This window comes from Manacus candei, unplaced genomic scaffold (genome assembly GCF_025592945.1).
Source record: "Manacus candei isolate 608988 ecotype Guabito, Panama unplaced genomic scaffold, ASM2559294v1 h1tg000014l, whole genome shotgun sequence".
Lineage (NCBI taxonomy): Eukaryota > Metazoa > Chordata > Aves > Passeriformes > Pipridae > Manacus > Manacus candei.
The window spans coordinates 78289027-78356894 of NW_026138062.1; the positions used below are offsets into that span (position 1 = coordinate 78289027).

The window sequence follows — 67868 nt, forward strand, 5'->3', positions numbered from 1 at the left end:
CCCCTCTCTCCTGGGTTATGTAGGTCCCTGAGGGATCAAGGGCATGTTCCAGTCTGTGGCTAAAACTGACCTTGAGGGAAGCCAGTTCTGTGTAGCCAACCCCTTCCTCTGACTCCTCTCCTTTGCTGTTGGGTCTCCCTGACCACCCCATCACCCCTCAGGCAGCTCCTGCATCCTCCTCCCCACTCCTCCCTGGCAGATTTCCCTCACCAGTCATTTTCTGCCTTTCCTCTCCTTCAGGATGTCAGCACCACTCAGGATGACCCAGCTGGGGGTGGGTGACCAGTGGCAGGGAAGGCAGAAGAAAGGATGGGAAAAAAAATCTGGAGCCAGGATAAAGTTTGGATGGGGATGAACACTGAAAAAAAAAGGGTGGGAGAGAAATATTTTAATTTTTCTGGTGCATAAAACTTCCTCCTGTTCAGGCACCTCTGTGCTTAATTAAGGACAGTATAAAAAAAAATCTATTTATAGAAAGCAAGGAAGAAATCATAGCAGGTGACCTGCTTTATTTGACTGGATTAAGGGTGGGATTACAGGAGCGTTTAGAAATGTTGATAAGGGCTCCACCAAATTCTTCCCTGTTACTGCTTGTTTCCTGGGAATAGTTGGATTTGCAGCAGGTCATTCAGATTAAGAATCCAATGGAATAACTTGCTCAGGGAGGGAGGAAAGGGGAAAGGAAACGAAACCCAGTGATGGCCCCAGTACTGTCAATCGAGGCAGAGTTTTCACTTTTGAACAAGGAAAACTTGTCCAAAAATGCAATTGTTGCAGTTTCAGGGACAAAAACGAAGTGCATGTGATCTGTGGGATTTTTGGTGACTCCTTGAAGGTTGGGAATGGGATGTGGGGGAAGAGAAAGGGAAATGAAGGGGGAGAGAGAGGGAGAGAGAGAGAGAGAAGACGTGAAGGTCTCGGGGCTCTGTAGGGTGGTGCAGAGCTGATCCGAGCAGGTGGCTTCCTGCCACCCGAAACTTCCACGCTGCAAAATCCCATTAAGTGCAGAGTTTAACCAAGTTCTGGATGTCAAAAAGCAGCAGCTTGGTCACCTACCAAACGTGGCTCTCCCATACTCCACCCCAGGGGACATTTCCTGCCCCAACTCACTTCTCCCTGCCCTCCCGTGCTCCTCTCCCCTTGGGAAATGGTCTCACCTGTAAAACAAAAAGCGCCTGCAGGAGGAGGGGGTCTCATGCAGGGGGGTCTGGGGTGACATTAATCAGGGTAGAAGCAGCACTCCTGGAGCCCAGGGATGCTGAACCCTCTGGATGAGCCCTCTCTTAGCCTTTCCCTGGTGTTGCTGCTGAGGGTGCCTGGCACCAGGCTACGGAATATGAGCTCACTGACAAACTGTGCTGCAGGTGGGGAGAAAAGAGCTCAGAGCAGTTACAGGCACCAAGCAAACAGTGTTTGTTTGTTGATCAGGGTGAATTATATTTTTAAAAAAAACACATACATTCAGCAGGAATTATGGCTCATCATCCCATTTCAGAATGAAAATAACGCAAAGGAAACTTTAAGGAATTCAGATCCGCCTGGAAATATCTGGAAAAACTGCCATCCAAGGCAGGCTGGGAGTGTGCTGGGGAGTTTCAGTAGTGCTGTCCACAGATGGGATTTTTTTTTTCTTCTCCTTCTTTATACCTTCCACGTGTCCCCTGTGTGATGAAAAAACAAAAATTCTGGCTCTACACCCATCAAATCCTGGGAAAATCAAGTTCCTTCTCCCTACACTGTACAGATTGTATGTTAACTGTGACTGTGTTGAGGTTGTGAGATAGTTCCAGGGAAAGGGAAAGCCTGGAGCTTGATCTCCGTGGTTTCACCTTGCTTGGAGGCACTCTAGATAAACTCCAGGTGGCTGTCAGCTGGGACGTTATACTGAGCTTTGTGCTCCTCAAAGAGCTTGGACAACTCATTCAGGTATTTCTCGTGGACTCGATCCACTTCTTCCTCAGAGGGTTTCTGCTTCTTCTGCACTGGAATTGGCTTCCCAACTGGAAAAGAAGCACAGGCATTAAAGAGGAGCCAGTGGCAGGCTGTCTAAACACACTTGCAGTTGAGTTGCTTCCACTTTGCTCAGATTAAAGTTTTTATGAATCGTTTGTTTTTTGTTAGGGATCAGTGCCCCCTTATCTTAAGAAGATCACGTTTAATTCAAGGTAAACCTAAATGTTTTTATTCCTAGCACAAGAATAAGTACCTTCCCGTCTCCCAGAGCCAGCAGGAGCAGGACCAGGTGCCTGCACAGGGCAGGGGGGGGTCCGTGAGGCTCCTCTCATGCTCTGGGCTCTCGCTCAGATTGTGTTTGTCAGGTGAGGGAGGGTTTCACCACCGTGTAACACAATCCCTCACCCAGCTAATGGAGAGCCCTGGTGATACCGCCCAGCCCATAAAACCATTGAGAAGATGCAAACAGGTTGTAATGCCATTAGGAGTAATTGCTGGCTGTCAAACTGAATCAGTGGGGTGAGCTCCAGCCTTTCCAAACAGTGGCTCTGGCTGGATTAATTCCCGGTGTTAATTCCCCGGGTTCACGGGCTGCGCCGTGGGCCGGGCGTGGGGTTGTTGAAACCAGGCAAAAGTTCTTCAAAACCAAAGGTCTTCTGAGCCGTGGTCTCCTACGGGCCCGGGGGTGCCAGGGCTGTGGGGAGGGACTCACCCACGGTGCAGATGGGGCGCCGGTAGGGCACGAACCCGAAGCTGTACTGGAAGATGCCTCGCGCGTGGAAGAGGGGCAGGGAGATGCCCATGACCCGCTGGAGCCGGTGCTGGATCCACCTCAGCCAGGAGCCCTTGGGGTTCCACACCTGGTCGAAGAGGTCGTTCTCCCCGAAGGAGAAGGCGGGGACCAGCGGGGTGCTGCGGCAGAGGAACCCGGGTTGGGGCTGTCAGGATCAGCCCAGCCCTCCCCAAGCCCCCCCGTTCCCGTCCCACACCCCCCGTCACCCCGCCCAGAGCCCCCCACCACGTTCCTGCTCACCCGTGCTGGATGGCCAAGCGCACGAAGCCCTTCCTGTTCCTCAGCAGCAGCGTGCAGGACCCCGGCCGGGCATCCAGGGCCTCCTGAGCCCCCCCGACGATGATGGCCAGCAGGTTCCCCCCCCCCGGCCTCTGCAGCACGTGGGAGGCACTCTCCTTGTCAGAGGCCACGAGGCCTGGGGGACACAGAGGGGTGAATGATGAGATCTGTCAAACCCACCCCACTGCTGTGCTCCGGGTGTTTTCCCCCCCACCCCGTTATCCATCTCTGGAGGGGTGCCAGACTCTTCATTTCCAGAGTTTTCCTGCTCTTTGGCCCCCTGAAAGGTGCTGGGTTGGTGCACAGCCCTGCTGGGTGAACACACAATTATCCCTTTGCTGTCTGCCTCAGAAGGGAGTAATGAGGGGAAAAAAAATTGGGAATAAAATAGACTGAGAACTAACTGCGCTTAAGCCCCAGGGAAAATCTGTTTTGGTTTGTTGGCAAGTGAAACCACGTCCAATCCTGAACCGTTCTAAAGTCAGGGAAACATTTGCTTTAGGTCAAAACGTGAATTTCAGTGGATGCTGCTGATTTAAAGTGGAATGTAATGAGGGATTTGGTCCCTTGATGTTGTTTACTTGCAAGAGTCAGAAATCTTTAATTCAGAAATGACAAAGCGACATTGTCTTGATTATCTAAAAAAAAAAAATAAATAAAATCCTTGTTTCAGGGGCTGAAATAATTTGCAAATTAAAACTTCTTTGTGAAACGGACTCAATGGACCTGAAAATGAGCTATGCACCCAACTCCTGCATTACAGGGATTAAACCTTCCCTTGCCTGGGTCACAACTCTCTCCCATCTCACTGTTTTGATTCCTCACCGTCCAGGTAAATACTTTTTCAGCAGCAGGAGCCAGAGTTTCTGTGCAAAACAGGGTGATGGATGCCCTGGGGTCCATCAGGTGGAACTGGATGCCTACGTTTAGTCTGTTGAATTCTGCCCACATTCAGCCATGCCCAAGCCCACTGGTGAGAGATGGAGGCCATCCTGCCAGGCTCTAAACATCTCTCAAAATCCCCTTTACCCTCTCTCAATTTAATTTTTACCTATTCCATTTTCTATTCCCTTTTGCTGCTACTCCTTCCTCCCCCTGCCCCGTCATCCTGCAGCAGCACGAGCTGCTGTTTTCATCCTCTCACCCTGCAAGCAGCAGATACTTCTGCTCACAGTTTGCTCTGCCTTTTGCTGTGGCACAGCCCCTGGCTGGGATGCCCTGAGCTCAGAGACCATCTGTGAAGTGGAACTGCAGAGATAACAACGAGGAGGGCAATTTGTAACTTCAGGGTGTTTTTGGGGTGCCAGCTGCAGCGGCTGCGTCCATGCACGGGGTCCAACCGGCCACAGATGGGGGAAAACAGCCCCTTGGCTTCTTTTCCCCTCTGTCTCCCACCCCCCCAGCCGTGCTCCTCACCTCCACTCATCAGGTAGTCCCTGAGGAAGGGCACCCGGAACCACAGGGAGAGCATCATCAGGTGGGGGGTGATGCCCGGGAAGAGCGTGGAAAAGCCCGAGGCCTCCGTGCAGAAATTGAGGAAGGCTCCAGTTGCCAGGACCCCGTGGGGGTGGAAGCCCAGCAGGTAGTTCTGCCTGGGGTCCAGCTCCGTTGTCTTCACCAGCTGGATACGGGGATGAAGCCAAGAAGGGGCTGTGAGTCGGGGCTGTCACCTCTGGGGGGAGAGTGTTTGCTCTGCAGAGCAGGTGAGGCGTTCCTGGAGGGGCTTCCTTAGCACCCACCATGCCTTCTGTTGGAAAAGGTCCACTGGCCCAACCCCATCCTTTTTCACCCAGTTGTGTTTCATTGCCAGCATTTCCATCTCCCCCCACCCATGGGCCCAAGATGACTTTTCCAAAGGCCCAGTCCCTCGTGCTGCCTTGGGCTGCTCCAGGTACTGTTGGGAGCTGGCTTGGTGTAAAATGTCCTCCAATACAATTCTTAATACGGGAAAAAAAGCTAAAAATCAGTGGAATCACCATCCCTGAAGGTGTTCAAAAACCATGTGGATGTGGCACTTGGGGACGTGGTCCAGTGGTGACCATGGCAGTGCTGGGGGAACGGTCGGACTCGATGGTCTGAGAGGGCTTTTCCAGCCTAAACAATGCTGTGATTCTGTGATCACAGAGCCACCACGAGTTTCCAGGCAGCTCCAAGGTTCTTGTGCTCAAGCAAAACCAAACCCTGTGCATTTTTGGGTGTCACCCCTCCCAGAACCCCTGTCCCCCTCGGGGTGCAGCTGACGGTGTTTGTGCCCTGCTGGAGCAGCCAGAGCTGCAGGTTAATGGTGGGGCTGTATTTCCCTTCCTTCCCTCATGGCTCATTTCCCCCCTGTCCCAAAGCTCTGTTGACTGTTCGCATGAGCCCACTCAGGCGCCTGCTCCTAATGAGGGGGTGGACAAACATGAGTCCCCCCCTGCCCAAGTGCAGACCTGTCCAGCAGGAACAGGGCAGATGGCCCAGTCACTAAGTGCCCGGGGCCCCTGCCACCCTGTGCTCTTTTTTTGAGCAATCTCAGCTTGCATCAATGTTCCCTGCATTCATCTTCAGCTCCCAAACAGCCCTTCATCTCCAGGTGATTTATGAGCAGGGAGGGAAGGCGAAGGCTCTCGGTGTGTTGGAAACTGCAACGTTTGTGGCTCTGTGTTGCCCTGGGGAAAGCAGGTCCCCATTTGGTCACAGTGCCTGCTCACACCTGGATGAGCTGGGCAGAGCTCACAGAGAAACCAGGGAGCCTGGACAGGGCTGAGGAGGAAATCTGCAGCAGAGGAGAGACTCGGGCAAAGTCTCTCACACTGAGGTCAGGCCCCTGGACTCTCACCCTCCCTTCTCCTTCTGGAAATTCTTTAACACAGAAACTCCACCCTCCCTTCCGGATTGTTCCCACTGGCTATTCCCTCCTCCCCTCTCCACCTGCCAGAGGTCAATCTCCATTCCCAAACCGCCAGGGAAGTTAATCCCTGACCCTGCACAGCCCCAGGTGCCTTACAGAGCTGGGTTGGGGTGCCAAGGGGTGGGACTGTCCTCCCTCCTGCCTTGCATGGGTTGTCATTCCCACACCCTCTGGAAGGCGCTTGCTGCTCTGGGCTTTGTGGGTGAGTGGAACATTCCATAATTGTGCAAGGGCTTCAGTGTCCAGCCAGGCCAGTGTCACACGTGTGAGCACCTCACTGAGCCAATGCCCGAGCCCAGGTCAGCCAGGAGCAGTTCCTCATCTCCCAGGTGCCGGGGTGCCCAGTTCCTGTGTCTGGCGTGTGTTCTGAAGGCAGGGAGCTGCAGCAGCTCAGGGCTGTGCCCTCCAAACCCAGCCATGGGGGTTTGACTTCCTCGAGCTGCCCCCTGGCACGGTCAGGGTGCTGCCTGGTGTCCTGGCTGCTGCCAGCAGTGATGATCCCTTCTCAGAGGTGCTGTGAGGCCCTTTGCATCCCAGAAGGGGGGTGATCTTGGCCTTCCTAACAAATCCTAATCATTTAAGTTGGAAAGCCCTCTAAGATCATTGAGTTCAACCGTTCCCCCAGCCCTGCCAAGGCCACCACTAATCCATGTCCCCAAGTGCCACATCCAAAGAGCTGTTTAATTCTTCCAGGGATGGGGACTCCACCCCTGCCCTGGAAAGCCTGTGCCAGGGCTGGACAGCCCTTTCAGTGAAGAACTTGCTGAATTTAAATTTGGGTTTTGAAGGATGAGATCTATTTTGTGCTTCATGGTGGAAAAAAAAACTTGATAGCTACAGTTTTTCAGGGCTTGCAGTGATTGCTCTGAAACAGAAAACTCCCCTTATTCTCTCTGCTCAAATATGAGTCCAAGACATGGGTGAAACCCTGTCCCAGTTCCTCCAGCTCCTGAGTGAGACCTTCTCCATGCATTGCCAGCCGAGCCAGGGAGCTGCACATGCAAACTTCCAGGAGCCCCAAAAAGAGCCCATGTCCTGGTGAGGATCTCAAGCAAATTAATCCAAATCAATTTTAAACTGGATTAGTTAAATGGCATTAACATCCCAAGTAGATGCTCTTAGATGGAATTAAAGTGCCCCTCATTTAGTATTTGTTTTCTTTGGGTTTTAATTCATTTTGGAGGGGAATTAAGCTAATTGGAGTTAGGGCTTCTGAGTGACTTTACCAGCCCAGGAGTTCAGCACTGCTTTACCCAGCCTGATTTAATTCACCCCTTGAGATGTGGTTGAGATTTTCTATGGACTGGACTGTCGTGCCCCAGGCCATGGGCAGGCAGAGAACAGGCAATTCCCTGTGTGAGGCTGGGCACTGATGCTTGAGGAGAGGGTGGCGAGGCCCTGGCACAGGTTGGTCAGAGAAGCTGTGGCTGCCCCTGGATCCCTGGAAGTGTCCAAGGCCAGGCTGGACGGGGCTTGGAGCAACCTGGGATAGTGGGAGGTGTCCCTACCCATGGCAGGGGGTGGGTCTGGGTGAGATCCATGAGGATCCCTTCCAACCCAACCTATCCTCATCAGCTCACAGCAGGCATCACTGATTATCTGTTCAAACCTAGTCTGGCCCAAAGAGATTAATTTTAAACCCTTTGGTATATTTTACATGATATTATAGAGCAGCTGATAGTGCAGTACCTCAGCCAGGTACTGGAATCAGAGAATCACAGAATTATTAGGGTTGCAAAAGTCCTCTGAGACCATCAAGTCCAACCATTCCCCCAGCACTGCCAAGCCCACCACCAACCCATGGCCCCAAGTGCCACATCCACACAAGCTTTTAAACAACTCCAGGCCAATTCCAGGCCTATCAGTTGTATTAAAAAAAAAGGACTAGAGCAGGGTTAAAATGCAGGGAAATGAAGCAGAAGTAACTCTCCTGGGCAATGCATTTGGATTCTCCCTGCTTTCTTCTCATCCACTTTTTAAAAACATCCAAACTCATTCAGGTCCTGCCTGACCCTTTGGCTCCCAAACCACAAACTAAAATACAGCCAGTTCCAAGGGGAGCAAACCCAGCAGCAAAGTGGTTCCTGGGCAATGGCGGGCTGGGCAGAGGGTGCTCCTGGCACACAGCACGGGGGCACAGCTCAGCTCCACACTGCCCACCACCCTGCCCACACAGCAGTGCTCAGCCCCCACAGCAAACACACCCAGGGGTCCCTCCAAGGCACCAATTAAAGCTGCTGCCCAAACCCTGGTGTTCCTGTTTGCTGCTGGGATTGGGGATGATCAGGAGCCACGTTTAATCTTCCCAGGACATCTAATTCTCCAGGGCTGAGCAAACTCCATCCACACACAAACACAGCCCTGGGTGCTGGGGGCCAGCCTGCTCTGTGTCCCTGGATCCCACTTCTTGTGCTCCTGCTCTGGTTGGGGCTTTGGGCAAGTGGGGGCGTTCACCTGGAGAACAGAAGGATCCAGGGAGACCTGAAAGCCCCTTGCAGGGCCTAAAGGGGCTCCAGGAGAGCTGGAGGGGGACTGGGGACAACACAGGGAATGGCTTCCCACTGCCAGAGGGCAGGGTTAGGTGGGATATTGGGAAGGAATTCCTGGCTATGAGGGTGGGAGGCCCTGGCCCAGGTTGCCCAGAGAAGCTGTGGCTGCCCCTGGATCCCTGGAAGAGTCCAAGGCCAGGCTGGACAGGGCTTGGAGCAACCTGGGCTGGTGGAAGGTGTCCCTGCCCACGGCAGAGGGTTACAAACAGATGCTCTCTAAGGCCCCTTCCAACCCAAACCATTTTATGATTCCATGATTCCACGACTGAGAAAATGTTTTTGGGAAATACCATTATGTGGCTGCTTGGTTATAAAGCTCTTTTTATTACATTTTTGTCTTGTTTTCTGCTGTCCCTTTGCGGAACCCCCTCTTGTTTTCTCCCAGACCAGAGGGGGAAAAGGCTCCACCGAGCCCTCCCCTGCAAACTGCAGCCAAACCCAGTCCCGCACTCCCTCTACTGGTCCTGCTGGTCCTCCAGCCAAGGGCTGCGGTGTTCGGGAGAGGCTCTGCCTGTCCTCACAAAGGGACGGGAGAGGGGCCACCGCCGGGCTCAGCCGGCAGCTAAATTTTAGCAGAGAGGTTGGTCCGGCGCTGCAAAAGTGATGGGTTACGGCCACAAATAATTCACGCGATAGGTATTGCGTGTAATCATTGGAGTCGTGTATCTCGTGGAGTCACTGCGTGGTTCGGGTGGGAAGGGACCTGGGAGAGCCCTTCTGCTGCACTGCTCGGGTTTGAGCCGACCTGTGGCGGCTCTGAGGCAGGGCCGGGTGCTGCTCCCTGCATCCAGGGGGGTGCCAGATAAAGGGTAAGGGCAAAGGGCAGCCACGGGCTTGGGAGTAAGTCAGGCAGTGTCACAGAAGTCCTCTCGAAAGAGCAGCAGCTCTGTGAGGCTGCCCAGTGCACGCCCAGCTCCCCCCACCCATCCCCTCCCTCGGCACCAGCCGCTCTTGGATTTTGGTCAAAACTTGGCCCCGTGTCCACAGGGTGAGTGCGGAGCAACCCGAAGGGCAGGAGTGCTGAAATACAGACATGGAAATATTGAAATATAGACGTGGGAATATTGAAACATAGACATGGAAAACGGCTGGAAGGCAGCGAGGTCACACTGGTGCGGAAGAGGCAGGTGGTTGAGGGATGGGGTTGTGAAAATGGTGCTCCACGGTTTTGTCTGGATCTTCCAGTGACCTGGCCCCAGACCCCAAGGACAACGCTGCTCCCCGGGGCGCCGGAGGGCCTCTGGGACGGGCAGGCGGCACTTACCGTGATGGGGAAATAGTCCCTCATGTGCCTCCAGACGGCGCCGTTCCGCAGGAATTGGACGCGCCGCCCGCCCCGGCTGGGCTGGTCCCGGTCCAGGAGCCACCACACGGCGTAGAGGGCACTGAGCAGCCAGAAGCGGGTGAAGAGGAGGGCGATGAAGGCAGCGATGCAGCACGGGGCTGGAAGAGAAGCCAGCGGGGTCAGGGGGGCTTTGGCAGAGGGATGGTTCATTGGGAGAGGCTCTTCTGTCCTGGGATGGAGCCCAAGCCCCCTCTGGGCTTCCTGCTGAGTTATTTGATCAGAGTGAAGGCACCTCTGAGCCAGAGGTGGTTTCTTTTCTGCCTGCCCCAGGAATGTGAAGAGGAACCATGATAACTGCCTTGTTTTATCCCAAAACTCCTGTTAATGCCCCCTGCTGACACCTGACATTTTGCAATGGCAGCAAACAGGGCACTGTGTCCTATCTGATTCCCCATTTTAATTGTGCCCTTGATATAACCCCACATTTAAGATTTTAGTCTTTATTGAGTTTTTTGTTATTGATTTTGGACCCTTTCCCCCACTTCTCAGGTTCTCTCTCAGCTCTAATCTGGCCTCCAGAGGGTTTTCAGTGCTTTCAACTCGGTGCCATCACGAATTCTATAAGAATGCTCTATTTCATTCTCCAAGACATTAATGACTTGGGACTTTCCCAAGTCATTAGAGAATTTTCTGAGCTGCTTCCAGTCAGTGCTCAGCTTTGACCTCTACTTCCCACCCCCCTCATACCCTGGGTTTTGGCACGGAACAAGGGGAGAAAAGTCTATGTGCAAACAGGCATCACTTGGTGCATGAAATCCTGCCCAAGCCCAAGACTGCCTGTCTGCAGAGACTGGGAAGTGGTGATGGCCACCAAGATGCCACCTGCTAAAGCAGATGCCCTAGAATGTGCCTGGGAAGAGCTGTGTCCTCTCCATCTGTCCCTCTGGAAGCCTTGGTGTTGCTTGGGAAGGGGAAGACTGAGCTAAAAACCAAACAAAGCACCCGAGTGGTTTGCCTTCCCCTGCCCGTGGGTCACACCACGTGTTATGTGCTTTGTTCTTTTTCGGGTCCCCATCACAGATCCAGCACCAGGACTGAAGGACCCGAGGATGGAGGTGCCCTACTCAGCTTCAGCTTCAGCTGTGAGATAGATGCATTCACACCCTCATCCTCTGAGACCTGGATTTCCATCTTTGGGAGTCACCTGGCACCTGTTCTCTCCAGCTCATCTCACCCTGTCAGAGGAGAGGAATAGGATGCTCTCATTTAAGACCTCCCTGTACCTGCTGTTTGCTTTTAGTTAAGGATAAATAAGTATATTTAGCTCGTAGTCCTTTTTTTTGGTGATTATTCCCCCAGAGCTTTGTGTGGAAAAGCAGAGGGGCTCCAGCCCTTGGAGCATCTCCTCCATGGCCCCCTCTGGTCCTGCTCCAAGTAGGGTCTGATGAGAGCAGAGCAGAGGGGGAAAATGCCCTCCCTCAGCCTGCTGCTCAGGCTTCTTTTTCAAATGCCACAGACACAGACTTTGCAACCCTGGAGGAGAATGGCACAGAGCACGAACTGCAGCTCCAGGTCCACCTGACAGGTAAACACAACACACAGGCTGCAGTTTCCTGCACCCAGGAGCCGGGTTGTCAGGGCTGCTGCAAAACCCTGCAATGCCTAATTCTCCTTTTATCATGCTGTGCAAAGCTCAAAGTACAGTCTGCAAAATGAAGGAGTTGTTCTGGTCCAAATGCACACACTTATCATCCAAGAGAGGCTTTATCTTGCAATTATATAATTATTAATTTCTCCCTTGATTCATTTGCAATTGGACTTTTTTATTTTCCTTTCCTTTTTTTTTTTTTTTTTTGCTACAGAGCAGAATTTGGCCACAGTGACCTTCACTCAATCTTAAGATCAGGGTTTTTTTGAGTCTTTTGAAAACCTTTTGGTTCTCCCTGGGAAAGGAGCCCACTCCATGTGCCATGGGCAGGTTGTTCCACTAGAGCAGGTTGTTCAGAGCCCCATCCAGCCTGGCCTTGAACACTTCCAAGAGGAATCAGAGACTTGGAATCACCGTGATCGCCCTGACATCGTGTGCCCTTTGAGCCAGGCCTGGTGACTGGGAAGGTTCAAAGGCTGGCTTTGCTGAGCTGGGTCTGCAGCGTGCCCTGCTCTCCTGCCCCTGCACTGGGGTCGTTTGCAGGGGCTCAGCCCTGCACTCCAGGCTCTGCATGGTGAGCCTGGATGGATGTCCATGCCTGGCTGGATGTCTATGCCTGGCTGGATGTGCCTGGCTGGATGTCCATGCCTGGCTGGATGTGCCTGGCTGGATGTCCACGCCCATGGAGAGTGGGCAGGAGGGAGGCAGCAGTGCAGCAGTGCAGCAGGCATGGGCACCACCCCGCTGGTTTCAGTTCCCTGCACACAGCCTGGCTGCTCCACGCTAGGAGGGGGCCCGGGGCAGTGCTGGGGGCCGGGGACGTCCCCAATCCGTGCCCTGCAACCCATCCTTGCCCCGTGCACGCTGCCTCAGCATCTGGCACAAGGGGCACCTTCTACCTCCACGCCCTGGCCGGGAGCATCCTCGGGAAAAGCATCCTCGGGAAAAGCACCCTCGGGAAAAGCGGCAGCGCGGACAATGCCCGCCTGTTGAGAGGGGTGTGGGGCAGCGGGGCCGGGCTGCTGCCGCCTCATCCCGCATCCCGCCGGTAATGAATGAGCCCTCGGCCCGCGCTTGGCTTCTCCAGGGATGTATTTGCACAACCATGGCAACAGCTGCCTGCCAGCAGCGCGCGGGGAGCTCTGGCCAAAGGGCTGCGCCAGCGCCTGGCAGCGCTGGAATGGGAATTTCGGGAGCCCTTCCCTGGCAGTTGCAGCAGGAGCCTGTCCCCGAGACAAAGGAGCTGCCGGCAGCTCAGTCCTGCCCACGAGAGGCCTGAGCTCCGTGCCCGAGGGTTATAACAGCGCCAACAGGGACGTCTGGCAGCTCACGGGGTGAAACGAAGGGTATCCCTTGGCATCGAGCTTCTGCGGTTGTTAAACTGGGAGGTTTTGGGTGGAAAGGTCCAGGCTCGGAGAAACTTTGTGAAATGAACCAAACCGGCTGGAATTGCTTCCTAAGGTTTGGTTATCGCTTTTCCAATGCATTTCTTATCTGTTTTTGGTTTCAGATTTTATCGCAGAGAAACCCCAAAATCAAACCCAAATTGTTCCAGGGAAAGATGATAAACCCTGAAAGGTTAGCCATGGAGGAGTGGGCTTGGGCCTCATCCTCATCCACGGAAAGCAGCATTTCCCTGCAGGAGGTCGAGCCTGTGTTCCAAGAAACTCCACAGTAACCTACAGCCATGGAGGATTCCCTCCTCTTGGCCATGTGCTGTCTTTCTGCTGGCTCCAGAAGTCATTTCCTTCGCTGGAAAATCAAGTGCCAGCTTGTTCCCAACACCAAGGAGAGAAAAACCTCAAGTACGAATTGTTTTACTGGAAAACACTGTTAAAGCTCCATAAGCCCCAGCTGCATCTGTGTTGGGAATGGGGATGTGTTGTTGTATCCCTTGTTAACACTGCGGCCACATCTCTGCTGCATCCCATCCCATCCCATCCCATCCCATCCCATCCCATCCCATCCCATCCCATCCCATCCCATCCCATCCCATCCCGGCACCACGGAGGGAAATGGGGGTGCGGGGACAGAGAGGGAACTGCAGAGCTGGGACTGGCCAACAACTGCTCTCCCACAGTAAAGGAGGAGCTTTACACAGATCTTATCCCAGCTTCCCAGTTGGCATAACAATGGGAAGCTCTGGGATGTCACCTTCCAGCCTGGCTCCCGATGGGCTGTAAATGGCCCCAGACAGTTTGCACTCCCTGATAACCTGCCCCTGATGCTCCCATCTTTATTTCCCTAACAATCGGAAATTCCGGGATGTCATCTTCCAGCTTGGCGCCTGATGGGCCGTAAATGGCCCCCGAGTTTGCCCTCTCTGCTAACTGCCTCTGGCTCTCCCATCTCTTTATTTCCCAGTGCATCCCATCCAAACCTGCCCGCGCGTCGCTTCCATCAGCACCCGATGCCCTCCACACAGCATCGAGTTTGCCCGGGTCTCAGTTTGCTAATGTGTCTCTTCCCTAAACCTGCTTGGGGTATCTTGGAAAAACTTCCTTTGGGGTGTGCAGGGGCGCCTGTATGAAGTGTCTGTTCCCAGGGCTGCAAAGGCGAGTCCCCGGGGCTCTTCCCCTCCTCGAGCACGGGAATGCTACTTCCCACACTTAACGCCGAGCGGGGCAGCACCTCAGACAGGGAAAACACTAAACCTAAAGAGCAGGAGGAGCTGAAAACCCCGCTCAGGTTTGGATGCTCCGTAAGAGCTGTAGATATTCCCATGCACAGGCAGGCAGTCACCCACCCTGGTGCCACCGTGCACTGAGCAGGGGGTGAGAAGAAGCCAAAAACACTGGCACGGGTTGCCCAGAGAAGCTGTGGCTGCTCCATCCCTGGAAGTGTCCAAGGCCAGCCTGGATGGGGCTTGGAGCAAGCTGGGATAGTGGAAGGTGTCCCTGCCCGTGGCCGGGGGTGGGACTGGAGGATCTTTCGTGTCGTTTCCAACCCAAACCACTCTGGGATTCTGCGGAAGGCTCCTCAGAGAAGGAAAGGGAGACGTGTCTTACCCAGCCCCAGGAAGCTGAAGACCCACTGAGCCACGGCTGCCGTCTGGAGCCTCCTCTGCAGCGGCACCGAGCGCGGCGCGAACTCGACCTTCATCTTGGGCTCCGCATTCGCGTCTCGGGAGGAGGAGGAGGAGGAGGAGGAGGAGGAGGAAGCGAGTGGCGAATGCAAAGTGCAAAGTCGCCCGTCAATGTTTGCTCAGTGTTACTGTACAGGGGGTTGTGCAACGTACAGTGGCGCTGGTGGCTGTCCCCAGCACCCTCCGGGGGGAGAGAGGGACGGGCACGGCCGGGAGGTGTCCCCAGCCTGACACCAGAGTGACTCACCGCGCTGTTGGACGGGCACCAGTTCCTGCTTCGGCCACCCAAATGGGAAGCAAACTCCGTTCAGGACCCGGTCCTGCCTTCGCTTTCCCCGTCTCTCTCAAATTTTGCGATATTTGGGTGCTGGCAGAGAGGAGGAGGCACCGGTGCCTTTGAGCCAGGCTTTGCTTTCCCTCTGCCCCTACAAACCACCCTGTGCACCCCGATCCCCCGGCGAGCTTTTGGGTTTCACACAGCAGGACGGACAAGCAGGAGGGACAAGCACGGGCAGGTCACATTTATTTGCAGGTGATGTGATGAGGGTGGGTTTCCATCTCAGCCGAGGAGGTGGGGAGACAACAGAAGGGTTTTCGTTGCTCAGCACAGGGTACACGAGCAACCTCATGCCTCTGTCGGGACACGGATGGATGGATGGATGGATGGATGGATGGATGGATGGATGGGGCAGACAAGTGTCCACGTGCATCTTTGCACGCGTTTATGTGGGTACAGAGAAAGGAAATCCTCCCTCCTTCTGGCATTTCCACCCCCAAGCAGGTGCACAGTCTGAGCCTCAGCCTCAGTGCCAAGAGCTGCAATTTTTACTGCATGGGAAAAACAACAACAACAACAACAACAAAGAAAAAAAAGCAAAACACACAGAAATTTGGGAGGAAAAAAAAATCCTCAGGGAGCTGACAAGCCACTCAGGTAAAACAAAGAAATCATCTTGAGAGGCCTGGCTGTAACCAGGATACAGGATAATACCGGGAACAGGCTGCGCTGAACAATGAGCCGATGAACTGCAAAGCACCGGCCGAGTACAAAAGGCGTCACTCGCTTGTCTAAGGGGCATTTCAAATCCTCAGGGTCGCCGCGGCCAAGAATTACAGAACTAAACCGAAAACAACCTTTGGCAGAAGCAAATCAGGGATGTTGACCGAAAAACAATCCCTCCCCTTTGTCAGGCCCTAGGAAGACGTCGGGGGTACGAGGGATTTACATCTGTTAAACTCCATTTTCCCCAATCGCCAGAACAACAGGGCTCTGGTGAAATCCCAAGGGATCTTTTCCTAAAGACACCGGTTGCTTTAATTGAGCTGGAACTGGTTTAGATTTCGCTCGAATCTCTCCCCATCCTTTGTGTTCTGCTGCTAATGTCAGGACCCTGCCTGCTTCGAGAAAGCAAAGGAGGTTTTTAACTCTTTCAGCGCTGTTGCCTGGAGACGGGATGTTTCCTGGTGAGAAACCATCAGTGATTTCCAAAATGCTCTGCAGAGACCTGCGGGTCCGGGGCTCCCGGTCTTCCTGGGCTGGGCAACCCCTTCACCGTCAGGGAGGGGGTGGTGGGAGGGGTTAGAGCGGATCTTGTGGGGAATTCCTTCCCCCAAAGGGCTGTCCAGCCCTGGCACAGCTGCCCAGGGCAGTTGTGGTGCCCCTATCCCCAGAGAGATTTAACAGCCCTGTGGATGTGGAACTTGGGGACAGAGGTCAGTGGTGGCCTTGGCAGTGCTGGGGAAGGGTTGGACTCCGTGATCTTAGGGGGCTTTTCCAACCTAAACAATTCTACGACTCTGAAAAGCCCTGGCAGGGACATCTCTGGTTCAGTGATGTGTGTGTTTCAAAGTGTTTTCCATCCAGTCTTGTCCTTGTTGGAACCCAGCCATGCCAAGGAGCTCTTTTGGTTTTTGCTGGTGAAAGGGGTCACACACCTGTGCCTTGGGGACACCCAGACATGTGGGAAGCATTTTCTGCTTCCAGAAAATGTCAGGCTAAGCCCCAGAGCAGTTGTGTTGCTTGTTCCCAGAGCAGTTGTACTGCAGAGAGTCACAGCTCTTTGTCTGTGGTTTATTATGACAAGCACAGCCCCATGCTCCGGATTTATTATTAACAAGTCGGCTCTTTGGAAGGGCTGACCAAGGAGTGAAGCAAGGCTCAGCTGGGTAATAAATATTCATGAGCTGCTCTGCTGTGGTTATGTCATTTGCTTTTTGTCTTTCTACTTTCCTAAATTAGGAGAGAAAAATACCTACTAATGGAGGGCTTTGAGATCCCCTGCCTAAATTAGGGGGGAATCACAGAACTCCAGACAGACAGGAGGAGCTGGGAGAGATACATCTCGTTGCTGAGTGCAGATAAAATTGAACCTGTGACTTAGAATCACAGAATCATTTGGGTTGGGAAAACCCTCTAAGGTCATCAAATCCCCAGCACTGCCAAGTCCCAAGTGACCCCTGTCCCCAAGTGCCACATGCACAGGGCTGTTAAATCTCTCCAGGGATGGGGACTCCCCCTCTGCCCTGGGCATCTGTGCCAGGGCTGGACAGCCCTTTCCATGAAGAAATTTTTTCTAATTTGCAATCTAAACCTCCCCTAGCACAACTTGAGGCCGTTCCCCTTCCTCCTGTCCCTTGTTCCCTGGGGGCAGAGCTCGACCCCACCCCCCCCCCCCCCCCCCCCGGTTCCCCCCTCCTGTCAGGGGGTTGCAGAGCCAGAAGGTTCCCCCTGAGCCTCTCTTTTCCTGTTTTTGGGAAGGGCAGAGCTGTGTCTGAGGTACTGAAGTAGCTGAGCAGTAGGTGACATGCCCAAACACCGAGCCCTGATATCCTATACCCTGATACCCCAGTCAGCCTCCTTTCCTGACACACCCAGCCACTCACACACGGGGGCTCCCACCACATTCCCCTTGGCTTTCCCTTCTCAGTTATTTATAGCCATTTATCCAATCTCCCACGGCTTGCATTTAGTCTGGGAACATTAAGTTCCTTTAATCCCTCAATAAGTCGTCCCCTGTAATCCCTTTATCAGTGCCTCCTGCGACTCCACTGGGCAACGTCCACCTCTCCCCGTAAACCCTGAGTCAGAGCTGGAGGCTTTGCAAGTCAGCGCGGTGGGATGTGCCCAGGAGCCTTCCCGGGCTGTCCCTGGAGAGCTGGCCAGGCTCCAGGGGGAGGGCTGGGAAAGCCTGGCCCAGAGGATGTGCGGGAAGCAGTGTAAGGAGCAGTGCAGGGCACGGACAGGGTGCAGGGCATGGACAGAGTGCAGGGCACGGACAGGGTGCAGGGCACGGACAGAGTGCAGGGCACGGACAGGGTGCAGGGCACGGACAAGGTGCAGGGCATGGACAGGGTGCAGGGCACGGACAGGGTGCAGGGCACAGACAGGGTGCCAGGACACTGCACAACTCCAGGAGCTGTCCATAGCTCTTTGGTGAGTCCCCACCACGTCTGGACCCTGTGGGACTTGGTGCCCCAGCAGCAGAGCTATAACCACCCTTGAGATCAGTGTTCCCCTCTTCCAGTCATAGACAACCCCCTTTCATTTACCCTAAAGCCTCTCAGTTATCCACAGGTACTCCTAGAGCTTCCCACCAAACTAATTTACCCTCCAGTGGGCAAAATTATCAGAAGTAGACTGAAGGTATCTTCTTAGTGATTGTCCCATGGTTTCTCTGAGTCCCATTCCTTCCTGACCCATCACTCCTCCAGCAGTGTCTCCCCTGCAAGGTCCTCCTTCTCCCCATCACCCCAAACCCACGTGATGCCTTTGCACCAAGCCTGGTCTTTGTCCCTCCCCAGCTCTGAGTGAGGGTGTGGGTGTGACAGAAGCCCACTTCTGCCTGCTGGGTTTTTTGGGTTTGATTTTTGGGTTTTAGTTGGTTTTGGTTTTGGTTTTTTTTTTTTTTTTTTTTGTTTTTGTTTGTTTGTTTGTTTGTTTGTTTGTTTGTTTTTGTTTGTTTGTTTTTTAATATAAATTCTTTCAAAACACAGTGTTTCAGATCTTACTCCCCCTCCTACCTGTTACAAAATCACTTCTACTGAAATGTGGCTGTGTTCTGCCAGTGGTTTTCATCAAAGAAATTTCATGTCCTTTAGAGCACTTGAATTATTGGTCGAATTCTTCTTTTCATGCACTTCAGTTATTCTCTTTATGCAGCACTCTGATATGGATTTGCTTTGGCTCCTGTCCCATTTGGCCCTGAAACACTCTCCCAACATATATGAATCATAAGCAGAGCTGACAAGGAAAACGAGAACACCCCAGGCAGAACCCCGTTCCCAGAAGTTGTGTGTGATTATAAAATGATTTAAGATGTGAGAAGCCACTAGAAATCCTCTCTAAATTGTCCCCCGCAGTGTTGTCATGTCCTCCTGTCCCCGGAGGTCGGTGCTGGGGACAGAAGCAGCTCAGAGCAGCGTCCCCAGCGCAGGGACAGGTCCTGCAGGGCAGGGGGGGGTGTGGGACAGCCCTGCCGGGGCGGGGACAGGGGACAGCAGCTCCGGGGAGGAGAAACGCGGGTCAGTGGAGCTTTCCTGCACCTCACTGGGGTGTTGTGGTGAACACCCTTCACCGGGGGGGCTGCTGTTGTGCGCCAGGGCTGGCTTTGGAGCTGGAGTCTGCCCTGCCTTTAGCCCCTGGAGCTGATGCCCAGGTCCCCCTGTGCTGGAGGAGAAAGGCTCCTAAGGACATGTGGGGTCCCTGCCAGCCCTACCTTGTTGGGATTTTCTTTTTCTTTGCGTTCACTTCACTCCAGCGTTTGTTGGTGATCTCCCGGGAGCGATGGGAGGAGCTGCCATCTCCTCCCTCCGCCCCTGGTCAGGGATCAGCCAGGAGCCTCCCTTTGAGATGGCTACCACCCTGTGGGGTTTGTTCCCTAAATAACCCCACCTTCCACTCCTGTAAGGTCCTGCACTGAGCTCTGCCACACCCTTTGGGCAGGATTCTGGTACGGTCTGATGTTGTGATGTCCTTGGCCACCCCAAAAACCCATGTCTCACCATGTGGCCTCACACAGCCTTTTCCCAGAAGAGGCTGGAACAGGAGAAAGCGATTCCTGCTTCCTGCCACGGTGGCTGTAATTTAAAAACAGGAGACATTTTTATTTATTTAGCTCCCATCCTCTCTGAGAGAGGTTTGCAGCCAGCACATCAATTCCACTGATTAGAGCTAATGGATTTTGCCTGACGATGCTTTTCCATAGCTGATTCCTGCAAGTGAGTGAGCAGCCATGCTTCAGGATGAATATATATATATATATAACCAGAGATTTCACTGCAGGAGACACCAAGCAATTTTTTTTCATTCTGCAGCCTCTAACACCACCCAGGTCTGCCTGCTGTCTGCAGAGCAGCAAAGGCTCCTGATGCTGCAAAACCTCACAAGGCAGGTTTGCCCATGTCCTTTCCCACAAAAAAGGGAAGGATGGTCAGGGCATGACTGGGCATGTGAGAGGAGCCCAGACTGGCTGCAGGGGAGGGATCCTCAAAGAAAGGTTGTGCACAGGCCAGTCTCCAGCCCCCAAATGGTGCGAGGTGCTGTGCACACCCCTGTGTGCTGGCACTGCTGGGTGCAGGGCTGGGACAAGCCTGAGCTCCAGAGTGGGGGCTGTTCCAGTGGGTTCACACGGGCTGGGATCCAGCAGGAACACACTGATATCCCAGAATCACAGAAATGGAGAATGGTCTGGGTTGGAAAGGACATTAAAGACCATCCAGTTCCACCCCCTGCCATGGGAGCACCTTCCACTAGACCTCTCTGGGCAGCCTGTGCCAGGGCCTCGCCACCCTCACAGCCAACAATTCCTTCCCAATATCCCATCTATCCTTGTCCTCTGGCAGTGGGAAGCCATTCCCTGTCCCCAGTCCCTCTCCAGCTCTCCTGGAGCCCCTTTAGGCCCTGCAAGGGGCTCTCAGCTCTCCCTGGAGCCTTCTCTTCTCCAGCTGAACCCCCCCAGCTCTCCCAGCCTGGCTCCAGAGCAGAGGGGCTCCAGCCCTGGCAGCAGCTCCGGGGCTTCCTCTGGACTCATTCCAGTAGCTCCAGGTCCTTCTTCCCGCATAACTTCCTGGGCAATTAATTTCACTAATAGTTCTTTGTGCAGCAAACCCTGAAACAACAACGCAGACTGAATTCAAAAATGTTTCCTGCAGGAAAGTCCACAAATGTGTGCAAGACCTCTGTGGGCAGCAGATCCCAGATCCCAGGTCTATATCCAACCTGGGAGATACTGAGGAGCTTCCCAAACCTCTAATTATTATCCCCAGTTTTAGTTGCCCTGGCTGTAATGGCAGGGGTGATGTAATCCCAAAAGACAAAGCAATGGCTGTGTATAAACACCCCTAGTTGATGTTTATTTATTCTTTCCAAAGGCGGCCCTTTGATCCATCCATCCCCAGCAGTGAGGGCTCCAATCCCATCCATAAAATGAGCTTCCACAATTTGCCTACAGGTGAGAATGAAATTAAGCAAATCCAGGCAAAGACAAGCCAAAAAAACACCAAAACCCAACAAACCCAAACCCTTCGGGGCCCAAGGATCAATAAGGGGATGTAAAGCGTTGTATTCAAGGAACAATCCCGACAGGAATAATCCTGCCTTTCACTGCACTCCTGGCAGCTGCAGTCACTGACGGGTGGGAACTGTTTCTTTCTGGTGGCAATTCCGTGTTTGAGTGTGTGGCTTTCACTGGGATCGCTGCTTTTGTTGGAGTCTTGCTCCCGGTGGGAATGCTGGCAGTGCAGGGAGGCTGGGAAAGACCCGGGAGCTTCGAGGGAGGGGCGTCTGCGCAGGATTGGAGCAGGAGGGGATGTGATTTGGGTGCAAATGGACTTTATTGGCATCAGGGAATACAGAGAAGGGAGAAACAGAGGGATGGAGGGATGAAGGGACAGAGGGAAAATGGGATAATGGAATGAAGGGATGGAGGGATGGAGATATGGAGGGATGAAGGGAGAGACAGGGAGATGGAGGGGTGGTGGGGTGAGGAGATGGAGAAATAGGGGGAGAGAGGAAGGGGTGGGGAGAAGATGGAGGCAGGGTTAAAGAGGAGGGTGGGGATGGAGTGCAGGGTGGGATTTGGGGTTGTGAATCCAGCCTGGCAATAGGAATTTGCAGGCAGCCCTCAGCCGGCCTCGCTGCAGGAGCAGGGTGGGGGCTGTTCTGCTTTGGGTTTACAGCTGCAAGTCTGCAATGAAATGGGAAAAAATGGGCAAAAGGCAAGAACAAAATACGTGTGTGTGTCTTCACACACGTGTGCACACGTGTTTGGCTTCAGCCACAAACCCCGTCCAGGGAGGGGAACTGGGAGCAGCAGCTGGTGCTGCAGCAGCTCCTGAAGGATCTGGGTGTGCATTTGCACACGTGTGTGCACAGGGGTGTGTGTGGGGCGGTGTAGGCGTGTAGATCTGTGCACACATGTGCTTGTGTGTCTGTGTGTGTGTGCAGGAGTGTGTGTGCACGTGTGGGTGTGCAAACACCCGCACACATGTGTGTATGTGAAGGTACAACTGCATGTGTGTGTGCACACGTGTGTGCAGGTGTGAGTGTGCACCCCTGTGTGAGTGTGTACAGGGACACGTGTGCCTGCGAATGCACACACACCCGTGCATGTCTTCACCTGTGTGTGCAGGTGTGTGTGTCTGTCCAGGTGTGTCACCCCGTCCCCCCATCTCTCAGGTGTGTGCCCAGGTGTGTCACACACACTCCCATGTCTCAGGTGGGTGTCCAGATGTGTCACACCCCCCCATCTCTCAGGTGTGTGTCCAGGTGTGTCACACACACTCCCATGTCTCAGGTGTGTGTCCAGGTGTGTCACACCCCCCCATCTCTCAGGTACCTGTCCAGGTGTGTCACACACACAGAACCATGTCTCAGGTATGTGTCCAGGTGTGTCACACATGTACCTTAATGTCTCCAGGTGTGTGTTCAGGTCTGCCACACCCTCCATGTCTCACGTGTGTGTCCAGGTGTGTCACACCCCCCTCATCTCTCAGGTGTGTGTCCAGGTGTGTCACAGCCCCCCATCTCTCAGGTGTGTCCAAGTGTGTCACACACCCCCTCCAGTCTCAGGTGTGTGTCCAGGTGTGTCACCCCCCATATCTCAGGTGCGTGCCCAGGTGTGTCACACACTGTCCCCCCTCTCCCGTGCCCGCGTGCAAGCCCCGCCCCCCGCGCCCCGCCCCTCCAAGCCCCGCCCCGCGCTGCCCCGCCCTGCGCGGTGTGGGCGGAGCGGATCCCGGAGCGGATCCCGGCGCGGATCCCGGCGCGGATCGCGGCGATCCCGGCGCGGTGCCGGTGCCGCTGGCGGTGCGGGGCTCGCGGGGCCGCCATGGCGTGGCCCTGCATCACCCGCGCCTGCTGCATCGCCCGCTTCTGGAACCAGCTGGACAAGGCGGACATCGCCGTCCCGCTCGTCTTCACCAAGTACTCGGAGGCCACCGAGCATCCCCCCGCGGCCCCGCCGCGCCCCGCGGCCCCCATCGAGACCCAGCCGGGCGGGGAGGCGGCGGCGGGCGGGGAGCCGGGTCCCGGTGCCGCCCGGCCCGGCCCGGCCCCGCACGGCCCGGCCCCGCACGCCTCGCCCCCGGCGGACTCGGTGATGCGGCACGACTACAAGCCCTGGAAGGTGCAGCGGCCCGAGCCGAGCTGCAAGCCCAAGAGCGAGTACCAGCCCTCGGACACTCCCTTCGAGAAGGAGACGCAGTACCAGAAGGATTTCCGTGCCTGGCCCATCCCCAAGCGGGGCGACCACCCCTGGATCCCCAAACCGGGCCCTTCCCCCGTGCTGGCCCTGGACCGCGCTTCCCCGGAGAAACCGGCGCAGGAGAAGCGGCGGAAGGTGCACATCGCTCCCGAGAAGAAGGAGGAAGACCCCGAGGCGGAGGATGAGCATCCCAAAGCAGTGCGGGCCGGGGACGGGAGAGACAAGGGTCGGAAGAAGGCGGAGGAGGCGGGCGGGCAGCCGGCGGAGCCGGGCAGGGGCCGGGCGGCCGCCGATGCTCTCAACAGGCAGATCAAGGAGGAGGTGGCGGCGGGGGTCAGCTCGTCCTACAGGTGAGAACCCCCCCGTCCAGACCCCCAGCCTGCCGACCCCTCACCAGCCCTTCTCCGGTCCCCCTTTGCACGTCCCCGGGAGGAGCATCCCACCCTGGGAGAGACGCTGTGCAACATTCCGGGGGGGGTTTGCACATCCCCCGCTCGGGGGGGTTGTCCTTAAAATTCTCCCCCTCTCTGGGGTCGGCGATGGGGCAGTAGATGATGTGCAGGCGGTGAATACATGGACGCTTTTCGTCGGGTGGGTTGGCAGGAGGTTTGAGTGTCTTTGTGTATGTGTGGTCCCTCCCCCCGCATCCCAAAATCCAGAGACACCCACCGCCTGGGATTTCCGCGAGGGGAATGTCTGGGGTCACTTCCCCGGGATGTGCGAGTGGCCTCCGGTCCTTTCCCAGCGCATCCCTGGATGTCGCGCTGCAGCCGACCCAAAGGAGCAGCATCCCCAAGGGGCCCACGCGCGGGTGGGGTGCCCCACGCGAAGGAGGGTCCCGGGAATCGTCCCAGGCTGGGCACCCCCCGAGACAAAGCATCCCGGGGCCGCGGGACACGTATCCCAGGCCGCTTGGGTGGGGCAGCCTCGGATGCTGCCATGTTTAACGCGGCGCGGGGGGGGATGACACATCCCCGTGTCCCCCCCAGTCAGACACGGGTGCCCTTATTTCACCTCAAACAAGAGACCTGGTTTGGGATTCGGGGCGCGGAACTCCTCGCCGCGAGCCGCTGCTGTTGTTTCTCTCCCGGTGAAGGGGTTGGATGCGTTGGGAATGCAAAACAAAAGTGATGGGGCGGCTGCCCTGCACGTACGTTTGCAAGGAGGGTTTGCGGCGGTTGTGTTTTCCAGAGCTTTCCTTGGCAGAGCCCACCGCTGCCGAGCCCGGGGTGGAGGTGGCAGGGAGCAAACGCGGGGGTTGTGGTGACAGAAGTGTCATCGCAGCCTTTTTGCTTCTCCCTGTGGCCGCGTGAATGCCGGGGTGTCTGTGCCTTTGGATGATTGATTTTCCTCCTTGGGGAGGTTTAGAGGTGACACCCAGCCATCAAACAGGTGGTACATCCACGCAGATCCGAGCCGAAGCTGGGATTTGACTCCTCTGTCCCACCGATGACTGTGTGGCACAGCAGAGCTGACAGTCACCTCCTGTCCTTCGTTCCTGAGTGGTTCAAGCAGTGAGATTGTGATTTTTGCTGTCGCTCAGCATCAGCTCTGGCTCTCCTTGGGGATGTGAGTGGTGCTGGAGGCTCGGGAGCATCCAGGTGTGACGGTGCTGCTTGGCTGAGACAGGAGAAAATGGCCAGGGATTTTCGGGGACTGTTCTGCAGGGGTGGAGTGTGTGGGAAAAGGGTTTTCCAGGAGTGACACAGCCCTTTAATCTGCCGTGGCCAGCTGGGGGCTGAGACTGGGCTTTTTGTCTGCTTACCTTGCAAGGGCTGGGCTTGTGCTGGGGATGGCAGGGCTAAAGCAGAAAGCTCTCCTGGAGCTGGGGAGTTGTTGTGATGCCTCTCTCCCACTGCTGCAAAGCATAATTAGACTTATTTACTTGCACATTTAAATGCAGATTGCTCACCTTCCCATCACTCTGGTCTGCTCCAGCAAATTCCTACAGCAGCTGGGTTGGGGTTTGTCCCCAAGGAAAGGGTTGGGTCAGCTGGGGTGTTAAATCTAAGAGGAACTAGAAGGATTCAGATCTCCTTGTTGTTGCTCCTTGGCTTTCAGGACACCCTTAGGGCTTCTCTTTTCACTTGGGTCCTCATCTGTTCTCCCATTCCATGTTTTCCTTCCTTGCAGCATATTGCAGGAGGAGTGTTTGCTCTGATGCTCAGCCCTGGAACATAAGCATCTCTTCATTAATGCATAAGTGATGTTGTGGCTAATTGTTCTCATTTTCTGTTCAAATTAGGCATCTCCTAAGTGTTGTTTATTGTTTGGGTTCTTTTTAAAAAGCCAAATGCTCCAAATCCTTGTCACTACCAAGGGCCTGGCTGCTCACACACTGGGTGGGTGTTGAAACATCTCCAGGGATGGAGCCTCCACAGCCTATTTGGGCAACCCTGGGGGCCACCCAGCAGCCCAGACTATCTAGTGGTGACTGGGGAGGAGCAGGGATGGCTCACATGGGGCTTGTTTGTCCCCGTGGCCTTTGCTGGGCTCATGCAGGGATGGGCTGGTGCTGCTGGCCAGCAGCAGAGAGCAGGGCAGATTTCCTTACAGTGCCCTGCCACCGCTGCACATCAGCGTAATGTGACGCTCCAAGCCTGGCAAACAATTCCTTGGTGCAGCCAAAGAGCACACCAGGGGTGGGTTTTCATCTCCCTCTGTCCCCCTGGGCATTATTTCCTTGTGAGGAATGGCTGAGAGCACGGAATGGAGTAAACAGCCAGCCCAAGGTCACGGGGGAAGTCCATGCTAAAGGGAGCAATTCCCTTTTTTAACCTCTGTGTACCAAGGCAGATGGATATTGCAGAGCCCATGTGAGCTCCTGCCAGGTCTGCCCAGAGGGGCAGAGCAGAGGTGGTGCCTGGTGGTGGTGTCCATGGAGGATGGAGGCTCCTCCCAGCCACAAGGATGAGGGATTTGTTTGAGCCCAGAAGCCTTTGGAGAGGCCAGAGCAGCAGTGGGTGTCTGCTGGTGACTGCCTGTGCTCAGGGATCCTACAGAATAAGCAGCATTTATGTGTATTATTTATTATTTGTTTATATCATTAACAGTATTTTTACTATTTATGTATTTATTTACTCGTTGACTATAATTTGGCCACCCCCTGGTGGATGGAACCTTTTCTCGTTCAGTTCTCAGCTGTCTTGTAGGAAGATCTGGTGGCACCACTGGGGGCTTTATCTGTACTGGGCACAGAGGTGACCCTGTGACCCCAGTTCTGCAGTGCCTGGGAGGGGATTTTTTCCCCTGGAAGGGATGGGCAGAGCTCTTCTCCCTGCTGGAGTTCACCCTGGGGATCTGGGACCAGAGAGAGCAGGTGACAAAATGTGCAGACAGTGGCATTTGCTGGGGATGTGGGACAATTAGAAGCACATTTGGCAAAAATGTAATAAGGAATGAGTGAATATTTTATATTTTTGTCTGGAAAAAGGCCAGAATTAAGTGTTTCTTGGGTGTTTCCCCCCCCTTCTTCTTCTTCTTTGTCTTGCATTCTTCTCCTTTTGTTACCTTTATTTCCTGAAGACAAAAGATATAAAAGGGAGAGGAAACACTTCACCCCCTTCGCAGGGTATCAGAATGAGTGCTAAGGCCATGAATTTCCCCCAGAGAAGCAATATTGCCCAAATTAGGTTTCCAGTTCTTTACCAAAGCAATTAGTTTTTTTCCTCTCCCAGCAATTTCCTCTCCTGGCAGAGGAAACAAAACAATAAAGGCTTCGGTGGAAAATTTTTGGCCTGGCCCTGGTATTAATGAATTGCCTGTTGCTAAGGTTCTGTCATTCATCTCAGACCCTGGAGGTACAAAAGATGTGGAGCAAATGAGAATCTGTAGTAGCTGTAGAGATGAATGAGTCAGCACTGGGGACTGGCTGTGTGGGTTTGGAAGGCACAGAGGAGATAACCTGGGGAGGGATGTCCACGTGGGAAGGCTGGAGCAGGATACACACAGGCAGGGAATTTGGGCTCCACCACTGTAGCTGTGGACATGTAGGGCTGGAAGGACCTGCCAGGACCATCTGGTGCCCATCCCACTGCAGGGAAGGGGATGATGCATCAAGACCACACCAGGTTGAAGCTTGAGATGACCCAGCAACGTGTGGTGGCACCCAGAGCCCCCCTGCCCTGGGCTGATCCCACAGCAGGGCAGGGGGGATTCAGCCCCTCTGCCCCCTCAGGTGAGACCCCCCTGCAGAGCTGCCTCCAGCCCTGGGGAACAGCAGCACAAGGACATGGAGCTGCTGGAGAGAGTTCAGAGGAGGCCCTGGAGATGCTGCCAGGGCTGGAGCTCCTCTGCTCTGGAGCCAGGCTGGGAGAGCTGGGGGGGTTCAGCTGGAGAAGAGAAGGCTCCAGGGAGAGCTGAGAGCCCCTTGCAGGGCCTAAAGGGGCTCCAGGAGAGCTGGAGAGGGACTGGGGACCAGGGATGGAGGGACAGGACACAGGGAATGGCTTCCCCTTGCCAGAGGGCAGGGATAGATGGGATATTGGTAAGGAATTCTTCCCTGGGAGGGTGGGGAGGCCCTGGCCCAGGTTGCCCAGAGAAGCTGTGGCTGCCCCATCCCTGGAGGTGTCCAAGGCCAGGTTGAGCAATTTTTTCACTGCTCCCATCCATTTGGGTCACCCCAGCAGGGACCTTTAGGCCCACGGGACTGGATGGGACCCTCTGAACCTCAGTCTCTGGTGGTTTGCAACCCATTTCCAGCCTGGGTCATTTGCTGTTTTATTGGGTTTCCTTCTTTCCTTCATTCCTTCTTTCTCTCTTTCCTTCTGTAGTTTGCTGTTTTGTTGGGTTGTTTTTCTTTCTGCTTTATTTTTTGGCTGTTTTGTTGGGCTGCTCCGTGCCTTTCTCCTGCCCAGATGTCACTGCTCAGTGTCCCCAGGTACGGCGCCCACATCCTTTGGGAAAGTCCAAATATTTTTAGTCTCCTGTTTACTCCCTGTGTCAACCTTTCCTCTCCAGCTCTTCCTGGGTGAAATCTGTTTAGTAAATAGAGGTGCAGAGTGTTGCCCTTCGGAGGTGAGGTGCCCATTTGTGCTGAGGCTCACCAGACATGTTTGTGGGTCTCAGGGATTCGTTGGGAATCCCTCGTTTACCCTTGGATAAACCAGCATGTCCACGCTGTTCTCCTCAGGCAGTTCCACCCCTGGAGCTCCCATCCCACAGCAGAAGATCCTGGTGGTTACTACCGAGCCTGGCATTTAGTCCTGCTCGTTTCCAGCCCGTTTTGAGCACGGCAGTCAAGGTCAGAGCCTGCCTTCCCCTGTGCCTCCCCGATCCTGCTCTGCATTGGTGCTGCCCGACCACCTGGTGTCATTAGGAGCTCTCAGTAGTGCTGCCCTACATTTTTTCGTGCCAAAGTCAACCTTAAAAATGTTAAACACTGCTAACCCCCTTCCAGGCTGCGGCTCAGCCTTGCAGCACTCGTCATTCCCCTCGCCCAGCTCCTGCTCTGCTGGTGCTCATCTTCACTGGCTTAATTAAGGATTTCCCACACGGCCCTGGATAAAGATGCTTTGCTGAAACCTGGTAGATTTTCACATTTCTTTTGTCTGCTCAGTCAGTTATCGTATCCAAAGACATGTCAAGCATCTCTCCCCTTCCCCTTCCCCACACAGCCGGGTCTGGTGGCACCACCAGCTTCCCTGGGATGCAGGAGCACATCCCACTTCCACTGGTGGCTTCAGGCTGTGACACAAACAGTAAAAAAAGAGGAGGGGAGAGGAATCAGCTCATTTAGGCCCCCAGTTCTGTCTTTTCCAACTAAATCACGAGCAGCAGTTGTAGATTTGACTTCTCTCACGCTCAGACCGTGACCTTTGCTGTTCCTGTCTCCTGCAGGCTGCCCAAACCTTTGCTTTCCCAGTACTTTGCACTCCATCCCACATCGATCTTGCTGTTCTTTGAGCTGAATGTGTTCCATCCACTCAATATATATATATATTTGTATGATACCTCCAGCTAAGCCTTGCCCCATCAGGGCAGGAGCAAGGATGCTCTGCTGCTACCACGGTCACCAGGGCTGTTTTAGGGAAGTTTTATAGGGTGGAAGTTTTATTTCTCTTGATTTATAACTCATTACTCTGGATATCCTTCCAATGTCCTTTGTATGTTTTATATACATATCTAGGTGTATTTTTATGTTTAGATTTTTGTACTTATATACTATTTGTTTTATTTTTATAGTCATCTATTTTATATATGATATATTATATTTTATATTATATATATTTATTTATATTAAAAATAATATACACACAAACTGGGCTGTCCTCCTTTAACCTCCAACTCGTCTCTCCTCCTGAGCCCCAGCATTGCAGGTGTTCTATAGCAAACACATTTTGCTTTCTATTAATAACTGCTTTATTTCCATTAATAGCTCATTGTAAAGGGAACACATTTTTCTTTGTCTTAATACTTTTTTTTTTTTTTTTTTGCTCAAACGATTCCTCCACCTGAGGGGACCCTGCAGCACTTTGTGCATGTGGAGAGACTCCTGCTGCTCGCTGAGCTGGCTGCAAGCTGGGCTGCTGAGACTACAAAATAAAGGGGTTTGGTGCTGGAAAGGCTGGAGGGCTGTTACTTTTTCTAAAAAAAAAAAAACAACCCACATTTAATTTTTAATTTTTAAAATTTAATTTTTAAAAAATTAATTTATTTTTTAAAATTTTGTTTTTAATTATTTTTTATGTTTTGAGTGGTTTGGGTTTTTTTTTGTTGTTTCAGGGGATTTTTTTTTTCCTTTTTTTGTTTGTTTTTTTTTTTTTTTTTGTTTTGTTTTGTCTTGTTTGTTTGGGTTTTTTAGGTTTCGGTTGGTTGGTTTCATTTGGGTTTTGTTTTGTCAGTGAGCTCCTGCAGGTTTGTCCACCCAGCCTTGCAGGTGCCCTCCCAGAAAGCAGCCAGGGGTTCCTCTCTGGAGTGCTTTGCAAGGTCACCGGGGCCCAGCTAGTGGTGCCTGGCTGCTGCTTTGCTCTTCTTGTTCTTTAAAAGGGCTGTGCAGGTGCTTCACAGCTTGTCTGACTCGGAAAGGGCAGAAAAATAGAAGGTGGTGGTGTTTAAAGAAACGAGTGGCCTTCTGGAGAGGAGCTATGTATTAATTAATCAAATTAGTTCGTGCCAGAACGGCTTGGATTGGGAGGCACCTTAAAGATCATCCAACCCCCCTGCACCTTCCACCAGACCAGGTTGCTCCAGCCCTTCCCTGAACACTTCCAGGGATGAGGCATCAACAGCTGCTTGGATCATCTGATTTCAGATGTCCTTCTCCACACTCATCCCAGTCCTGCTCCCCTGGCACCAGGTCTGACCAATGTGCTTCTTTTGGGCCTCCTGTGTGTAAGGACCAGCTGTCAATTAAACAGTGATTATGTGAAATTAATTCCTAAAATTGGGGGGGCGGGGGGGGGAGGGGAATTTTTGGCTGCCGTGCTTTGATGTTTCCACTTTGGTGGGCTGCAGATCAGGACTTGGGGCATCCTCTGTGCCCTCGTTATTTGGATGTAAATGGAGGTAGAAGGTCTGAGAGGGGGGAAAGGAAGGGGGCCCTGGAGGTCCTGTGAGGGTGTGAAAGCCCTGGGCTGGGGTTGCTGGGGGGGCACAGCCCCCAGCCAGGTCCCCTGCACATCCCCAGGTCCCCTGCACATCCAGGGGAGGAAGGCAGCGGCTCAACCAGGCAACAGAGTTGTCACTGTCACAGCCAGTAGCCATGGCAACCCCGAGAGGGCTGTGTTGGCAAGCAGCCCGAAACCACACAAGGAAAACCCATCCAGGGAGCTGGGGTGGGTTTTGGGGAGCTGGGGTGGGTTTCAGGGAGCTGGGATGGGTTTTGGGGAGTTGGGATGGGTTTCAGGGAGCTGAAGTGGGTTTCAGGGAGCTGGGATGGGTTTTGGGGAGTTGGGATGGGTTTCAGGGAGCTGAGGTGGGTTTCAGGGAGCTGGGATGGGTTTTGGGGAGCTGGGATGGGTTTTGGAGAGCTGGGATGGGTTTTGGGGAGCTGGGATGGTTTTGGGGAGCTGGGGTGGGTTTTGGGGAGCTGGGATGGGTTTTGGGGAGCTGGGATGGTTTTGGCATCATCCTGGTCCTGCAGAGAGCAGAGGAGGGGCTGGTGCTGAAGGTTGCAGTGGTTGTGCCTCCATCAGTGGGTAGAAGCCTCTGGTGGCACAGCAGCGTTGGAATAAAGCTTGGAGCAGGATCAGGGAGTCGTGGGATGGTTTGAGTGGGAAAGGACCCTAAAGCTCATCCAGTTCCACCCCCTGCCATGGGCACGGATTGAAGGTACTCCTGAGGTTCTCCCCAGCCCCACTTGCCATGATTCCCCTTCCTGCCTGTTCTAGGCCTGCTGACGATGTGCTGATCCCTCTACACGGAGCATTTTCATCCTCCCAAGAGAGATTCTCCTTTATGACCAGTTGCAATTTCTCTCCTTGGCCTCCCCACCCTCACAGCCAAGAATTCCTTCCCAATATCCCATCTATCCCTGCCCTCTGGCAGTGGGATGCCATTCCCCCTTGGCCTGTCCCTCCAGGTCCTTGTACAAAGTCCCTCTCCAGCTCTCTTGGAGCCCCTTTAGGTACAGGATGCCTTAAACATCCCACAGGCAATTTAAATTTAAATTTAAATTAAACCCTGCTTTCCTGCTGTGGTTCTGACTGGTTCCTTAGTGCAGGGAAGAGATTTTTCGGGGCAGAACGTGGCAACAGGACCATCCCAGCTCAGAGCTGTGTTTTGTCGGTGTAACTCGTGCTGAGTCCTTCACCTGTGCTTGGCTAAATCATTTTGCATGAATTGGAATTCACAGAGATCTTGACATGTGGGAGAAATAGCCTGAAATAAAGAAGCAGCAGCTCAGGAGAGGTGAGGGCAGGGTAGGACACAGAGGTGGGGATCAGCAGGAGTGCTGGTGCAGGAGCTATTTTGCAGGGAATCACAAATCACACGTCAGTAATGTTATTTTATTTTTTTTTTAAAAAATAATAAATTAACAACAAAACCACTCAAAAAAGAAACACTTTTGAGCAAGTCCTGCACTGAGATGTATGGAGAGGACGTGTCATCCTTCCACATTAGTCAAGTCTCAGGTAGACTCTTTTATTCAGGTTTGTCCTTCAGCAATCATGGACCAGAGAGAGTCCTGAGGACACCCAGGAGAGGGGTCAGGACTGGGATGTCCAGAGCAAAAAGTGTATTAATGCTTGACTGGAGCAAGTTGAGGGACACTGTGCATGGGAGGTGCCAGCAGGGTGTCTCCACAGCCCCTCTCTGAATCTAGGGGAAAAAATAAGTCATTACCATTCATTCCCTGCATTGATTTTCTGTCTGCAGTGACCTTGGTGCTGCTGGCTTTCCTTTCTGCTCCCCAGGGCACAGGTCGGACGAAGCAATTACAGTTTTAATAAAAGCTGCCTGGGTGTGTGTTTGTGGGGACATTTGATTTATATGATCCTGATGGCTTCTGCTGACCACCAAACATTGCCCCACTGCCCTCTCTCCTCCCTGCCATGCTCCAGGTCCTTTATCCCATGCTGGGGTCCAACTGTTGGAGCCTTATCCCATGTTGGACCTTGTGTGTCTTTGCAACCAAGAGCAACCCACCCATGTGTGGGCTCACAGCCTCCTCACATTCCTACACTGTCAGGGGCTTGGAATCCAAAGCCCCGTCCCTTGGCAGCAGAGGTGGGTGTGGGACCACAGGACCTGCCCTACCTGGCTGGAAAACACCCCGTGGTGTTCAGGAAGGGCGTGGATGTGGCACTTGGGGCCGTGGGTTAGTGGTGGCCTTGGAAGTGCCAGGGGAACAGTTGGACTTGATGATCTTAGAGGGCTCCTGCAATATAAATATTCTGTGTTTCCGTGACTCCAGAGCAGGATATCCACGTGGATATTGCAGAGATCAATGGATATTGCAGGATCAACACCTCATCGTTTGGGGCAGGATCAGGATTTGATCAAACTGAGCAGAACACAGCCAGGAACGACCCCATTTAACTGCTGCAGCAGAGAAAACCCAACGTGACAGCTCCCAAACAACCCTTTCCCCCACCTTCCTTTGGGTTGACTTTTCTCTAGGCTGTTGTGGTTTTGGTTTTTTGTGTTGTTTTTTTTTTTTTTTTCAATGCAGTATTTAATTATTACTTAATATAAACATTTTATGACCTGCTACAGGAGGTGAATTATTTATGGGAGGGGAAGGAGGGCTTCTTCTGAGCCTTTCTGCTCTGTCTGCTGCAATAAATATCAATCTGGGAGTGTGTTTAGGGCTTGCACGCTCTGCCTGGGAGACAGGGACGCTGCCTGCTCCCATCAGCTCCTCTCTCAATTAACTACCTGCTTAATACATTGGTGCCTGGCATGTTGTGCTTCTCCATCAAGCTTGGAACAGCTCCAAGGGAAGAAGTATTTTTGCAAATGGTCTCGCTTCCAAACGAGACCAACGTTATTTACCCAGCAGGTACAGGTGGCTGGGAGAGGCTGTGAACGTTTGCTGTGCCCACAAAGGTGCTTCCTAAGAGCCAAGTCCTCCTCCCAGTTCTTTGCAGAGGACTTATAAAAGTGATGCTTTTGATTTTTGGTCCCCAGATTTCCTGCCTGGGGGCTTTCTTTTCGGCTTTAGGGAAGGGATTGCTGTGCCCACGTCTGCGTGCTGGCAGCTGGGTTTGGGATAGGTGATGCTTGCAGGGAGGGATGCTTTTATTCAGTCTTGTCTTTCTTGGGAAGTGGGTTTCCATGATCCAGGCTTATTTTTCAGGCTATTTGCAGCCACATTACAGTGGCACCGCCCTCTAGACCAGTGTCTCTGGCCACAGGAGCACCAGTGCAACTCTGTCTCAAAGCAAGTGGCTCCTTTGCAGCCTCCTGCAGGTGTTCAGGCTGGGTCTGGAGGTGCCAAAAGACTCCAGGGCATCAGATCCCTGGGTGGGAACATCCCATCAACTTCCCAAGCCGTGGCAATGCAGGATGCTCCCCAAAATGGGAACAGGCTCTGAGTCTCTGAGGTGTTTCTGGGGTTCTGTCCCGGTCAGAGCAGCTGAACATGAGCACTTTTGGGATAAAGCCACAACCCATTTGGGCTGAGCTTTGCTCTCAGAGCTCTGCACTCCTTGCAAGCACTGGAGAAGTCCTTGAAAACGACCAATTAATTGTCAAATAACCTTCTTCCAGAACATGCTTTCTCGCCGTTTCCCACATAAAGCTTTCTGAGAATCCTCCGTGCCCTTTATTTCCTGATGGCTTTGGTGTGGCCAGCGTGGTACCTGCAGTGACCACTAATTGCTTCATTCACTCATATTGGTCCTTGTTTTTAACTAATTAGGAGGAGATTTCACAGCAGAGCCATCTGCTCCAGTGCCTTCTGCTGGCTCTTCCCCAGACTCCCCTGAGACAGCTTTGATGGTCCCAGTATTTACCATTTTGGTGCCACGGGACTAATCCAGCTGTTGATGAGCCAGAGGGAGTGGTTCCTCCCCATCAGAACATTACTGATGGAAAAGTGGTGCTGGTGGTTTCCCAAGCTCGGGGTGGGAAAATGGTGAGCATTTGCTTCACTAACTTTTCTAATTCCCTGCAGTTCAGATAATTTTGTGCCTCCCTCTGGCAGGGAGAGCTTGTAAAGAAAGGCAGGTTAACTGGAAGTGGCGTGGATTGAGTATTACACTGTTTAAAGGGATGGACTTTAATGGACCTGACTGTGCTCCCTGGTGACCTGTGCTGCTGTGTTTTGTGGGTTCCTAAAAGGATTCATGGGCATCTTAAGCTTTGTCCTCTTCCCAAGGAAGCTTTCTCACCTCCCAGTTCTATTTCTCTGGGCAACCTGTGCCGGGGCCTCATCACCCTCACAGGGAAGAATTCCTTCCCAATATCCAACCTAAATCTCCCTTTTTTCAGTTTGAAGCCGTTCCACCTTGTCCCAGTCTCTCATGCTTTTAGAACAACCTTCCCCACAGCACCCGGGGCAATTTCAAGGGAATTTTCGTGTGTTTCCTTTCCAGTAATTCCCCATATGTCGTGCAAGGAGCTCTGCACCTTCCTGTCTGCAGCACAAATCAATTGTATAACTAGGTTTTGCAACCCTTGCAATGGCACAGCATTAAGGGTAAAGATGGGAGGGGAAATCCGCCTCAGCCTTTCATTGCGTTCTCTGAGCCCAATAATCCTTTATCTGAAGATCTTTGCTCAATCCTCAGCTCTCTTCCTTCATCTCCTTAGTTCCCACCCAGCTCTGTCATGGTTTTCCCAGTTGAAAAGAGTTAAAACCTCTTAATTTCGACTGCAGAGAAGTTCAGCGGGTGCATTGCACAGGAAAGCCTAAGATGGCAAACAGAATTCAGCCCTCTGTCCAAGGGACTGGCTGGGGACTTTTGTGTGCTAAAAGCACTTTAGATTCACACTATTTTATAATTTTGTAAAGCAATGGGACGAGGTCAAATACAAACCCACGTGGGGCATGGCAGAGGTGGATGATCAGACCAAACATGGGTTAATCCACCTTTGTGTTGCATTATGGAAGGCTGTGGTGCTGTCACACTGCCTGTGGGATGTGTAGCACATCTCCCTGTCCCTGACTTGTGGACACAGTGGAAATGCAGCTCCTCAAGCTGCAGAACTGTTTGCTGTGAAATATTCGTCAGGTTGGACCCAGCGGGAGGATCCAAGGAATTTCTGCCAGAGGAGTTCTTGCAAAAAATATCTGTGCCAATGTTTTTATTATTATGCATTTTATGTAGCATTTATGCATTTTTATATGTATTTATGCTTTGTATAGTATTTATGCATTTTATTAGTATTATGATTTTTTTATTATTTCATTTGTATTTATCCCCATGACCTGAGCTAAATTGAAATAAAGCATTTTTAATTCTTCTCCTATTTGTGTCTTCAGACACTTGACCTGAGGTGCTGAAAAACATCCCCCCACCAAGAATCTCACTGGAGCCAAGGCTCACAAGGCCACTAGTCAAGGGTTGTCCAGCCCTGGCACAGCTGCCCAGGGCAGTGCAATTTCCATCCCTGGAGAGATTTAAAAGCCATGTGGAAGTGGCACTTGGGGACAGGGGTCAGTGGTGGCCTTGGCAGTGCTGGAGGAACAATTGGACTCGATGATCTTGGAGGATGATCTTTTTTCCATCTTAAAAGATTTGATGATTCCTTGTGCCCTTTCCATGGGGAGGGGCAGGGACAGACAGCTCCTGGTTTCCCTGTCTCCAGCTGGATATTTGAATGAGTCCATTGCACTCCCAGGAACTGCACTAAAAAAAACTTCACACTTATAGAGGAGAAGAATTCACAATGCTGAATTAAATCTGCATTTTCTTCCACTTTTCCTAACACGAAGATTTCCTCCCGAGGGCTTTTACCCGTGGGGCCCTAATGCAGGAACCTACTTAATGCAGTGTCCGTATTTCTGTGCAGTTGCATGTGTTGTCTTGCAAATGGAGGCAGATCCACGATGCTCTTTGGCCCAGCAAACTCCCAGAGGAGCACTTTGGCTCTCCTGCCTCTGTTCAGGTCCCTGCAGCCCGTCCTGCTCTGCCTGGGGCAGTGCTGTTCCCAATCCTGATGCTGCTGTGTCACAGCATCCCTGCTCTGCAGCTGCTTTGGTTGTTGAACCTCGTGGCAAATTTCACACTCCTCTGCCCTTCTGGAGCACTGAGGGCTTGGGATGTTGACCGCTGGAGAACAGGCACACAGGCTGTTAAATGGGCTGTTGGCAGAGCTCTGCCCCGATCCTGACCCGTTTTCCAGGGGTGAACATGACATTTACAGCTGGTTATTTCTGCAGGCGAGCACAGAAATGTCAGGCTGTGTCACCCTGGAGCTTGGCGTGGGCTGGCCACTCAGGCTGAGTGTGAGGATTTCTCTCACCCTTTCTATCATCCAAGGGCCTCTCCATGCTGTTATTCCTCGTGGATGCTCCTGAACTCTCCTGTTTCCCCACACTGAGACATGAGCAGTGGCAGGGCTGTTACTCTTGGGGTTACTCACCCACAACTCCTTTTCTCCCTCACTCCTTGGCCCTCTCAGTGTTCACTCCCGTGTCTGTGACGTTTCAAACACGACAGCCTGGGCTGAAGAATTATCAATTCTTCCTTCCTGGAAGTCCATGCTCCATGGCCCTCAGGCAAGGCAATATCCATGATTTGTGCGCTGCTGACTGAAGCTGTTTTTATAAATGGATCACAGCATGGTTCTGCTCTGCCAAATGACTTGACTTCATCCTTTCCAGGACATTAATCTTGGTATCTTGCTCATAACCTCCTTCAGCCAGTGCCAAAGTCACCTTCTTGAAGGCTCAGCACTTTGCTCCTCTTCTGTGCCAGTTCTGTGCTTGGGGATGTTCCCACATGCTGATCCCTCCCCATCCTGCTCACACTCACTCCATTGTCCACTGTCCAAGTTTCCAATTCCTGCATTAATATATATCACTTTGTTTTAGTACACAATTAGATATGGGCCCATCCAAACTGACTTGCTCTGTGTACATGTGTGTAAATATATATATATGTTTATTTGTGTGGGTGGGTGTGTCTTAGAGGTTGATTGTTAATGTTTGGGAAAAAAATTATCTTGGGCACCAGGAGCTTCTTTATACCATTGACAGTGCCAGTTTACAGTAAATTATTGTGCACAAGAGAATAGCCCAGGCAGCAGAGGATAAAGCTGCCATTAAACATCCATGTAGGAGCTGGGGACAGGGCACTGGGTGCACAGGCAGGGACAGGGCAGTGCTGACACTGGCAGGGGCAGATCTGGTGTGTTGGCCAGGCCAGTGACAGCAGGAGAGGGTTGGAATTGGATTTTCTAACTAAAGGAGGCTGGGATGGGAATTGGGATGAGGGGCCTCAGTTCCTTTCCTGCTGAAAGTGGGTTGGGAGTCAGAGTTTGGCTCTTGCTGAGCGGTGGCCACTGCTCAGGCCGGTCCTTAAAATCACCGGTGTTTGCAGGAGGATGCACAGCCTGTTTATATGGAGTCCCAATGGGATGTTTTCTGTTCACACTAGAAAGAGAACAGTTTAGGGTCAAAACACGGGCAGTCCTTTCAGAGCAGGATTTGCTGGCAGTCCAGTGTCTTTGGCTGATCACAACCAGAGGGAGGTTGGAGGAGATTCCTTCACCATGGAATAACTGCTGCTTTGGCCCATGGTTTTTAGAGAACAGTTAAATGCTGAAGATAACTCTGAATGCTCTCAATATCCAGCTAAACAGCCATGACTTAATTAAACTTCATTATTTACTGGAGGTCGGTGTCCTCCTTTGGCACTGAGTTCCAGAGTTCAACCAACCATTATCATTGATTTTAGGTTTCCCACTATTTCATGTCACTGAACATCTCTTTTCCTGCATTAAGAGGTATAAGGGACCTGGAGGATGTTTAGGAGCAAATGATACTGTATTCCAGAAAGGCAAAATAATTTGAAAATCCCAGAAAAACTTTTTACTTAGTTTTTTCATTGCTGTTTTGGTAGAGGAACATTAAAGAGAACTGTGATGTTCTAAAATACAATCTGTGAAGCATTTTGGTGTTTTGCTTCAAAAGAAGGTTCATAGTCCCTTTGAGTTGTCCTGAGTAGAATAAGGGGGAAAAAATGGGATGGCAAAGAACTAAAGAAACCGAAAAAACCCCCAACTTTTCCCTTTAGAATTAATTAAACATTTCAGGCCTAACACTTTGTAAAGCATATTTTTTTTTTCCTGGTGAAAAACCTGAATGTTTTTCTTTTTTTCTCTGAGCTGTGATTTTCCAGGTTAAGCTGGAAATGCCCCTCTGTGCAGGGACTCCAGCATGAAGTTCTGCACCATTCATTATTTTGATCACTGGGACAAGGGAACTGGGCTGGCCCAGTGCCGGTGGAGCTGCTGTCAGCAGAACCCCTGAACACCCCGTGCTGATGCTGAACAAACACAGCCTCTCTTCAAAGCCCTTCAAAGGAGGTGGAAGCCTTGGAGTGGTTAAGCCTGGCCCTGTCCTCTCCTTCCTTCCCCCCGTTGGCTGTGCTCTGGCTCAGCAGATGAAGGCAATCCGTGCCCACACGGGTCTGGATGAGCATCTCCAGAGGCAGCCTGGAGCTCAGCTCAGCCCCAGTGTCCCGTGGAGGGCATTCAGGTCACCTTCCCCTGCCTGCAGCCATGCCCAACCAGGGGAAATGCAGTTCAAATGAACTGAGGGGTGGGTGGAGCAGTGTGCTGTCCACTGGTGGATGTGGACATCAGTCCTGGCTTTCATGGACGTGGATCAGGCCCCACCTCCCCAGGCTGCTGTGGTCCTGGAGGATCTGCAAGGCACCTGCCCCATCCTGCACAGCCCAAAGTTCTCCAGGATATACTCTCTTTAGCTGCCCTGGGGATTTTTCCCATCGAACTTGGTCATCTGGTGCCTCATATTCTCCTTTTTGCTGAGTTTCATTTCCAGTTCCATTTCAGGTCGGTGCTGGGTTCCCCACTAATTCTAATTATTCTTTGTAAGGCTGGGGCCAGAGCCAGGCACAGAATTAGGAGAGCTGTAATTTGCTGCTATTTCAGTCCAAGCCCTTTGTTTCCTGCCAAGACCAGCAGCAGCTCTTCAAATCTTCCTCAGCAAAACGAAGAGCGGTGACAATCCCGGAGATAAAGAATTCCAGAGCTGGGCTGAGCTGTGCCTGTTGGACACATCCAGCCTGGAGCTGGTCCATGGCTCATCCCTGCTGCCTCACAGAGGCTTTTGCTCAGGATTAGGTGAGCTGGGAGCTGAGCTCTGTTAGGATGGGGTCTGGCACACTCTGAGAGCTGATTTGGTGTGCAGGATTCTCCAGTGGTCCGGACACCACCATGACCTGTTGTTCTGAAAACAGGGGGGAAAATAATGTTTTCAGGGCTTGTTTCAGGTTGAAAAAGGAATTTGTAACTTCTGGGCACCTTCCCCACCAGTTGGCCTCAGGATGTTAAGCAGTGATGAGGGAATTCTCTCAACTGCAGGATCTCTCTCCAAACCAGAGTTAGTTTTAGTGTTACAGGAGCAACTGTACCTTAGAGAACAGATATTTTTACTATTTTACTATTTTACTATTCTCAGAATACAGAAAAAAAATAAAATAATTAACTTTTTAAGCTGCTGATTTTCCCCTCACTTCTTTGCTGCATATAAGGAGTATTTAAATTTATGATACAACATCTCTGAGTGACATCAATATCCTGGAGCATCAGATGTAGCTGTAGTAAATGGTTTGAGATTGTGTCCTCCTTCTGCTCCTCTGCAAGCCCTGGAGAGCAGTTTGTCAGTCATATATTCATGTCTTTAATCCAGTTCTTCAAACGTGTTTCTTCCTCCTTTCTCTCAAAACCTGTCATGCAGGAGGGATATTTTAACAATGGGCTGCAGAGAAATACCTGTGGACAAATGGATGATATTCACTGGATGGGAAAGTCTTCAATTGGGAATGTCTTCAAATGGGAACGGAATGTTTTTTTCAAGTGGAAAAACCTTCAATTCACGTGTTGCTCATTCAGTGCAGTGGTTTCCTGAGGAACAGCATCCCTCAAAGAGGGAGTATCCCTGCCTTTGGCAGCATTGTCCAAGCCCAGGAAGGGCTGAAGAGGAAAGAGGCAGGGAAATTAGGAAATACAGGTAAAATAAAAAGTCGATGTAGGTAGAAGCAACACTAAGGATGGAGAGTAGGAGCTGGGATGTGGCTCAGAGACAACAATACCTACTTTGAGGGGTGTATTTGTGAGTATCTCACACATGCTCCATGTTTGCATTCCCATCCATGAACAGAGCCCAGAGAGGCACTGAGCTCATCCTGCAGGCAGCAGTTCCCTTGGAAGAGAAATGGGGTTTCCCATTTTCCAGAGAGATTGTGAGAATGAGAAGTGTAGCAGTGAGCAGGCAGGGAGCTGCCCTGATCCTGCACATGGAAAGGATCCTGGATTCCCAGTCCCTGAGGGCACTAGATGACCTTCTGCAGCCCTGTCTGAGCATCCTCTGGTGATGTGTGCATGTCCAAACTGAAGCTTTCCTGAGCCCCTGGACTCGCTCCAACTGCTTATCCTCGTAAAAGGGAAAGCTGAATAACCCCATGCCCATTTGTCAAATTTGGTTGAAGCTGATTAAGATGTTCAGAGCTATTATGGGAAGGGATTGACTGGCAGTACCCTCACACAGAGTTCATTTCCCTCATAATCCGGGCTGAAAATGAGTAACACAGCCCAAAAACGTGGAACGGGGCAGGAGGGGCAGGGTCTGCAGCTCAGAGATCCCATTGCCTCAGAAGCCCTGAAATTAAGGCAAGAAAATGAAAAGGGGTTGGAATGAAATGAGCTTTAAGGTCCTTCTCAACCCAAACCAAACTCTGGGATTTCCAAGGAAAACTCACCCCTCTGCAGAGGGCTCGTGTCACCACTGTTGGGATAACTCCTGGCTTGCACTGGAGTTTTAAGGACCTAAACACTGCCTTGGGCTGTGTCTGAGCACAACCCCTGTAGGGTACCAACACATTTGGGTCTCATTCTCAGACGAATATCGATTTTTAGAGAGAAAAATGAAAGAGTTTACTTCAAAACTGAACAGATGTTGGTGCTGTGCTGGGAAGAACAGGAAAAAAACAAGAGAATGAGGTTGTGGAACGTGTCCAGCAGATGTTAAAAGTCTTTCAAGCGTGTTTGGGTTTTCTTCCTCTAAAAGGTTGCAACTCTGTCCAAAAGAAATGAAAGATGGGGTTATTTTTTTCCTGTAACTCAGGAATTCACTGTGAGCTAATAAAGAGAAGCCACAGCTCCACCTGACAGACTGTGCATCTAAGACAGCTTTCTCTTGATTATTTACCTGTTTATCCCAATTATTTATCTGTTAGTGTGGGATTAACTGAACTGCTGAGTACAGTTTGGTGCAGTACAGGTGGAATCACACAATTCTGTCCTCACAGGCATGGCCGAGGGTGCCCAGGGCTGGCTGATGTTAATAGACTATGTTTCTTTTCAATTCCTCGTAATTTGTTGGTGGGTTTTGGGTGAGGTAAAACACGAGCCTGTTTCTATGTCGTTGAGCAACGCGGGATTCCATCCATTGCTGGGTCCCTGAACCTGTTTCCCTTTGACCCCTCAGGAACGAGTTCCGGCCCTGGATCGACGTCAAGCCGGTGAAAGCGATCCGGGCCAAGCCCCAGTACAAACCCCCGGAGGAGAAGATGATCCACGAGACCAGTTACAGCGCCCAGTTCAAGGGGGAAACCAGTAAGCCTTCTCCAGCTGACAACAAATACCTGGAGCGCAGGAGGATACGCACCCTCTACAGCGAGCCCTACAAAGAACCTCCCAAGGTGAGGGACCCGGGGGGACACGTCCAACCCACAGGGCAGGGCTGGACACGCTGCCTTCAGTCCCCTCCTGGGGCATCTTCCTTCTGGCCAGCTGGGGATCCACCTTGCACGTGGTGGTGGAGGGAGAACTAAAACATGCCCTGGCCACGTGCTCTGGCAGCCCAGAAACCTCCCGTGCCCTGGGCTGGTCCCACAGGGAGCGTGGGCAGCAGGGGAGGGGGGGATTCTGCCCCTCTGCCCCCTCGGGTGGGGGCAGAGCTGCCTCCAGCCCTGGGGAACAACAGCACAGGGACGTGGAGCTGCTGGAGAGAGTCCAGAGGAGGCCCCGGAGCTGCTGCCAGGGCTGGAGCCCCTCTGCTCTGGAGCCAGGCTGGGGGAGCTGGGGGGGTTCCCCTGGAGAAGGGAAGGATCCAGGGAGAGCTGAGAGCCCCTTGCAGGGCCTAAAGGGGCTCCAGGAGAGCTGGAGAGGGACTGGGGACAACACAGGGAATGGCTTCTCACTGCCAGAGGGCAGGGTTAGGTGGGATATTGGGAAGGAATTGTTGGCTGTGAGGGTGGGAGGCCCTGGCACAGGTTGCCCAGAGAAGCTGTGGCTGCCCCTGGATCCCTGGAAGTGTCCAAGGCCAGGTTGGACAGGGCTTGGAGCAGCCTGGGCTAGTGGAAGGTGTCCCTGCCTGTGGTAGGGGGTTGCAAATAGATGGTTTTTAAGGACTCTTCCAACCCAAACCATCCTATAATCCTACGGGCTCTAGAACAGCTCGGTGCACTTTGGAGAGAATAGTGCCCTGTGTCAAACTGAGGAGTGAGGGCAGGGCCCAGATGAAGAGGGTTTTGTGTTGTCATTTCCCACATGATTATCTAGGCAGCTTTCTGTTTCTCCCTCTAAAACTATAGGAACTCCACATTGCTCTTTTTCCCAGGAACAACATGGTGAGAGCCAAATCCTCATCTGCAGTTAATTCAGAGCACAGAGAGTGACAGTACCCACTCCTGGCTTTGATCAGATCCAGGACATGTGTGGAGAAGGACCTGAGCTGAAATGTCTTCCAGCCTTGTTTTCCAGGAGCAGTGGTGGATCTGCATTTGAAAGGAGTTTGTGCAGTTTTAAACCCAGGACTATTAGTCCTTCCCAGAGTTCAGGAGTGTTGGATCTGTGAGGGGTGGCAAGGCAGGCACGGAGGAGCTAAAGGCTTCTGTTCCTCCTTAATTTTGTAGCTGCTCTTCCTATTTTGGGGGCTGTAGAAACAAGACGCTGTTGTGCACTTTTCTCCAGGTGCCAGTCATTGTCCTGTGCCCCAGGTATCCCCAAGGAATTTTCCTGTGCTGTGGGAATCTGTTAAGAACAGATAGAGGAGTCCTGTCCTGCAGGAAGGGCGGGGATTTGTAGCAGCCTCTTTGTCCTGAGCATCATTTCTCTGCTTCCAATCCAGAGAGAGACAATTCCCCTGTGGGCTTGCAAAGCCCTTCCTGAAGTCAGAGAGAGATGGGGGAATTGCTAAAATGCCTGATAATATTCCCTCTCCTGTTCATCCTGCTGTGTCCTGATCTGGATGCAACGGGCTCTGCTGGCTCCAGGGGCTCTGTGACTTCAGGGCATCAGCAAAGGAGCTGGCCATTTGCAACCCAGCATGAGCCCAGCTGCTCCCCTCCTTCGTGGCAGGGCAGAGGTGAGCGGACGAGGAACATTTGTGTTGTTTCTGATCTAAATCCTGTTTTCCACCTGTCCTTGTGTCTCTCTGTCTCTGTCTCTGTCTCTCTCTCTCTCTCTCCTTGTCTGTTGTCGTTTTGCCTGTCCTCCATGCAGGTGGAAAAGCCTAGCATAAAGCCTTCCAAACCAAAAAAGACCACAACAAGCCATAAACCCCTGAAAAAGGCCAAAGACAAGCAGATTGCATCTGGCCGGGCTGCCAAGAAAAAGAGCGCCGAGACCTCCAACACAGCAAAGCCAGAGGACAAGGAGAAAAGTAAAGAGATGAACAATAAACTGGCTGAGGCAAAAGAGTAAATGTCACTGCACTTTCCTTTCTTACTCGTTTTTTTTTCCCCTTTTATTTCTTTTTTCCTTCTTTTTTTCCCCCCTCCCACCCATTTGATTAAATAAAGGCCACAAAATTAATTAGAGGCTTCTAATCTGCTTTTTGTTCTGATTGTATTAGAAGCTTTTCTGTTTTATTTCCAAGGAGGATTAGGGAATCCTTGTTTCTGAGGTCAGGTTGTTCTGCTTTGCCTGCACAACACGGCTCTGCACAGAGTGAGGGACGTGGGAATGCATGAGCAGGGCGTAGGAGATGGAGGTGATGGATCATGGTTGCATCCAACAGCCTGGCCCTTTCCTTGGGCTGGTCCTTTAGGGCTTTGCCAGCGTGGAAGTGCCCGTGGAGCCACGGAAGGGCTCTGCTCTCATCCCAGGAGGCCCTTTTGGGTTGGCCCTTGTTGGGTCGTCTCCCACTGGTGCTGGTGGGTGAAGGGTTTTGGAGGCAGAGAGGATCAGGTTCATTCATGGTGCTGTGGATCTGCTGGGAATCCACCAGAACCAGTGGTGTGGATCTGCTGGGAATCCACCAGAACCAGTGGTGTGGCCAAGAGTGATTCCCCCTGGTTGCACTGGTGGGATTTCTGCTCCAAGAAGCAATGGGAAAGGAGATCCCGTGGAAATTAAGGGCCAAATCCTCCCCCAGGGTAGCTGGGGGCAGGTCCAGCTGCATCAAGGCACCTTCACCCTCAAAACCACTTGAAGTCCTTGATTTTAAATAAAAAACTGAGTGAGGGAAGGCATAGAGAGCAGTGAAGACTTTCCAAGCCTGTGGCAGGTTAGACGGGGTTATCAGCAGGTTGTTCTTCCCTATTGTTTCCCCCAGGTTATGGGCCTTTTTAATTATTCCCAGTTTGGTTGGAATCTTGGTCTGCTTTTTTCACTCCTGGGGTGCCAGCAGGCAGAGTTAGGTTTCAGAAGGAGGTTTGGTTTGCAGGGGTGCCCTTCCAAGAGGTAGAAAGAACCGTGTCACCGAGGTCGGCTGGAGCTGTCGGCCTCTGCTGTGCTGATCCTTCCGGCTGCTGGGGTTCATGTGGGCTCATAAGCATCCCAAGAGGGCCCCAAAAAAAGATGTTGGGATCCCTAGAGTCCCTCCAGACAAGATCTCAGGGTTCCAATCCTATTTACTGTGCCCTTACTGCAGGAAATCCCCACAGCCCAGTTTGGAAGCTCTGAACACGGCAGGACCATTTGTCAGCAGTGTGACCTGGCCCAACGGGCTGGCCCTGCATCCCCCAGAACCTGGGTCACTGCAGCAGTGGGAGCTGGGAGAGCTGTGGTCCCAATCCGAATTTATTGTGCCTAACTCCTGGATTGGGTCCTAAATACATGAGGACTTACCTTGATCCCACCAAACTGAGCTGTTAAACTCTCCCATAGCAGAGAGGCCTCAAGTCAAGGTGCAGGGTTCTCATTTTTTATTTTGGCAGCCCCAAAATTTCTCTCCTAACGTGAAGTCCAGTGTGAAACTCCTGGAGGACAATTGGGAAGGAGGGAGAGAGAGGTGGGAGGTAGGGTAGGGAGGCACTGGGATGAGGAAAGTCTCACTGCCCAGGGTGTTTTAGGGATGTGAAACATAACAGAGAAAGGGACGTGTTGGGAGGATGAGGAGTCCCACTTTTGGGGTCTCACCCCGTTAGGATTGGGGTTTTTTTTGGAAACATAAATGAGTGGTGGGCTGCAAGGCTGAGAGGGAGTTTCCCAAGGGGAGGGAAGCTCTGTGCTGTACAGGTAGTGAGGTTTGCTGGCCTTAGTGCTGAGTAAGTGCCACGTTCAGTGTGTCGTGTGACGTGTCCTGTTTACCTTGCTGACAGCCTAACCCTTCGAGTAGCAGTGAGTGTAGTGTTCTGAACCCAGTGGTGTGTTTCCAAAGCTTAGCTGTGTTAGAACTGTGTGCTATGAGCTAGTCAGGTTGTGTCTGTGGAAAATATATATTCATATATAGAAATATATATATATATTTAAACCTCCGCTGTTTGGGAGGAAACCAGGGAAAATCCTCCAGGAAGTAAAACTGTGGAAATCTTTGTGAATGTAGTGCTTTTTTTTTTTTTTTTTTTAATTTTGATGTGCATGCCCTCATGGAGATGCTGACCTGTGCATACTGACCATTGCTTTCCTGAGTGCTCAGAAGCCCCTGCAGCAGCTCAGCTCTGTCTCCAGCACTGAGCTGGGGGAGACGGGTGTGCTCACAGCTCTTCCCACCCACAAGGGACAACTGGCCAGAGAAGATGAGCTCCCAAGGCTTGGTGTGATTCCTTGGCTTTTGAGGTGCTTCATGCATCTTCCCACTCCTCAGTAGCGTCCTCTGCTGTCGCAGGATGTGGCACCAGCCCTGAAGATGATGTGTCACAGCAGGCAGGACACGTCAGGAAGGCACTAGACAGTTCCCAACAGCCCAACACACCAATCTGACAGAAGGACAGACCACACCAAACAATTGTCCCCGTTGTTTTTTGGCCCCGAGTGTCACATTGAAAGGGACACGTTCACGCTTTGCCACCGTCTCGCCTTGAGTTCAGGGGGAATTTAGCCCTTGACTTCAAGGTTAACTAAATTTTGCCCAAGGAACATGATTCAGGTGCTCAGACCACCTAATCAAAGCATCTCCATGACTCTGGATCAACTGCTGAACATCCATGAGCTCCGGGATTGCTCCTTCTCAATGGAGAGCATCCATCCCAGTGTCTGAGTGGAACGTGCACAGTGAGTGGTCACAGCATGGCTTTGTGTTCCTTAGCACATGAAGTTTTTTGGTGGCGGGGGCTTGGATCCTGGTGGTCTTTAAGGCCCTTCCAACCCAAACCATTCCATGAGCTCAGTACAAAACCAGGTGTGAAGTGTTAGCCAGGGGTCCAAATCTCCCCCCTAGGAAGGAACTTCCCAAGGGCCATTGAGCCGCCTATTTTGGCCACCTCTCTGAGGGTGGGATGAATGGTCCTTGGAGGGTTTTTTTTCTGGGAGACTGGTAGGGCCTGGAGACCCCCCTCTCAACAGCAACAGAACTGGGATAGACATCCTTGGGCTGTGCTCCATGTGCAGCAGGTCTCAGCATGCATCCAACCCCCCTCAGCACACAGTTAGCACTGCACTGAACGCCAGGAAATGCAGCAGAGTCGAGCCTCAAGGGGGAAACCCTGCCCACTCTGCCCTCCCCAGGCTCTGTGCCCATCCAACCCACTCAGGTTTATCAGAAAGGAGACCAAATCTCTGCCGTTCCAAGTTCACTTTGGGCTCTGAGCTTGTCGATCCCGCTGGGAAACTGCTCTGCTGTTCTGTGTTTGCAGCTCCCACGATGCTGATCTGTAATTATGTTCTGCTTTCCTTGTAAAAAAGAAAGAAAAAAAAATTGTTTTGCTTTTTACCCTGTGTGAGAGTTCCTGTGCTGTCTGTTGCTTGCTTTTGCATTTTCACTGTATTGTACTGTTACTCCTTTCTGCAAAATGGTGCTAATTTGCTGACTGAGCTCCTGTTTCTCTGACGCTTCGCACACCAATCACCTGCTTCTCCATCTGCTGGGTGTGCAGACCTGGCACCCACGAATTCCACAAACTCTCGCCTCTTGGAGGCAGATAGGAAGTGTCTAATTAATATTTTGTGGCCTGGGTTTGGTTGCATATCACGGATTGTCTCTTGTAAACATGTTGAGCACACCTCCTCGTGGTGCTTTCTCCTTGTTGCTGTTCTGATGAGAGTGACACACACACACACACACACACACACACACAAATTAATGTATAGCCAATTGATTGTGACGTGCTTGTGATCTTTGCTTGCTCAAAGGGTTCTTTTTCCAATGATAAATAAATGCTGAAGACGAATACCACCTCCTGGAGCTTGTTTTCTCGATAAGAAGCACAGTTTAGTGAAAGAAATGCCCTTCCAACTGAAATCAGGCTTGTGTTGTTAGAACTGCCCCTTCCATAGGCAGTTCCCTTCCGTAGGCACAACCTGGCTCCCTTTAGGTGGCTGCTTACCCCAGACTATCCTGGAGCACTCAGAGGGCAGTGAAGCCGTGTGGTTGGAGCAGGTTTGCCTTTATTTTCCGTGTGAAATGTCTGTGAGCAGAGGATCTGTGAAGTGAGAGCCCTGCTGAGCCCCCTCATGCCCACCTTCAGTGGCTCAGGGAGCAAACCCCACAGAGAGCTGGAGGGAGGGGAGGTGATGTGGATGAGATGACTTGATTGCACACCCTTTTCCAATGTTAATGACACCTTTCCAACTGCCTACAGCTTTGCTTTTCTCCCAAAACCAAGCCTGGGCAACCTGGTCTAGTGGGAGGTGTCCCTGCCCGTGGCAGGGGGTTGGAATGAGATGAGGTTTGAGGTCCCTTCCAATCCAAACCATTCTGGGACTCTGTGGAAACCACCTGAAAAGCCCATGAGGGGTCAAGGGGCTGTAAACCCTCACTGAAAGGAGGTGGCAAGTTCTTGGGTTGAGCACTTTGAGAGCCTGTGGAAATGCCGAGTTCTGGTTTTATATTGATGAAAGTGTTGGATATCTGGAGAAAATGGTGGTTGTGAAAAAGCAGGGCTGGGGGCACAATTTTATTTTAAATGGTGACCCTAATCTTTTTTTCTTTTAATTAACCTGCAATTTTGATTTTTAGTCATGTTTTCTCTTTTAATGGACGCTCCAATAAAATCCTCACCGACCTGAAGAAAACTATTGTATTTTTGAGCAATCTGGTCTAGTGGAAGGTGTCCCATGGTAGGGAGTTTGAAACTAGATGGTCTTAAAGGTCTATAACTCTGAAATCTTTCCTCCACCACAGCCCTGTTACCTCCCTGGAGCACCAACCCTTCTCTGCCTTACTGCTGCTGGGGGCTATTGCACATCCCTGCCTGGTTTACAGATCACTGCCTGAATTTATTCCGCCTGTGACCACCTGCTGATACCGGTGCTGCTTTCTGATGTCCTGCTGTACCACCCTGCCTTCCCTGTCCCTTCCCCACCAGCTCCATCCATCCATCAGCCACACACCCCTGGATGACCTTTGCAGTGTTTCAGCTGGGCTGTAGGTCAGGGGATTTACCATTTCACCCTCCACAGCTGGTATTGGAGAAAATGTTCATTTTTAAGGGATCTGTCATTCTTGGGGCTTGTCTGTGACAATTCCATAATGGCCAAAGAAATGTTTCTCCCGTGACACAAAGGTCCAGGGGCTTTTCCATGCTGCAGCATGGATGGGGACCCCACCTGCTCCCACCCTAATGGTCAGTGTTGGGGTCTGGGGGAGGGGACAAGGAGGGGGAGAATAACTGGAATTTAAAGAGTCAAAAGTCTTCTTCTCGAACTCTTGATAAGGGAGCATCTTAGAGGTGTTTTCCAGCCTAAATAATGCTGTGACCTGAGTGTGGCTTTGCAGAGGTGTCACCCTGCCTGCCCTGAGCAGCCCCACGAGGAGTGACCTCCATCCTTCCCATGTTAATGAACTGCTTTTAGATACCCTGTGTGCACACCTGGAATCCTTGTGCATGGGGGGATGGGGAAGTTCCCCCTTGATACTCCCCATCCTTCCATTCCAGCCTGGGCACAGGACTGAGATTTATCAGCACTGACACTTCCAAATCTCTCAGCCTCCTCTGAAAACCTCAGTGATTGTTGTTACATCCCTGGCTGGTGAAAGGATGAGTGCAGATGTTTCATCAGCTGACATGTCAGCCCTTGTACAAATGCAGCCTCTTGTGTGTCATAATATTCTCTGGATTTAGGGTTTATTTAAAGATGTGCCAGTGCAGGAGAGAAAGGGACTTTTTAAGAAGATGCCTCTGTGATAAGTTGTGTCTCCCAACATCCAAGGAATAACTGCCATCCCCAAGAGTGGCATCAGCTACAGAAGAGGAGCCATGCAGGAAGAAGAAATTCTCTAGTATGAGCAGGATGATATGGATGTACTCAGCTCTAAGAACAGTATCTTTTCCACAGCTGGGAAGTACTGTGATGTTCAGACATGGGCTTCAGCTCTGCCTGGTTCCAGCAGTGCCATGGTAAGTTTGATCCCACTGGGGAATTGTCCTTGTACCTGTGAGCTTTCTGGGCTGGGAGCAATCTCCCCAGTGCCACTGGGTCTGCTCCCAAGCTGGGGGGTGTGGGATGGGGGTGACAGAGCTCTGAGCACCTCAGGACTGCTGGTCTGTCAGGAACTCTGAGCTGCTTGTGAACACCTCATTTCTGTTGCAGGGTGCCTTGGGAACAGCTACCTAATCCTGATGGTCCTGTGGAGAAGATATGAGGCAAGGATGAAAGAAAATCCTGCTAATGAATTGAAGGCATCTTTCTGCTTCCTAAAAGGCCAGCCCTCCCTGCAGGCAGTGTGCTCCAGGGAAGCCAAGGACCAGCCACCGGGAAAATGATGGATGAGGAGCAGTGACAGACCTCAGAGACGTGTGAGAGCCCTGAGGAATGATAACTGTGCCTTCAGTGCATTCAGTGGTGTGAGAGATGGAAGGGGGAAGCATTTCTGCCCCCTCCCTATTGTCCCCTGCCCACCCTGCCCCAGCCTGTGGCATGCAGCAGCCCCAAGCCCCTGAGCAAAGCTGGGTCTCCTGTGTCTTCCTGGGGAGACCTGCACGTCCTGCCTGGCTCTGGGAGGGGTCTGGAGAGCTGGCTCCCAGCAGAGGGTGAGGAGCACCAGGCATGACACAGGGTGGAGGGTGGGTCTGTCTTTATCGGTTAAACAGCACCCAGGAGAACTTGGTGGTGCCAGGACCAGGTGGTCAGGATAGGGAAACATGGAGAGTAGCTCCTGGCCTTTGGACTGAGCTGCTCCTTGGGCTGGTTCAGGATTTAGGACCCAGCTGAAGACAAGCTCAGCTGTGGCCACCTTGTTTGGAGCCAAGGGATTTGCCCAGAGAAGCTGTGGCTGCCCCTGGATCCCTGGAAGTGTCCAAGGCCAGGTTGGACAGGGCTTGGAGCAAGCTGGGATAGTGGAAGGTGTCCCTGCTCGTGGCAGGGGCGTTGGATGATCTTCAAATCCTTCCAGACCATTGTGTTGTCCTGTGATTTATCAGCAGGGACACGAGCAAGGCACCTTTGATTTCCTGACGCAGATCATGCTTAGGAGCCACAGGACACTGCATGTCCCTGCCCCCCTTGCCTCTGCTCCCACTCCTCTCCCCCAGTTCCACTGCTGATCACACACCCCTGGCCCTGTTGGATCCTGCCCCTGCAGCCTGCAGTGCCCTCACCCCTGCCAGATCCCATGGTGCTGTTCCTTTTTGCCTTCAAAATCATTTCCCCTCCCTCATCCCTGCCAGCTCTTCTCTGTCTGTCCCACAGCTGCTTCTCCAACCCTTTGCTTTCTCCCCCTGAGCACCTTTCCCCTGCACACCATCCTGAATTCCCAGCTCCAGCAGGAGCCTTGTCCTTCCCGTTCCCCCCAGCGAGTGTCTGGTGTGCTGTCTCTTGGACTGTAAAGCCTTTGTCTCTGCCTGTACCGGGTGATCTCACCCACTGCTTGGAATAAACGATACCTCACCCACCGACTGCCCCTTCTCTCTCTCCTTTCTTGGTGTGGCTTCACTGGATGTGTCTGCAAGTGCATCATGTGTCTGTCCCTGTGGCCAGTGGAGCAGTTGCTCTCACTGCTGCCTCTCTCCCCACAGTCTTTTGGGGTCACTCTGCTCGTGCTTTTGTCCTCTGGTACCTTTGTTTCTCTCTTTTACAGCCCCAGGGACGAGCCCTGCTGGCAGCGTAGGAGCCCGGCACACTCGGAGCTGCAGCACCTCCTGTCCCTTGCCACCCTGGTGCATCTGATAAAGAGGTTGGCCTTCCTCCAGCTCCCTGCAGAGGTGTCCTGTGCTGCCAGGTGGCTCAACAGATGCAGCAGGCGAGGAGAGTGAAGGAGAACTCTTGTAGCCCAGAGCAGAAGCAGCTGATGGTAAAGGAACGTCATTGCTCTGGGACAGAGAACAGTGGGCACAAGTGTGTCAGTGCAAGCCCAAGCAGATGCATCTCCCAGGGCAAGCAGCAGAAGCTGGCTTGGCATGTTCCAGAGATGGATGCCCAAGAGGTTTCTTGTGGCTCAGAAGGTGCCCTGAACATTTGCTTCCTCCATCCCAGGCCAGGACTAGATGTGCCACTGAGGTCCCCAGCTGACCTTGGGGGTCCACTGAAGTCTTCTGGCACCTAGACTTGTGCCAGGAGAGCTCTGTGAGAGCTTCTCTATCTGCTGCTTTGCAGGCAGACCTTGGTTTGAACTCTGAAGGGCCAAGGTCCTTGTTGCTCACCTCACACCTCCGCCAGCTCAGACCTCACAACCAGGTACCTTCTCCTCCTCCAGACCTTGCTGACCCCAAACTGGGGCAGGTTTCCAGATCTCCCCCAAGCTGTGCAGTGACAGCAGCCCCTCAGGTTGCTGGGGTGCAGAGCAAGGCTGGAATGCTGCCTTACACCCTCCCAGCTCCATCTTGCCAAGGGCCAGACCTCGCTGTGCAGCCCCGCGGAGAGCAGCCAGGGCTGGTCCTGCTCTGCATCCTCTGGTGGCCCTGGAGACAAAAATGGAATCACCTCCTCCTCACACTCCTCCCAGTTTGGAATGAGCTTTACTGGGACAGGCAGTCACACAGTTGTCTGTATCCAGTGCAAACAAAGAGGAAACCAGGGGATGGAGATGGGGATGGGGATGGGATGCAGACTCTTTCTTCTCCAGGAGGCTGGGTCTTAGCCTGAAATCCATGGCTGAAGGATGCAGCCAGTCATGGGAAGAGAGCCAGTAGATTAAAATGAAGAACATACACTGCATGCACCAGCTTTCGGCCTCGGCAGAGAGGGACCAGCCCAGTGCTGATGAGAAGTCACTTGGTGACTCTGGCAAGGACTCAGGAAAAATGTTGATGGATGACAGAGAATTTATGTTGCTTCAGAGCTGGTTTTACTTTCAAAGCTCTATTCTGAAATGAAGGGCAGCAGAAAGAGTGGGGTTGGACACCAAGGGAGAGGTGTTGGCTCCCCTGCATCCTGTTGAGCCTGGATCATCACATACACACTGGCACAGGACAGCCTGAGCATTTTCCCCTAATCCTCTGATTTATGGTTCTGGGTTCACCTCAAGCCCATAGGAACTGGAAAGAACTCAGCAGATTTTCTCCCAGCCTCTGCCAACAGCTTCTGGCAGCAAAGGGCTCCTCGTGGCCAGCACACAGGGCAGGGCCAGGGTGAGGATTTGAGGGAGAGCTGTCCTGCCAGGCTCTTCCACATGGTCCTACCAGGCTTCTCCACATGGTCCTGCCAGGCTTCTCCACATGGTGCTGCCCCACGAGCCTCTCCTGCAGGGGTGGTTGGACTCCTGTGTCTGGGCTGGGCTGGTTTCATGGGCCAAGGAGATGGTCACCAGCCCCTGGCCTCCTGGCCATGGTGTCAGCACCTCCTTCCCTCCTCTGAGCTGGAACCATTCCCAAAGACAGCGTCGGGCTGGGGGGTGAATGGGCATCTCCACAGTGCCTTGATGCAACCACCGTGTAAAGCTGCCCATTTGAAAGCCAAGCAGGTTTCTCCTGCCTCTCCATCTGCTTTCTGCCTTCCTGCAGCCTCACAGATCCCTCCCCATCCATCACACCTCTCTCCTCATCGCTGCAGATCCTCCTTCTCTCTCCTAATGAAGATTGATTCCCTTGTTCCCTGCAGCTCTTTCCTTTCCCCATCCCTCCCTCTGCGCTTCTGCAAGACCCAGCCTTTCCTCCAGCACCTCAGGTACAGGGCTGGCTCCAGAGCTGATCCCAGCAGGCATCCAGTGCCTGGATGGATCAACCCTCAGCCCCTGGTGTCTCCTGGGGGCATGGAAGAGGAGAGCTACTCTCACACTGGGGTTAGGATATGTGGGCTGGGCTTGTTTTGAGAGGGCTGGTTGTTTTGAGAGGAGCCAGGTCCTTCCTGAGCAGCACAAGAACTTGGCTCCCCTGGGACAGGGCTTCCAGCACCCACCTCGAGGGGAACAAGCTGCTGCTTTGGGGGCCAGTCACACAGCGAGGTGTCAAACCCATTCCATGCAGGTTATAATCAATTGGCAAGCACATTTTGGGGCTGATGGTGGGTATGGTCCTGCTCACAGCTCAACAAGGAGTCCAGAGCCCCAGCCTTCCCAGTTTTGTGGACATCTATGGGTTTTGGAGCAGCTCCTTGCAGGGCCCAGGACCCAGGACCAGCCTCACCAAACAGCCTGAGGACACACCAAACATGTGCCTGGGGGGCACTGCAGGGCCCCTGGGCACGGGGCAAACCCCAGCCCCGGGGTGACAGCGTGTTGTCGTCACCAGTTGATTGCTCTGACAGCTTTGCAATGATGCTCTTTCTCTGCTTCCAGGACCCCTGAGAAAAACCCTGGTGCTACAGAGCAAGAGCCAAGTACCTTGGTGCAGGACCAACCCTTGTGAGGTCGGGAACTCCTCCGAGCAGCCGCTGGAGCACACGGATAGTCTGCATGGAATGTGTATGGCCTGGCGGCCTCCAATACAGCCGACAAGCAGAGCTCAGTGACACCTTCTCCTGTCTCTCAAGCACATGGAGTTGTCACCAGGAGCTGTGTGATGAAGTTTAGCATGTCTGTGCCTTGATGTAAGTACAGTAAAGTCAGAGAAAGAAAAATGGGTCCAGTTCTCCCTTTATTTGTAGCTGTGAAACAGCACTTGGGTCTCTCACCAATATCTATTCTAAATCTACTCTTTCAGTTTATACCCACTCCCCCTTGGCCTGTCACTTCAGTTCCTGTTGAACAGCCCCTCTCTGGTTTCCCTGTAGCCCCTTCAGAACCTGGAGGGTGCTGTGAGGTCTCCACACAACCTTCTCTTCTCTGGGGTGAACAGTCCCAGCTTTCTCAGCCTGGGAGGTTTCCATAGGGGAGGTGCTCCAGTCCCCTTACCAAGTGCTGGACGAGACACCAAAACTTGCTGGCAAATCAGTGTTTCTTATCAGCATATTTTCTAAAAAAGTGTTTTACTGAAAAACTGTGAAGTACCAGCTGGAATTGCTGTAGGAAGAGTTTAGCTGGCTCATGGTTGTTGGGTATGCCCAGATTTTCTGGGTGAGGCTCCCTATGTCCACGAGGTTGGACTTGATGCTCTTGAAGGTCTTTTCCAACCTTAATGATCCTATGATTCTACAGGATGCATGTGGCACATGGTGGGGGATGCAGCCCAGCCCTACAGCCCATCCCCTCCAGTGGGAATGGAGTCTCCAGGCTGCAATTCCAGCAAGGCACTGGCCCAGCACTCTCCAGGAAACACCTCCAGGCTTGGCCTGAAGTGTTATAACACTTAGAGCTGGGATTAGGTCTATTTTCCTAAAGCCTTGACTTTAAGCAGAAGCTTAACCCTGCTTTCCCTTCCCAAATGAGTTATGCAAGGAGGGGGGGAGGGCTGTGCAGTGTCCATGGAGTGTGGCAGCTCCAGAGCCCTCCAGATCCAGAGGGTCTGGTTTGCTGGGTCTAGTTCATAAGAAAACTGCCTTGGGGTGGGAGAAGTCATTCAAGTATTTCGAAGTGAAAGTGCGAGTCCATAACACACCTCCTCCTCCAAGGTACTCCTCCTACACAGCCCCCTGTTCTGTGCTGGAGTTATTCCAGGTGGCTGGACCACCTTTAGAAGGAGTGGATGATTTAGGAGATCCAATCTCCTTCCCTTACCCCTGCCAAGGCACCCCATGATGGCCAGAATCCCAGGAGCTGTACAAACATGGGACAAAAGACACCCACCCAGAAGGACCTGGAAGGAAAATCAGGAACCTAAAACTGCCTCAAAGCTCCTGATGTTCACACTGTGGTGAATCCCCTCCGGTAACAGGAAGGTTGGAAAGAACCTCCTTGTTCAAGGGATAAACCACAGGGGAATATTTGTCAGGATGTGGCTTGTACAAGGCAAGAAGGAATTGGAGTAAATCCAATCGCTGAACCATTGCAAAGCACCTCCGAGAAGATGTGAATGGTGACTAATGAACTCCTCAACACAAAGGCTGGAGATTACATGCCTGGGAATAATTGCCTGGCTTGGTAGCTGAAGGGTCCATGATTAAGCAATTAACTTTTTTTTGGTATATAATTACAATGATTGCACAGTTATTAGAGAGGACACCAGTCCAAAGCTCCAGTGCCAGTTGGTTGCCTGCAGGAGGAGGTTTTGCTCCAGTTCCCTGGAGCTGCTGGTGTCCCAGGAAAGCAGGACCTGGCTGTTGCTCTCTGATGTCTCAGGGCCCATCACTTGTCTCTGAATCAGAGGTGCCCACCATAGATCCAGTCAGCCAAGGACCTTATCTGTGCACAATTCTTTGTAGTAAGCCAGACATCCGTGGAGGAAAACTTAGGAGAAAAAGGATCATTTTCCCACCAGTATCTGATTTTCAGGGAGGCGGCTCAAAACCCAACCCAAGCGTTCACCAAAATACAGACATTTTTTCTGCCTCTTCAGCTCCCTGAAGGTGAGAGCAGGAACGACCTTTCATTTCACCAGTGCAAAATGTAGGGAAATGTGTCTAAAGTAGGAAGGGGAAATTTCGCAGAGGTAGCTTTTGAAGCAGCAGAGTTGATTTAAGTGGTGACCCAGATCAAGGCAGAAGACAACATTTGTGTAACCCATAAGTAGCCACATATGTTTTCCCACCAAACTGGGCACAATATTTCAGACAAACCAAAACCCAAAAAATTCATTTTGCCACAAGCTGGAATATTTTCCATTTATTATGAAAAACCAACAATTTCTGTGTCCTGGCCGATTCTGTTTCCATTGCTAATATTTCTCTCCCCTTCCTCCTGGTTTAACTGCTCTCCTCAGGCTCCTGCTTCCTTCCATTTCTTGTTCCATTTAGCTTTTCTTTCCCTACATAATCTGTCCTACTCAGGGCCCTCCTCCTCTCAGAATTAATCGAGTTACTCAGTGCACTGCCCAGATAATTTCCTGCCATGCTTTTCTTTTCAAGATTGCAAAGTCTTTGCAGCTGGGTCCTTCCCTAATTTTGTGCCCTGCTCAAAAATCTTGGTCTTATCCTGGGGTATTACTGTAATAGACGTGATTAATAGGAATTATCCTCCCACCAGCAAGCTTAATTCCACGCTGCTGAATTTTGCATGCCTGCTTTTATCTGTGGTGCACGTGGCACATCCTTCCAGCCTCAGCAGTGCTTTGTGGCAGTGGTGCAAATGTGCAAGGCTGAGGGAGAGGAGGGAATCCCCCAAGCAAGAAAAACCAAGGCTGAAACAGGAGCAACAGAGGAGACCAGAAATTTAGAGCAAGGAAATTAGAGATTAATGCGATGGAGGGAAATAAAGGCAGGAGGCAAAGTTTGCTGTTCCCCCCTCCAGGAGCTGGGCGATAACACTGGCCCAGGGAGGACGTATTCCCTGGAGAAGAGGAGCACAGGGCTGGAAAAGAAGACTAAAGTGCTCAGCAGAGTGTTTCAGGCTGGATGTCACCTCTTGCAGGCCCCAGGTTTCACAGCTCTGAGGACATGAGCTGATTTTTCGGGGAGGAGCCTGGCCCGGGGGTGAGGAGAAGTAGAAAGTTCACAGGAGATGCTTTGCCCCCCAGCAGCACTGGGAGCACGAGCAGGGATTAATGGTGCAAAGCTCCTTATCTGATGGGATATTTCCATTTAATGAGGCAGCACAGGAGGAGCTCAGTGAGTGGGGGGAGCTCCCAGACACATCCCATCCAAGACCAGGGCAGGACCCAGGGGGGATTCATTAGGATTCGAGGCCCATCTGTGGTGTAAAGTGGCCAAAACTGCTGGAATTGTTGAATCTGCCCTTCTGTTTATGGGTTGCATCCTCAGAAGGTGCAAATGCCCACAACTGGATGGACTCCTCGCTGATTTACACCAGCCAAGGTCTGTCCAAATGGCACAGAACATCCCACAGCTCTTTTCAACCCGTGAATAACACGTTGGGCTGGGTTGATTCCCCCCCCAGCAGTGATTCCTAGATGACTCGTGCTCCCTTGTTTCCTCAAGGCTGTTATAAATCCTGCCCTGAATTATTTAACCCCCATTTACTCCCCCTTTCCTCCACTGTCTTCTCTCTTTTGTTCCCCTTGCCTCGGTGTGTTTATCTCCCACTCTGTCATTCCAGTCACTTCATTTCTCCCTTTACCCTCATGCATCTTTCATAGTTTACCCTCTTTTGCTCTGGCAAGGGGCAGGCTTTCCTATCTGGTGGCAGTCAGTTTTTGTGACATATCTGGGTTACTGTCAGGACTCCTTCCCCGTGTAAAATGTCTTTCATTTTTTATGACTCTGCTTTAATAATTTATCCCCCATCAAAGATGTATCATGAAATCACCGTCCTGAAATGGCTTTTCCGTGTTGAGGTAATGGAACAGGGATGGGCTGGAAGGTGTAATTCCCATCTGGTCTTTTGGTGCAAGATAAGCCACGAGTTTCAGGGGAAGGAGAAAGCTGAGAAGATGCTGCTGTTTGGGGTCTGGATTAGAAGAGAAAGGAATGGACCCACATTTACTTTGCCCCGCAGTGCAAAAAATCGAGTGCCTAAAAAGAAAAAGCAAAACTCTCCCATCCTGCCCAGTCCATAGTAGGAGGTGTGTCTGTGTTTGCTTTGTGTTTTTGGAGCAGTTGCATAAGGAGGAAAACGTGATATGTGGGCAACCCTGCTTGTGGTTCAGCTTTCCAGTGACACAGAAACCAAACCAGGTCAGTGGGTTTGCAGAATAGGGAGATCCTGCAATCCCACCCACGGTGATGTGTGCTCAGGTGATTCCTGTCTGAGCAGGCTCTGGAGCCAAGGCTTTTCCACCTTTCCCAGTTCTTCCCAGAACAGAGCTAGGAGTTAATCCTCCTCATCCAACAGGGCATCATCTTGATCTAATATCCCAGGACATGGGGAATTCACCCCTTCCCTCACAAAGCTCTTCTCCCTTGGCGCTTAAATATTCATTGCTTTATTATGCCTGATAATAAACAGCCCCACTGAAGCTTTAGGAGCTTCTCTTGATGGCAATGGTTTCCTCTTCTGCAGGATTTCACTAGCCTCTCTGCCCCAGAAGGTGGCACTTATTGCCTGCTCTCAGTTCCCCCAAAGCCTATTCAGACCCTTCTTCCCTATCTTCTCCCCAGTCATGATGCATTTGTCTTTGCAGCATCCAGCTTCTCTCATCCATTTTCTCTCCTCCTCTGCCACTGTGCACAATAGAGGATATGGGATTTCCTTTTTGCCCTTGTTTTTTTTTAGTGTCCTTTTTGCCTTTGTTTTAGTGCTTTTAATTGTGGACACCAAACAGAGAAGGTTTGGGTTGTAGGCAGCCCTCTCTGTGCTACAAACCAAGATATTTAGGATATCTCACTGGCTCCTGCTGAACAGCTCCTAGATATCACCCACATTTTTTTAGGCTGAATTTTCCCTCTTGGTTCATCTCGTCTACCTTGTTCCTCCGTGTGGAGAAAAGATACATCTTGAACAGTTCATTGCCAAGCCAGGGAGGAAAAAAGGCAACTTGTCTGAATCCAGATGGGTAAATGTAGCGTTATTAATGTGCTTAAAAATATATGAGTCACAATTTTTAACTCTGAGCCTTCGGTCACCCAGTAAGACATGGTTTGGATTTCATTTTAGTGCTGATGTGGAGCAAGCCAAGAGGTCATCTGTGCAGGAGGAACTCCCTTTTTGGAAGAGCTGATGAGCTCCTGAGCTGTTTTCAGCAGGCAGATCTGACCAGCACAGGGGGATGTTTCAGAAACACCAGGTGACTGATCTCGTTGGAAAAACCATCCTGCCACATCCAATCATGACAAGCAAACACAGGCTGAGGGGGAACCAGCTGGTACCATCTCCAGTGCTTACAAGGAGCTCTGTGAACAGTGCACTTGGAAATGAACCTTTGCCTCAGGCAGGGTTTTAAACAGGCCCTGCTCATGCCACAAATTATGTATCCATTTGGAATTATGAAATGGTTATTATAATACTCTGGATGTATTCCTCCACAGCCATCCTTTTGTTTTAATTGAGCATCCCTGCTGAGGTACTGAAAGGGAAAAGGAGAAGTTTCAGGCCATTTATTTAACCATACAGCTTTATTTCAAGTACCAAACACAACAGAATTCAGGCTAACAGGATTGCCATAGGGTGGAAATGATTATCAATATAAAATCCAAAGGATTCTAAAAAAGTTACTGATAACTGGTTGATCATTCACTACTTGTGAACATGTCATTCATTGATACAACAGGCTGGTCTCAGCTGGGATAGAAGTTCCCAGGACAGCAGGGTGCCTCCTAAAGGACCTCTCTGTCCCCAAGGACTTCTACAGCTAATCAGTTATATTCACCGGAAAATGACACCTCTATTTACAAATAGAATGGAATATTTACAAATAGTCGGGAACAACCACAACAGTTCTTATCCTGGAGGTAGTCTTCAAAATACTATTTGTGTGTTTACCTTCCTCTCACCCAACACAAATGCACGTGTAGAAAAAAGTGCTTTCATAAACGTTGATTTTAGAAATAGACACAGAATTACCAAATATTGATTTTAGAAATAGACATGGAATTACCAAATATTGATTATAGAAACAGACTCAGAGTTACCACTGTTGCAGGTAAATGCTGGTCCACAGGAATCTCACACATACTAAAAGCAAAGCAGTGTTTCGGTGGCAGGGACTTTGTGGAGAAGCTGCTCTTGGTGTGGTGTTTCAAGTTTGCACCACAACAACCCATTCCAACAGTTGCAAACATCCCACAGCTCGAGGATGAGTGTGCCTCTCCATGCAGCTCTCCTGGATCCCCCTTCTAGAAGTGACCCCATGTGCTCAGAGCAGCAGCCCAGAGTGAACAAGTCCTTGGGTGGGGGTTTCCCACTTGATCTTTTCAAATACTTGAGCAACTCTCCGATCAATCTTTCCTCTCTCTCCCAAGTTCAGTTCAGTCCTCGAATCACCCTGAAATGCTCCCAAAGCAGCGGCAGCAGATGGGCTGTTCCCCTTGGAGACCTGCCCTGGCTGTGATCCCTGCACTCCTAACGAGGGACCCCAAACCCCTGCACAACTTAGGGGGAACCCCAGGCCCTGCAGGCCTTGGGAGGGACCCCAAACCCCCCTGTGTGCCCCTCACACTGCCCAGGCTGTGCTCCCACACTGACCCACTCCAGTTGTTTGACCAGCCCTGCAAAAACGCTGCACCCACAGAGACTGGAATAACTGGAGAAATTCCAGAAACGAGCACCCTGCCAGTTTAGACAGAATATGCTCCGGGAATGTTAACCCCGATCCTTGGCTCCTGCCTGCTCCACAGATGCCAAGGGAACACACCGGGTGCAGGGTGTCTGGAAAAGGGAGGCTCCGAAGGGGTGTCCCAGGGTCCCCTGTGGGTGTCCCAAATGTTGAGGGCACTGCCCTGGGCAGCCCCAGGAGCCCCTCTGGAGCCATGCTGGCCCCACCGGAGCTGGGCCCGAGGCCCTGGGCAGCCCCCACCCACGGTCAGAGCAGGGTCCCTCCCCAGCCCACCCCAGGGTTCCACAGCACAGGCTCAGAGCTCGGCATCCTTCAGACACTTTTATCTTGGAACAACAAAACGGGCTGGGAGGGATGAGGAAGATTCTGAGGGAGATCGGGACTGGCAGCTCTGGGGTCTGATGGGGGCTTGGAGGGCTCAGAGTGCTTGGGAGGGCTATGGGGCCTTAGGGGGGCTCTGAGGGCTATGGGTGCTTTGAGAGCTATGGGGACTGTTGGGGCTATGGGGCCTATGAAGGCTATGGGGCCTAGGGGGGTCTATGAGGCCTAGGGGGTCTATGACGCTTATGGGGCCTATGGGGGTCAATGGGGTCTATGGGGCCTCTGGGGGTCTATGTGACCTATGGGGCATATAGGGCCTATGGGGGTCTATGGGGCCTATGGGGGTATGGGGCCTATGGGGCCTATGAAGCCTATAGGGGTATGGGGCCCATGGGGTTCTATGGGGCCTATGGGGGCTGTGCTGGGCCTTGGGATGCAGCAGAGGGACTGGGCTGAGGGATCTCGTCTTCAGCTGGTGACATTCCCTCACTCATCCTGCTGCTCCGAGTTGCTGCGAAAGAACAGCAAGGAAATAACCACCAAGGAAAGGCCCGGCCCAGCCCGTGTAGAACCAGGGCTGCAGAACCAGGGCGGGTATCTGCCACCCCACTCACTTCTCCCCTTCTGCTTCAGCTTCCACATTGTCCCGTCTCTGCCTGTGCCAGTCGTACAGCCGGAGCGCCCGAGAGTCCTGCTCCATGAGCAGCATGACCTTCTCCTCAAACTTTTCGAATTCACTGGTGTCCTGTGTGGGGCCACCAGCGACGGGAACGCTCTGGAGAGCTGAGGGACAGCAGGCAGAGGGGTAGCCCTGGCGCACGTTCCTTGCCCGCTCTTCGCCCTCTCCGCCAAAGGCACAGCTGAGCATGTCCCTGAGCTCTCCGTATCGCAGCTTCTCAAAGAATCTGACAAAAAATAAAACGGGAAAATAACCAGGTTTGGCCAGGGGGAGGGCTGCACAGGTGTCCCAGAGGGAAGGGATGGCATTGGCTGCTGTGGCTGGCAATGAGCCCTCGATGGGAAAGGCATGTGCAGAAGACAGGAGTGGGGCAGGCAGAAAGAGGGCAGAGCCACCACCAGAGGAGAGTTTTGCTGGGAACTGGAGCCCAGAGCTATTTCCTCGTGGTCACAGGGATGTGGGACCACCCCAGAAACCCAAGACCTGCCCCTCAGCACAGGGCTGGAGCAGGGCTGGGTGGGATGGGATCCTATGGCCGTACCCATCGCTCCCGCTCTGGGGTCCCTTTCCTGGGTCTCTCCCAAAGCAAAGTGTGTTAAACACAGACTGGTGGGTGTCTGGCACCAGGGCGGCCGGGGGGCTTGGGGAGGAGCTGCTGTTCAGAGTGGGGATGGTTCTTGGCACAGCGGGGCCACGGGGCAGGGGGCAGGTACCTGCTCAGGGGGGATTTCACAGTGTCCTGCCAAACATCCTCAGGACGTTCCCAGCAGTGAGTCTGGGGAAGAAGAGACACTTGGAACATCACAGTTGGCTTGTGTTTCTCTGCAGAGCAAGGGAGGCCAAAAGGTTCTTCCTCCCACCCACCCTGCTCTATACACGTGCAAGTCTGTGAAAACAGCCACATTTTTAGAGAGCCCTCCCCTCCCTGTTTCCTGCTTTTCCCTGCCTCTGGAATGACCTGGGTTCCCAGAGCTCTCCTGTTAGCACTGCTGCAAGGCTGAAGGCAGGAGAGCAAAGCAGAGCTGTGCATAGTCAGAACAGAGGGCAGGACAAGCCCCCTCCAAGCAGGCTGAACCCTACTGAGCTGGGGGATGTGGAGCTGCCACAAGCTCCAGGGGTGCACAAACATCTCTGGTGCTCCCCAGCACGAGCCCAGGCATCCACACCCCCCTGGGGCTCAGCTGGGCACCGCAGGCCTGACTGACAGCTGGCAAGGGAGGTTCTGGCTTACTTGGACTAAATACAACATGATCATGATGAGGACGAAGATGATGGCGAAGATCATGATGATAACAAACACCAATAGCCTGGTGACTATGGAGTGGTTGAGCCCTGCATTGTGCTGGGAGAGAAGGAGAGCAAATCAGGAGGGGAGAGAGGCTCGCTCCTTCCACTGCCCCTTGCCCAGAGAGGCACATGCAGCAGTGCCCAGGAGCTCTCCTACCTTTGCTGCGGACTCCTTGCCCATCTCCAAGGCCAGGTGCAGACACTGCCGTGTGAGAGCAGCGACTCCCTGGCTGTCCTGCCTGGGGCTGAGCCTCTTTGCCAGCAGCCCAGCCTCAGAGACCATCCTGGCACAGAGCAGCTGCAGGTCGAGCTGGCTGCACTCTGCACTCAGGGCTTCTGTCACACGGGCGATGAACGTCCGCAGGGCCTCGTCCGGCCCCTCCGAGTGCAGGGGATGCTCAACCCCTGCCTCGGGGAGCTCTGCTGGAGCTGGAGCACGGCCGGGGCTCTGGGAGCCTCCTGCCTCCTTGGCAAGCCTGGACCTTGCCTCTCCTTGCTTCCCGGATTCCCTGAGAGAGGAACGCTCTTCTTCAGCGCTGTCCTCAGGGTGGCTCTTGAGCCACAGGTCCAAGAGATTCTCCAGCTTTCTGTCTAGACCTTTGCTTTCTCCTGGCGTGGGCTCTTCCTCTCCCTGCACATCACCAGACACCTCGTAGAAAAGGGGGTTGTATGGCAGCTGATAGCCGGTGTCCCTCTGCCTGCGCTGGTACCTCTGGACAGAGCTCCTTCGGGGAGCTGCTGCTTCCTTTGCACCGTGATGTCCGAAGGCAGCGTTGTCATCCGGGGGGTTTGACCCACCATCTACGTCCCAGCGGTTTAAGATTGGCCAGTTCAAGCCTGACTCGAGCTGCTTTTGCTCCCAGCCTGTGGTTTGCTTTCCCTCCACTGCTGGGAACTTCTGCACGTTGCGCCTGGCGGGCGCTGGCTGCTGTGGGACGATGTTTGCCACAGCCAGGGTGCTTTGAGCATCGGGCTGCTGGCTCTGGAGCTCAGTCACCAGCTGCTCTGCCAGAAAATCGGGTTTGCTGTCCACATCTCCGGTCCAGCCCCTGTTCTGAATGTTGTGCAGCTTCACCAGCAGCTCATCGATGGCTTTCCTTCCCTGGCTGGAGAGGTGCTGGGAGGAATACGAGTCTGCTCGGGAATCTCCCTGGCTGCTGAGGTCACCCCTGGTGCTGGCCTGCTTCTGAGCAACTGCAAACGTTACGGATCCATGGTGTGCCGGGGGAATGTCCTTGGGTTTGACGTACAGCACCGAGCTGCTTCTGAGTTGTCCAGGTTGTGCTGCTCCCGTTATTTCTGCCCGTTTCTGGGCTGGAGAATCTGTGGGAGAACATCAGGAGAGCAGATCAGCGACTTGGCATCTCGAGCAGCTTTCTGCCAAAAAACAGGGGCACGGGTTGCCCCAGGCAGCAGGCACACAGGGGCAGCACAGTCCAAGGCCTCCCAGGTCTCACCTGAGCTGCCTGCTGGACCGATGCCTTGGAGGTGGCCAAGGCTGTCTGGGAACCCCCCAAAAGGGGGCAGGTTTGAGGGGCAATCCCCACGGTCAGGACACCTACCACACTGGGCAGTGCTGGTGTCACACAGGCTCTCACAGAAGAACTGGATGGTCCTGCATGGGGTCTCGATGGTGCCACGTTCCTTGCAGAGGCAGCAGGAAACGGCACGGGGCACTTTGCTAAAGACAAGAGGTTATTATTGGAAAACCTGGCATCCCAATCCATGACTCCCAGTCCAAGTTGGCACTCAGTCCCACCTACTCACAGTGTCTCCAGATGGGATGTTGTCTGCAGGAGCAGGAGCAGTGTCTGTGCAGACACTTGTGTTGCACTCAGGTCCCTGCAAGGATTGGAAGGACCTTGTTAAATTCTCAGGTGACATTGCCAGAACTCTGCTCTGAGAACAAACCTGGGTCCCTGATGATGCTGGTGGTGTTGGCAGAGGGATCCACTTCTTCCCAATCAAACAGAAAGGATTCAAAAGCCCACCATTTCCCTGTTTGACCTGCTCCTCCCCATGGGCTCTGAATCAGCAGGGGATCCTGCAGGTCTCGTGGGACCCCACCGGCCATTCCAAGGCTCTAGACCTGCTCAGCCTCTAGTTCTTTCAAGCCTGTATCCCAATTCCTTGGGTCTTTGCAGCTGGGGACACACCAGAATTGCTTGGCCTTTGCCTTGCTCTGCTGCTGCTGGGGATATTTTGGCCTCCAGCAGCAAAAGGCTGGGAGAACAGGGAGATTTGCTGCTGGATCTCTGCTGTCCTGAGAACAGGGCACTGCAGAGAGACAAAGTTCTGCACCAGCCTGGTCCAAAGGAGTCAGTACTTACAGATAGTTGATCGAAGGCAGCTTGAAGAATGCTGTGTCAGCTATGAGGGTCAGGGGGTTATGGCTTAGGATCCTGGAAAAACAGCAGAGGGCTGTGAGGGGGGATGGGAAGGATGTGAGCTGTGGGGGGCAAAGCTGCTCTGCCCCTCTGCCCCTGCGGGGTCTGCTCCCATCTGCCTTCAGACCTTGTTCCACTTACAGCTCCCGCAGAAACTGCATCCCATGCCAGGCCTCGAAAGCACCACTGGGGATCAGGGTGAGCTGATTCCCAGATAGGTTTCTGGGGACAGAGGAGATCACGGAAATGAATCCTTTTACCTTTGTCTTGCAGCAGGGGAAAGTGTCACTGTTCTAGGAAATGCTCCTGTTGTTTTTAACACAGAAGGGTTCATCCACGCAAGAAGCCTTCATTCAACACACTTGGAGGAAACTTTTATAACTCACAGATGTTCCAGAAAAGGCAGTGGCTCAAAGGCATGTTCCTCAATGGACTTGATGTTATTGCCAGATAAATCCCTGTTACAATGAGAACACAAAACATTAATTCCACTTGCACCATTGTCTTTCCTTTCCTTTGGCACTGGCAGCATCTGTGTTCCCCAGCTCTGATCTGACCTGAGCTTGCAAGGCTGTGGAACCTGGGATGAGCCTCCTGCCCCAGGAGGGATAAAGCCCCCTTAGCCAGGCTGGGCTGAGCAGCAGGGGCCCAAGGGAGGGGGAGGCAGCAGCCCACTGTGCTTACAGGTGCTTCAGCAGGAACAGCCCTTCCAGGGAATGCCTCTTCAGTGCCTGCAGCTCGTTGTCCTTGAGGATTCTGGGAGGACACAAACAGACTTGGTTACACCAGCTGCTCGCCAGGGGCAACTGGAGTTGTCATGCAAGGGGGTCCTACAGCAGCTATGCTGGAACATGGCTTTGGAGCACTGCAGGGATCGTCCCCACTCATGGCTGCAGCAGGCACCTGCTCCTGGCCAGGGGAAGATGAGTGTAGCTTGATCCCTGGGCAAACAGCCACAGCGATGATCCCGTGGGATGGGACACAGCTCATGGCATTTCTTGCCATCCTAGGAAGCCCTGGGCATTCACAGCCCTCCTTGCTGAGCAGCCCAGCTCAGAATTCCCATGGAAATGGGTTGTGTGGGTGCTCAAACACTGGACAAAAGGATGGGAAAGACCAGAATTCCTGACATTTGAGATGCTGGATGGTACTCACAAGGTCTCAGCCCACTGGTATTCCTCCCACGTTTGCGGTCCCAAGGTCGAAATAGAGTTGTCAGTGAAATCCCTGCAAAGAAACAACTGACACCATCAGCCCTCAGGAAAACCCTTTTCCCTGGAAATCAGCTGCTGAGGTAGAAGTGGGCTTTGCCTGGAAATGCCACAGCGTGGCCAACTGGGCTTCCCCCCTGGGGTTGCAGTACGAGCCCCCCAGAGCCAGCCAGTCTGTGCTGCCATGTGCCTGCCAGGCTGTCAGGAGGGTTCCCAGCCACGCCAGGCTGTCAGGAGGGTTCCCAGCCGTGCCAGGCTGTTGGGAGGGTTCTCAGCCAGGCTCTCAGGAGGGTTCCCAGCCACGCCAGGCTGTCAGGAG

General features: G+C 52.5%; 3 protein-coding genes across 6 annotated transcripts in view; 1 reads left to right on the forward strand and 2 right to left on the reverse strand.

Annotated features, from left to right (window-relative positions):
* Positions 1-1187: 1187 nt before the first annotated feature.
* On the reverse strand, positions 1188-14643 carry MOGAT2 (monoacylglycerol O-acyltransferase 2). 2 transcript variants are annotated; one of them, XM_051779443.1, is made up of 7 exons: positions 14406-14643; positions 9729-9907; positions 4442-4646; positions 2987-3161; positions 2666-2865; positions 1830-2000; positions 1189-1661 (listed from the first exon to the last, which is right to left on the reverse strand). In XM_051779443.1, exons 1-6 carry the CDS (start codon positions 14497-14499, stop codon positions 1846-1848), a joined length of 1008 nt encoding a protein of 335 aa, XP_051635403.1. In that variant the 5' UTR covers positions 14500-14643; the 3' UTR covers positions 1189-1661; positions 1830-1845. The 2 variants fall into 2 exon arrangements, with proteins under 2 accessions (XP_051635402.1, XP_051635403.1); XM_051779442.1 differs by having other exon boundaries at positions 1188-2000; positions 14406-14641.
* Positions 14644-22728: 8085 nt separating this feature from the next.
* MAP6 (microtubule associated protein 6) lies at positions 22729-55050 on the forward strand. The gene is made up of 4 exons (XM_051779430.1): positions 22729-23534; positions 42251-42464; positions 44269-44465; positions 54800-55050. The coding sequence occupies exons 1-4, from the start codon at positions 22810-22812 to the stop codon at positions 54867-54869; spliced, it is 1206 nt and encodes a 401-aa protein (XP_051635390.1). The 5' UTR covers positions 22729-22809; the 3' UTR covers positions 54870-55050.
* Positions 55051-59093: 4043 nt separating this feature from the next.
* LOC127467444 (uncharacterized) overlaps positions 59094-67868 on the reverse strand; it is a 9479-nt gene continuing 704 nt past the window's right edge. Inside the window, exons 2-13 of one of the 3 annotated variants that reach the window (XM_051779396.1) lie at positions 67494-67565; positions 67023-67094; positions 66725-66796; positions 66480-66560; positions 66282-66353; positions 65719-65793; positions 65514-65632; positions 64109-65274; positions 63896-64006; positions 63378-63439; positions 62600-62890; positions 59094-60455 (exon numbers count right to left, since the gene is read on the reverse strand). In XM_051779396.1, coding sequence (XP_051635356.1) covers positions 60431-60455; positions 62600-62890; positions 63378-63439; positions 63896-64006; positions 64109-65274; positions 65514-65632; positions 65719-65793; positions 66282-66353; positions 66480-66560; positions 66725-66796; positions 67023-67094; positions 67494-67565 — 2218 coding nt within the window. In that variant the 3' untranslated portion in view covers positions 59094-60430. Of the gene's footprint in view, positions 60456-62348; positions 62497-62599; positions 62891-63377; positions 63440-63895; positions 64007-64108; positions 65275-65513; positions 65633-65718; positions 65794-66281; positions 66354-66479; positions 66561-66724; positions 66797-67022; positions 67095-67493; positions 67566-67868 lie in introns of those variants that run through there. The other 2 variants (XM_051779395.1, XM_051779397.1) reach the window with 2 other exon arrangements.

What these genes read in the sequence shown, in the direction of transcription:
- MAP6 (XM_051779430.1), top strand. Translation starts at nt 22,810, where the DNA reads ATGGCGTGGCCCTGCATCACCCGCGCCTGCTGCATCGCCCGCTTCTGG. An exon ending in GGGGTCAGCTCGTCCTACAG is followed by an intron (nt 23,535 to 42,250) that starts GTGAGAACCCCC and finishes TTGACCCCTCAG; the next exon opens with GAACGAGTTCCGGCCCTGGA. An exon ending in CCTACAAAGAACCTCCCAAG is followed by an intron (nt 42,465 to 44,268) that starts GTGAGGGACCCG and finishes TCCTCCATGCAG; the next exon opens with GTGGAAAAGCCTAGCATAAA.
- MOGAT2 (XM_051779442.1), bottom strand. Translation starts at nt 14,499, where the DNA reads ATGAAGGTCGAGTTCGCGCCGCGCTCGGTGCCGCTGCAGAGGAGGCTC. An exon ending in GGACTACCTGATGAGTGGAG is followed by an intron (nt 3,162 to 4,441) that starts GTGAGGAGCACG and finishes TGTGTCCCCCAG; the next exon opens with GCCTCGTGGCCTCTGACAAG. An exon ending in GCGCCCCATCTGCACCGTGG is followed by an intron (nt 2,001 to 2,665) that starts GTGAGTCCCTCC and finishes CTTCTTTTCCAG; the next exon opens with TTGGGAAGCCAATTCCAGTG.